At 42.8% G+C, this 72,089-nt stretch overlaps 1 protein-coding gene across 1 annotated transcript; it reads right to left on the reverse strand.

The window, feature by feature from the left end:
* Positions 1–12,369: 12,369 nt before the first annotated feature.
* Positions 12,370–55,832, reverse strand: LOC141173601 (uncharacterized). Its single transcript, XM_073657900.1, has 17 exons — positions 55,732–55,832; positions 54,688–54,866; positions 52,773–52,848; positions 51,948–51,992; positions 47,672–47,782; positions 46,701–46,745; positions 46,133–46,228; positions 45,880–45,975; positions 36,471–36,566; positions 33,838–33,933; positions 32,962–33,057; positions 29,911–30,003; positions 29,501–29,596; positions 28,874–28,951; positions 15,837–15,932; positions 15,391–15,486; positions 12,370–12,562 (listed from the first exon to the last, which is right to left on the reverse strand). The coding sequence occupies exons 1-17, from the start codon at positions 55,830–55,832 to the stop codon at positions 12,370–12,372; spliced, it is 1,689 nt and encodes a 562-aa protein (XP_073514001.1).
* Between the last annotated feature and the right edge of the window lie 16,257 nt (positions 55,833–72,089).

Below are 72,089 nucleotides of genomic sequence, written 5' to 3' on the forward strand. Positions count from 1 at the left end.
TTGTAGTTTTTAATAACACCATCTATTTTAATATATAATGAAAAAAATCCAAATGCAGTGAAATGGTGAATAAAAAAAACAATTCTGACATTACATTTTGGGTTGTGTTTTTACAGTGTGAAATTATCTGGCAGCTTACTGACTTATTAGAACAATTCCTGGAATTCGCATATACCATATATCCATACAATAAATAACCCATACACTTCAATCACGGGATAGAATATATGACATACATATGCCCCAGAATATAGAGATAAATGACCATTCAGAAACTAATCATAACCCAAAAGAAGAAAACCGAACACCTAGGTAATAATGTACAGAAAATAAAGAATTAGCCAAACAATGTGTCAGACTAAAAAACCTTTATTAGAAACGTCATTGGTTCTTGGTGGCACTGAGACAAAAAGTGCACACGGGTATATAAAAAATGCATAATACATCCATGTAAAGTACAAATGCAAAAAACAAAGGACCAAACTACGCCATAGTATATCAATGCTGCGTATACGATATGAAATATGTACTGTATTAAACCCACATACTCTGGTATACAAAGTGCAAGAAGTGCAAAAAGTGCAATGCAGCCCTATCAATATTCAATTGCATATAAGGTCAATGAGCAAATAAGGCTGCAAATCTCATACACCTAAACAATTGCAGATGCAAGTAAAAATACTCAGAGTGGAACTAGAGTTATATATCTTGGCCAAATGAATGTTTAGAGGGTATAAGTACAAACTAATATATAGATTAGCCCTGTAAATCAATTAGGCACAGCATGTGACTCGCCCCCTGGGCCGCATGGGGAACCCGGAACCGGGCCTTTTGTAGGATGCTGGGGGTTGTAGTCTCCATGTGGCGGTGACCCGGTCCGTGGCTCAGGGTGGTCAAACCAGTGGCAGTCTATTTATGGGGATTTTGGGGTTTAACCCCTTACTTACCGGGGACGTATTAGAACGCATATTTGCGTGTCCCGGGTTCAGTGAGGGCTGCTGCGCTGAGCCCTCACTGAACGGAGCACATGTCAGCTGATTCTTACAGCTGACATGTGCCCGCAACAGCCGCGGGTGGAATCGCGATCCACCCGCGGCTGTTAACATGTTAAATGCCGCTGTCAATCTCCGACAGCAGCATTTAACGCGCGCTTCCGGGTAGCGCGTCATAAGCCTCGCCCACCGGCGACCCCGTCACGTGATCGCGGGTCGCCGATGGGCGTGCATGACAGCCCAGGGTCTGCAGCAGACGCCTGTGGTTGTCATGATCTTGTCGCTATGAGCGCCACCTAGTGGTCGGCGCTCATAGCACAGGACCATTTCTGCTGCATGCTGGGGACCTGCTCGTCCCCTGTATGTAGCAGAGGCGATCGGATAGTTGCTGCTTCTAGTCTCCTATGGAGACTATAGAAGCATGCAAAAAGTAAAAAAAAAAAGTTTTTAAAAATATAAAAAAAAATAAAAAAAATATAAAAGTTTAAATCACCCCCCTTTCGCCCCATTCAAAATAAAATATATATATAAAAAAAAAACACATACACATATTTGGTATTGCCGCGTTCAGAATCGCCCGATCTATCAATATAATAAAAGAATTAATCCGATCGGTAAACGGCGTAACGAGAAAAAAATTCTAAACGCCAGAATTACGTTTTTTGGTCGCCGCAAAATTGCAATAAAATGCAATAACGGGCGATCAAAACATCGGATCTACCCCAAATGTTATCAATAAAAACGTTTGCCCGGTGCACAAAAAATAAGCCATCAACCAGCCCCAGATCACGAAAAATGGAGACGCTACGGGTCTTAGAAAATGGCGCTATTTTTTTATTTTTTTTTTAACAAATTTTGGAATTTTTTTTCACCACTTAAATATAAAAGAACCTATACATGTTTGGTGTCTATGAACTCGTAATGACCTGTAGAATAAGAAGGGCAGGTCAGTTTTAGCATTCAGTGAACGTGGTAAAAAAAATAAATAAAAAACAACTGTGGTATTGCACTTTTTTTGCAATTTTACCGCACTTGGAATTTTTTTCCCGTTTTCCCGTACAGGATATGGTAAAACTAGTAATGGCGTTGAAAAGTACAACTCGTCCTGCAAAAAATAAGCCCTCACATGGCCATATTGACCAAAAAATAAAAACGCTATGGCTCTGGGAACAAGGGGAGCAAAAACGAAAATGCAAAAACGGAAAATGCTCAGGGGCTTAAGGGGTTAATGTCCGACTACGCCACCTGTGGATTGCGGTTATTAGGAACCGCCGCTGCAAGGCAGACCGCTGGGGCTGATGGTGTATGCAGCTTAGGTAGTGTGACTCCCCACGGGAAGAGTGCAGCCCCAGGGCAGCGTAGTGGACGGTGAGGGTGATAGTGCACGGGAGTCCCAGCACTAGTAGTGCTGGTGCGGCGATGAAGCAGGAACGACTCAGAGTCTTTGCAGTGCAGTTCAGGGTCTTTACTGGTGATATTAAGGCAGACCCTCCCGGGAGTACTGGCTAGCATAAGGGGCCTGGTCAGTCTGCGAGCAAACAGGAGTTCCCCTGGCCAGGTGGAGTAGGCCTCCCCGTCTATCTGCACTCTTTCTGGCTACCTTGCTGTAAGCGGTTAGAAGTAGCCCACGTCCCTGAGTGTACCGTGTGGTGCTCACCCGTATGGCTGGTTGTTATGTTCTGCTACCAGAGCTAAGGAAAGAGAGGAGATCTGTCCCTACGATAGAACTCAGCTTGATCCCTACGATGTAACAGGGAACCTGATCCTGCGATCAGACCTGCTAAAGTCCTCAGCTAGTCTGTACGGAGACCTATAGATGTGGGGAAGGAATCCCTGCAAGTACTAGGAACTGGGAGCAAAATGGACACCTCCTAACAGAAATAGTAGCAGACAGACAAACAAACAAAATATATAGAACACAGAGGTCCGAAGACCAAGCAAACTAACAGAGTTAGATACTGAGCACAGGCTAGCTAAAGAGTAGTAATACAATGAAGTCCAGCAAAGCCAGAAGGGCGGAGCAGGACTAAATAGGCCAACAAGGTCATGTGACCAGCAATAGAAAAAACCTAAGAGCAAGGTTCTAACAGTACCCCCCCTTCTAAGAGGATCCTCCGGATCCCCTAGGACCAGGCTTATCAGGAAATCTCCTGTGAAACGCTCTGATAAGTCTGGACGCGGAAACATCATCCGACCTTACCCATGAGTTATCCTCGGGTCCGAAACCTTTCCAGGCCACAAGATACTGCAAACTACCTCTATACCGTCTAGAATTAAGGATGCGAGAAATTTCATATTCCCCGCCCTCCACCACCGGAGGAACAGAGGCAGAGGCGTCACAATCCGACACAACAGCTTTTTTCAACAGAGAGACATGAAACACCGGATTAATTCTCCAGGAGGTAGGAACCTCCAACCTAACAGCAGATTGGTTGACAACCTGAAGCACCTTAAAGGGCCCTACAAACTTGGGACCCAATTTCTTAGAAGGAATCCTCAACCGCAGATTCCTAGAGGACAACCAAACCATGTCACCAATAGCGAACAAAACCTCCTGTCGTTTCCTATCAAAGTAGTCTTTAGATTTTCTGTTAGCCTCCTGAAGATTACCACGCACATCCGTCCAAACTCTCTCCAAATCGCCGGAAAAATTCTCCTCCTCAGGCACGGCAGATACCAACTTGGAGAACGACCCAAACGACGGATGTCTCCCAGAACAACAAAAAAAAGGCGAACAACCAGCAGAAGAAGATGTATGATTGTTCAGAGCAAATTCAGCAAGTGGCAGAAACTCAGACCACCCCTCTTGATTGTCTGCCACAAAACAACGCAAGAACTGCTCAACATCCTGGTTTTTCCTTTCTGTCTGGCCATTAGATTCAGAATGATATCCGGATGAGAACGACAAATGAACTCCCAACCTGTCACAAAAGGCGCGCCAAAAACGAGCCACGAACTGAGGTCCCCTATCAGAAACAATGTCAGTAGGAACGCCATGAAGTCTGACAATTTCCTTGACAAAGGCCTTAGCGAGAGTCTTAGCGCAGGGCAGTTTGACGAAGGGAACCAAGTGACACATCTTGCTAAAACGGTCCACGACCACCCAGATGACAGTAAAACCCTCAGAGGGGGGAAGGTCAGTTATAAAGTCCATAGCCAAATGTGTCCAAGGAGCACTGGGAACCTCCAGAGGGCAAAGTAACCCCGCAGAAGGAGTATGTGAGGACTTAGATCTAGCACATATAGTACATTGACGCACCCACTTAATGACTTCCTTCTGCCATCCAGGCCACCAAAAACTGCGACCCACCAGTCTCTTGGTCTCAGAGATTCCGGGATGACCTGCCAACCGAGATTCGTGACACTCAACAAACAAATCTCTCCTAAAGGTCCCAGGCACAAACAACCTCCCATGGGGAGTGTTAGATGGGGCATTCTCCTGTGCTTTAAGAATCTCATCTTCCAAAACGGAGTCCAAAGCAGCTATCACAACACCTTCTTGTAAAATGTTCTCCTCTTTCTCAGCACCGACTATGGGAGAAAAACTGCGAGACAAGGCATCCGCCTTAACATTCTTAGTACCTGGGATGTAAGTAACGGAAAAATTAAACCGCGAGAAAAACAGTGCCCACCTAGCCTGACGGGCATTCAGGCGCTTGGCAGCATCAAGATATATCAGATTTTTATGATCCGTAAAAACCTGAACGGGAAATTCAGCACCTTCCAAGAGGTGGCGCCAGTGTTCAAATGCGAGTTTAATAGCCAATAATTCCCGATTACCAATATCGTAATTCAGTTCAGTCTCCGAAAATTTGTTTGAAAAAAGGCACAGGGATGTACTCCATCCCCGTTATCCTGAGACAATACTGCGCCAACCCCCACAGAGGAAGCATCAACCTCAACCAAAAACGGCTTAGTCACATAAGGCTGCATAAGGATGGGAGCAGAGGTGAACCTCTCCTTGAGATACACAAAAGCTTCAATGGCCTCAGAAGTCCACTGAACCGCATCAGCACCTTTCCTGGTGAGATCGGTCAGAGGTTTGACAATAATAGAAAATTTTTTAATGAATTTTCTATAATAATTGGCGAAACCCAAAAACCTCTGTATCGATTTCAAACCAATAGGCCTAGGCCATTCCTGCACAGCTTGAACTTTCACCGGGTCCATCTCAAAACCTTCGCTGGAGATAATGTAGCCCAAAAAACTAATTCTCTGTACAGCGAACTCACATTTCTCCAGCTTAGCAAAAAGCGAATTGTCAATTAATAACTGTAATACTTCACGTACGCTCCGCCAATGAGACTCCAGATCCGGCGAATAAATCAAAATGTCATCCAAATACACAACCACATTTTTGCCAATCAAAGGTCTAAGGATGTCATTAATAAGATTCTGAAAAAATGCAGGAGCATTAGTAAGACCAAAAGGCATAACCAGATTCTCAAAATGACCCACAGGAGTGTTAAAAGCAGTCTTCCATTCGTCACCCTCCTTCATGCGCAACAGATTGTATGCCCCCCGAAGGTCAATTTTAGAGAACCACTTGGCCCCCACTAACTGGTTAAACAGATCAGGAATCAATGGCAGTGGGTAAGGATTGCGTACAGTAATTTTGTTAATCTCACGAAAATCCAGACAAGGACGTAAACCGCCGTCCTTTTTTTTTACAAAAAAAAATCCAACCGCCACAGGAGACTTAGAGGGCCTAATGTGACCGGCGGCCAAACTTGTCTGTATGTATTCCTCCAAAGCCTTTCTCTCAGGAATAGTAAGATTAAATAAACGACTTTTAGGAAGAGTCGCTCCAGGGACAAATTCAATAGTACAATCATAGTCTCTATGGGGAGGCAAAACCTGCGATTCCTTCTCAGAAAAAACTCTCCAAAAATCCTGAATAGGAACAGGCAATTCCCCCCTATCCACAGCTGCAATGCGCCCATTACAACACTTGTCATAACATTTATGGCTCAAGGATTTAATTTCATTGGTAGACCAATCCAGTACAGGATTGTGCAATTTTAACCAGGGCAATCCCAACACCACCGGAGAAGGCAAGTTATTCAAAACTACCAAATCCAATTTCTCATGGTGAACACCATTAATAGTGAGAGGAAATTCACAGACCTTGAGAGTAACATTCTTCAAAGGGGAGCCATCCACAGAAACCACAGCAATGGGGGATGACAAAGGTTCGGGTTTTAAATTGAGTTTTTCCAAGAATCCCCCATCAATTACATTCAGAGTAGACCCACAATCGACAAACACCCGAAATTCCATTAATTTTTCCTGAGCAATAGTGGAAGCAGCTAAAAATACACCCTTGGAATTTAAACAGGCAATACGGGCATGACTGACCATTTTTTTTTTCTTTCTTCATACGAAGCACACAGCTTTTAATGAAATGACCAGAATTTCCGCAATAGAAACACAAACCTTCGGAAAATCTGCGGTCCTTTTCTTGAGAGCGAGGTGCCATCGCTCCAATCTCCATCGGCTCTCCACTGTCAGTACACACATTCTCATGACCAGAAACTGACATAGCAGAGGATTTGCTCTCATTAACCCTTGCACGCAGTCTCCTATCCACCCGTATAGCTAATTGCATAGCCTGTTGCAAATCTTCAGGTGTGGGATAAGCAATTAGCAGGTCTTTAACCCTTTCACTAAGCCCAGCAAGAAACAGACTCTTCAGAGCAGAATCGTTCCACCCTATTTGAGTAGACCACCGACGGAAATGAGTACAATATTTTTCCACATTACCTGATCCCTGTCTCAAACGTCTCAACTCAGTCTCAGCAGATGAGACACGGTCAGGATCATCATATAATAGCCCCAAAGCAGAAAAAAAAACTATCCACTGATCTAAAGCATGTATCACTAGGTTGCAAAGAAAAGGCCCACTCCTGAGGCTCTTTGCGCAAAAGTGACATTATGAACCCTATGCGCTGGGATTCATCCCCAGAGGACCTGGGTCTCAAACGAAAATACAATAAGCAAGCATTTTTAAATGAAAAAAATTCTTGGTGTTCACCAAAAAATAAATCAGGCAAACGTACCTTAGGCTCCAAGAAATGTGCTCCAGGACAGTTACTCACGTGCTGATGGAGCTCGGCCACCTCCAGAGAGAGTCCCTGCAGGCGTTTAGCCAAATCCAGAACCGACACCATGATGGAACAGAAAAATCTTTCCTAAGAGAATTTGCAGGCTGGACTTACTGTTATGTTCTGCTACCAGAGCGAAGGAAAGAGAGGAGATCTGTCCCTACGATAGAACTCAGCTTGATCCCTACGATGTAACAGGGAACCTGATCCTGCGATCAGACCTGCTAAAGTCCTCAGCTAGTCTGTACGGAGACCTATAGATATGGGGAAGGAATCCCTACAAGTACTAGGAACTGGGAGCAAAATGGACACCTCCTAACAGAAATAGTAGCAGACAGACAAACAAACAAAATATATAGAACACAGAGGTCCGAAGACCAAGCAAACTAACAGAGTTAGATACTGAGCACAGGCTAGCTAAAGAGTAGTAATACAATGAAGTCCAGCAAAGCCAGAAGGGCGGAGCAGGACTAAATAGGCCAACAAGGTCATGTGACCAGCAATAGAAAAAACCTAAGAGCAAGGTTCTAACACTGGTAACTTGGGGCCTTCTGTAATCCTCTGCTCCTGGATGGCGGTGCTGGTCCCTTCCTTGTGACTGAGCCTCCGGGCTTCTATGGCCAGAGGACCTGGAATCCCCTGCCGGCTGGTTTCTGCTGTTGGGTGGATATCAGTCCCCACAGCCTCGGACTCCGGTGTCCGGTTATCAGATTCTTCTGCCAGGGCGAGCTATATCTCTGCTTAGCTTCCAGCCCCTGGTCTTCTGCTCCTTGCTCCTACAGAACTCCTGCTGTAACTTTCCCTCTCCAGGCTCTGACTCACTAATCCCGCCCCAGACCCAGTTTATAAGGGCAGATTTCTCCCCTCCCAGGTCTGGGCAGAAGTGTTGCATGCTTAAGGGCTCCTGACCAGAGAAACCTCCCACTTGCTCTCAGACGTAATATTTCTATTACTGTGGCAACCAGACCCCTGGGGTGCCACATTCCCCCCTAGTAAATTTTAGTACTTCAGGACTAAACACATTTTCAAGAAAACACAAATACAGGGCATAAACAATAATACAACAACATATATATAAGTAGCTTTAGTCTGTAGAGGTCACGGCGTGTCCGTAACCGGGTGTCCATGTCACCCATCAAGGTGAAGTCTTGGCACAGAGTAGGGGACCTATCCAAAGCAAACCCCAAGCGTTGGCCCTGGGCGTGGCTGCAAGGCTGAGGCTAGCTACTTTGGGCCGCAAGGAGGCCACGCCAGACAGGTTTTCTCCTCCGCGGCCATCTTCGCAAGAGGCACCAAGGTGCAACTATCTACAATGTAGTTCCGGTTACTCAGCGTTCATAACCTGTCAGTCCAAATAAATCTGCAGGGTAACTGGAGAAACATAATTAATAACAGGCAACAAACATAAACCATAAACAGTTAAACAGATAAATTCACAGTGCATTAGTTTAGATTCTCCAGCGAGCGGGCATCTGACCTTTAGTGCTTCTAGTGGATCTACGCAACTCACTATCTGGTTCTGCACTACAGGGTGTAGAAGGTGTTACGGGTAGGCCTGGCAGCTTTCTGCGCACTCTTTGGTTTGCTAGGGGCACGGCAGGCTCACTACTAGCAGAGGGTTGATTCTTCTGGTCTGCTGGTATGAATTCTTCTGCCTCCTGCGCTGGCTGCTCTCCCGACACTTCCTGCTCTTCTGTAGGCCCTTGAGGGGCTGGCTGGAGAAAGGTGAGGACGGGTACCACGACTGCGTTGTTAATTTGAGTCCAGGACCGGAGAAAGTCTCCGAGTACGGTGCTGATCATTTCTTCCCTTTCCTCGGCGGGTTGAGGGTTTTCTTGATCGTCATCAGGGCTTTGCAGCTGCTCGGGACACTTTTTCAGGTGGTCTCTGGAGACAATGGCTGTGGTCTCTCCTACATCCTTACTGATGACACAGACTTTTGGGTTCTCATGGCTTGAGGGCAGTACGGTGTACGGGTCCTTGTCCCACTGGTCGTCCAACTTGTGGAGCCGCCTCTTTCTCTTCAAGACCTGCTCTCCAGGTACCAGGGGAACAGCGGGAGCATACTGGTTATAAGCCTTCTCTTGCCTTTCTCTTGCTTGAGACAGACTTCGCTCGAAGCTCTCCTGTACTTTCCGATACTGCTGCTGCCGTTCTGTATCCCAGTCTGCCTCTGGCGAGGTGTCCTCAGGTGTCAGGACTCCCATATCCAGGTCAATAGGCAGCTTACCAGGTCTTGCTCTCATTAGGTAAGCCGGGGTACAGTTGGTGGAACCTACAGGGATGTGATTGTACAAGTCCACCAAATCGGGCAGTCTTTCAGGCCACAGACTGCGTTCTTCCAGGGGCAACGTTTTTAGCAAGTCTATCACCACCTGGTTCATCTTCTCACATAGTCCGTTGGTCTGCGGGTGATAGGGCGTGGTTCTTATCTTCTTGCAGCCATACAGGTTGCAGAACTCCTGGAAGACCTCCGCTTCGAAGGCTGGTCCTTGGTCCGTCAACACTTGCTCCGGATACCCGGATACCCGTGTGGACGGCAGAAGTGCTGCTGGAAGGCTCTAGCTGCTGTTTGAGCCGTTAAGTCCTTGACAGGGACCACCACCAGGAACCGGGAGTAGTGATCTACGATTGTGAGGGCGTAGACATACCCGGATTTGCTTGGAGCCAGTTTCACATGGTCCAGGGCTACCAGTTCCAGGGGCTGCCTGGTGATGATGGGTTGCAAGGGAATCTTCTGGCTGGCACGATCCTTTCTTCTTAGGTTGCACGGACCACAGTCTCTGCACCACCTCTCGATGGCTCCTCTCATGCCTACCCAGTAGAACCCTTCACGCAACAAGAACTCCAGATTCTTCCATCCGAAATGTCCTGCTCCGTTGTGGTATGCCTCCAGAACCATAGCCGCGTCTCGTCTTGGGACCACTACCTGCCAGGTCAGCTCATGTGTTCGAGAGTTAATCATTCTCCGGCACAGCTTCTCCCTGTAGAGAAACAGCTTACTTTTCTCCTTCCACAGTTGCTTGGTCTCCTTCGGAGCGTCTGGATCAAGACGGGCATCTGCCTGTGTCAGCATTTCCTTCACCAGACGGACTGCGGGATCACTGTCTTGCGTTTCCGCCCAGCTGTAGTGGGGCAAGGGATTGAACGTCCTTCACACGGTGGGAATACAGGGTAATCCCATGACGGTGGAACGCAGGGAGCTCGACTTCTTCCAGATCTTCTGGATCTTCCCCTACGTCCGGTAAGTTTGGCATTCTAGACAGGGCATCCGCGTTGGCATTTGAGCGTCCCGCCCGGTATTTGATGGTGAATTCATAGTTGGACAGGCGGGCCATCCATCTCTGCTTCAGGGCACCAAGCCTTGCAGTGTCCAGGTGTGTCAACGGGTTGTTATCCGTGTACACGGTGAACTTGGAAGAGGCCAGGTAATGCTTGAAACGTTCGGTCACTGCCCACACCACTGCCAGGAACTCTAGCTTGAATAAGCTATAATTCTCAGGGTTTCTCTCCGTGGGCCGTAGTTTTCGGCTGGCGTAAGCGATTACCCGTTCTTTCCCCTGCTGGATCTGGGACAGTACGGCTCCTAGCCCGATGTTGCTGGCGTCCGTGTGGAGGATAAAGGGCTGGCTGTAGTCGGGGTATGCCAGGATTTCATCCCCCGTAAGGGCCATCTTCAGCTGGCAGAAGGACTCCTCTTCCAGCTTTTCCCACCTGAAGGGCGGCCCTCGATCTATTCCCGGCCACGTCCTCTCTGCTTGGCGTCCTGCGGTGTACTGTCAGGACCTGCGGTGACGTCATTTAGTCACCTGATGGTCACGCGACCGCTGATGTCGGCGGTCAGGTGATGGTCGCGTGACCATCAGCTGACTAAATGACGTCACCGCAGGTCCTGCAAGTACACCGCGGGACAACGAAGAGAGAGGACGCCGCCGGGAGCAGACTGGGGGCCGCCGGAGAGGTGAATATACAGGTTTTTATTTATTTTTAATGTTTTAATTCTCTTTTTTTTACTATTGATGCTGCATTTAAAGCATCAGTTGTTCACATATTATAAATCCATGCCAGTTGCATGGATTTATATTGTGTGACCAACTTGTCAAGCACTTTTCCAAGTGATGCTCAAAATCGCTTGGAAAACTGCTTGAAAAAACACATGCGAAAACGAATGTAAAAACGCTGAAAAAACGCATGTAAATCTGCATGCGTTTTTTTCTGCCAGAGAGAGGCAAAAACACTCTGCATCAAATCTGCTACGTGGGCACATAGCCTGAAACCCTGCCACAGCCGTCAGTAGACCATGACTGCCACAGCAATTTATTAGGAGAGTGGCAATGGATGCCCAAATCAAACCTCCACCGGGATCTCTGCCAGAGCCAACTCTGATCCCTGCCATTAGTGGTGGTTGCTGGCTCTATAAAATGGCCAATATCTGCTATGTATCGTGTGGATCGAAGTTAGCTCCCGAAATGACCGGTGCACATACGGTGGGTGTCAGGAAGACTTAACGTGTCTGACCTCCACTAATTCTACCAAGGAGAAAATTATGAATAGATAACTCTGTTCTGACCAGAAAGCAGTGCCTAGAACTTTATCTATGCAAATAGCGTCTTCTGAGAGAAAGAGGACAAGGGACTCTACTGCCACCTATTGGAGGTAGCAATCCTAAAAGTCAATATTGACCCTTTAATGAGCCTTGTCACATGACTTTAGGTTAAAAAGCGAAACCAGAAATTCCATCTGCAGACACGTTTTTTGGGGTTTTTATTCCACATCAGTGCAAAGCAAAATAATCGGTTGGCTGGGTGAGAAGCCTCACTTCAGCATCCTAAAATCCCTACTGGCCAGTGAGGATGACGTCAAGCTGTTTTCTACTAACTATTATTTCATATTATTAATGCAAAGGTTAGGGTTCGTGATCTGCATAGTGTGTGGAAATTTTAAGAGGCATAATATGCAAATTTTTATCAACATGTAGCATTACATAATTAAGCCAACAAGTAAACTCAGTGAATGATGCTGTTCCTCTCCACCTCACTGGGGGTCACACCCCGGACACTGTTACTTCACAAAGCGCTCAACCTGTTTGTCACTTCCGCTGGTATCTCAGTTGGTTATTCCCTCACATCTCACTGTTCAGCTCATATACTCTAGCCTGTTTCTCTATAATACCTCTATACCTGAGGATCCCAATTCACCTCTTTGTAGACTCTGACCCCAAGGATTCTAGCTCAGCCATTCTCACTGCTCACTTGAACCCCACTACTATTTGTTCAGACATTAACCTCAAGAACCTCGTACCTTTTCGCCCAAGCTCTGTTTTCAATTAACTCCTGCTTCTGTATTTTCTGTACTTTAAGAGCCCCATCATTTTTAACCAAACTTTCTTTCATAAGAACCTCATCACACTTTCCCTCAATGAGCAGGAGTAAGCAGAGTAATTTGTGAGATGTGATCTTGTGTGTACTGAGCAGGAAACAGAGCAAGACAGGTGCACAGTTTCCATAAGAGACAAGATGAGCAGGCAAGGAGTAAGAAGTTTTCCCAAGAATGAGCGAGACTAGTGCGGAGGTGGCTCCCCTGTCCATTTATGCACATCGTGCCCAGTTCTATATAGTTTCCAACAATAACCTCCCCAAGATTTAGCTCTGTACAGATCACTTTTCACTGGTTTCCTCCAGGCTGATATTATTGCCACCCTACACACAATAAAGTCAGCCTATATATCTTCATCAGTGGCCTACACAAATCACTGCAATGTACCCTTCTCCATGGAAAGCCGCCCTAGCCCCCAGTAATTAATGGCACTCGCTAAAGTTAACTAGCCTGTTGTTCAGTGGCATCCGGGATGTTGTTTTGCTCTTCGGCATAGCTAAATATGCCGGGTGACTCCCACACAGGTTTTCTTTTGATGGCCTTGTCGCACCGTCTTCCAGCACACCAATATCTGCCCAGGTGGAACAGGCTTTAGGTTTAACACGGCTCAGGTCCCTACTTGTACCATCTGCCCTCTGATTGATTGGCACAAAACCTAACCTGATATCTAATACAGTCTGCTTCTTCCAGCAGACCGCTTTTGACAGTTTAGTGGTGTAGTGCATCGACATGACCCTCCTCATCTTGCTGGCAACCAAACCTTTGTTGTGACCTTCAAAAGGGTTAAAATCTGAAAATTAGCCCTCACACCCTATACTCTTGCTGATCTATGTGACATTTGTATTATAGTGATTATTCAACTTTTTAATCACCCAAAAAAGTAGCAGGACACTCTGTACTAGTTTTGCATGTGTGACGCCAGGTTGTGAGACGCTGGAAAGCCCTACCCTGGGAGATGGGGGACTCGGAGTCGGGTCCAGTGATGGAGAGATGGGGTGCAGCCGTGGCCCCGACCCGCTCCGTGCCCAGGGCCGTCACATTAAAAAGGATGGTACGGGCTTATCCGGGTTGAGTGGCTGATTACAACTACGCCACCTGTGGCACCTGGTGAAGGCCACCAGCGCTGCTGCAGTCCGCCGAGGCATGGTGTTATGGCAGCCGACGTTGTTACTACTCCCCACAGGCGGAGCAGGGCCTCGGGGCAGAGGAACAGGACGAAGGTAGTAGTCCAGGAGGTCTGGTGCTGCGTAGTGCGGTGTGCAGAATAAAGAGTCCGGAGGCCATAGGGGTGAACTTCCAAGGCTTTACTCACGGAAGAGATGGCAGTAGGAAGGCGACTCCCTGCTCCTCGCGGGGTTCTGCGGTCACCAGAGACGAAGGGGTCTGACAACCTCCGAGTAAGTCCAGTGTTAAATCAGGACCCTGCACCAGAGTGTTCCTAGACTTCAGACCGGGTCCTTTCCTGTCTGTGTGTGTGTAGATAGGCCGGGTCTCCCTCTGAACTTCACTCAGAAAAAGGGTACGGATGGCAGCGCCATTCCTTCCGTTACCCGGTGGGATCCTCAGGGCCTACCGGGCTTTCCCGACCAGGACGTGGAGTAGCAAGGTCGGGTGTCGGGGGCCGGTACCCCTCTTGCAGCCGGAATCCCTCTGAATATATCAGGTTGGCGAGGATAGGTGGCGTATACCGCTCCGTCTGCATCCTCCCTGGGATCCATTTGCGGTGGAGCTACACTCTTAAGCTCCGGGCCTTCTTGGTCATGGTCCCTGACCGGGCTGAGACACACGTTATCTGCAGCCTGCCCCTCGACCCAAGGCCAGGGTACGAGGGCCGTGCCTCCATCCTCTGCAGGCCCACACAGGATCCACGCTCAGGGAGGGAGGTCACGATGAAATAACGATCAAAGACCCTGAGCCCAAGATGGCTGGGTATTAAATATGAATTATTAGGTGTCACTAAAATGTGAGTCCTCCACCCTCACCCACTAAATGGTTCCCCTATCTCTTGGTTCCCCAGTCTCCCGATAACCAGGAGGGCAGCACCTAGTGCATTCTAGCCCCCTCTGGTGGGAGAAGTGTGGTGTTGGATGTGGAGGAAGGGTCCTGACCATCGCACTGTTCTTACCTCAGAGGAGGAACACTACACTCCATTAGAGAAGTGCAGCATCCCTGTGGCGGTCGAACCCTCAGGGGCGCCACATTTGCATCATTTTTTTCGGGCCACAATGCAGATAAATGATCTTAGATACACTTCAGTACTCTTTTAGTAAAAAAATAAAATGAGAAACTCCATTTTTTAGTAGGTTAGTTTCCCTTTAAGGTGTATTTTTACCTTTGAACATCATTTTATAGTTCGTACATGGAATTAATCTGCAAAGGTTGCATTATTTACATAATCTTGTACTGTTCTTGTACAGTCTGCATTATACTCCAGAGCAGAATTCACTATTGTGTTCATTTTATAGGAAAATGCAAGCTTGTTACTAGATATACTCCTAATAGATTAGCTGAGTTCCTATAATGCAGGGGGGGGGGGCAGTTACTTTTTCCTATGTGAGAATATTGCAGGTCTCCCCAAACTTTTTGGCCCTTTACAAACGAGCAAAAGTACACAATACCTTTAAATCACTGTTGGATTTTAACAATCTTAATCTGGATCCAGTAAGCAAAAAACTGATCAGTTACAAATGAAAGAAAAGGATGGCTAATTAACAGATCAGTTTTCCATAGACTTAAATGTTACAAAAACAGATCCAGCAGAGAGCAGTTATTTAAAAACGGACTAAAAAGTTGTGTCGGCATAACTTTTTTGCCAATGGATTGCTGCTGGATCCGTTCTAACTGATCACTACTGGACATGTGAACATAGCCGTTATATTTTACGCTACGGATGTGTGGGAACTTGTTTCTGTACTTACCCCCAACTCTCTTGAGATTTCATGTTTGTGGAAATCATTGTTGACTCCTGCTGGAATCTTGTTTCATCGCTGACTTGAATTCGTTCACAGTTCAATCTGCAAAAAGAGCTCAGCTCAATCTCATAGAAAAAAAAAAAATGCCCAAAACAAGTTATAATACACAATACCTTTGAATCACCATTAGCATATGACCCTAACAACTCAGCATAGTTCTTATAATGCAGAGGAAGAGTTACTTTTTCCTACGCAAGATTATTGCTGGTGTTCACAATCTTTTTGGCTTTGGGGCACCCTTGAGGAAGAAAAACTTACTTCTGGGCACTCCTATGAATATTTTTTTACAAATAACTTAAAATCTATTAATACATATAATTCATTGTTAGTTATTATCATCAGAATCTTACTTTACTCATGGCCACAACTTGTGAACTTGTTCTTGTACTTACCCTTGGCTCTCCTTAGATTTCATATTTGTGGAAATCTTTGTTGACTCCTCCTGGCTTCCTCTTTCACAGCTGATTTGTTCAACTTCACAGTTCAACCTGAAAGAAGAATTCAGGTTGATCTCATAAAAGACAAAATGGTTTAAAATAAGTAATAAGACACAATAGTTGGGTTATTAACATCAAAATCTTTTTTTACTGATGGCTAGAGATGAGCGTTGTTCTACTCGAACTGTTCGCCAATCTCAAATTCGAGCTGTTTTGGGCGGTGTTCGAGCCGTTCGGCGAACACGAACAATTTGAGAAAAATTCGGCTGTTCGAGGTTATGTTCGATAACTGTTCGTGCACCAAAATCATAACTGGATTTTTTCTCAGTAATGATGAAAATTAATGTTAATACGCAGTTTGAGTGTACAGCGGGGTGGGGGGAGGGGCAGGGGATGGATCTCTGCAGGAACAATGAAGATCTCCATTTTTTTTTTCGATTTCCCGCATTTACAGTGGGGAGGTGCAATCTGTCAGCCTATCAGCAGCGCACACACGGAGCGAAGTGCTTTTTTTCACACAAGCAAGGGCATGTGTCATTGGCAGTGTATGTCACATGTCCTTGCCCTATAAGACCAAGCCATTTTCCCCGTCGCCACCATTTTCTCACTGCTGCAGCTGCGTGTTAGACGGCACCGCTGTTGCTGTGTGCGCTATACCTTGTTAATTTCAAGCCAATTTTTGCACAAATCTACAGATAGCTTGGGAGTAGGGAATAGTTGTGATTGCAGTCCTTTTAAGGACTAGGTTACAGCATTTCCTACGACTTTTATCAGGCAGGTCTGTGCTCTTAAATAGATAGATTGTGGGAGTAAAGACTAATTGTAATTGGAGTCCTTTTCAGGACTAGGTTACATCAGTTCCTATCAGTTTTTGCCAGGCAGGTCTGTGCCAGTGCTGTGCAAGTTTTTTTCACAGCATTTGGCTGAATCTAGCAAAGCTAATCCTTTTTTGGCCTATTGCAGAGTGTGTTAGTCAGTGGAGTAGCCTATCTGTGTTGCAAGATATACTACCTGTGTATAGAATACCAATTTTTTTACTGCACCTAGTGAAGTAAAATCTTTTGGGCATAGCATCATTCTATTAGTCCATCTATACTGACCTCCATCAGGTTGCAAACTGAATATATTTTTTTCTGCATCTACCTCTGAAAAAATATTGGGCTTCTAGCTGTGTGTGGGACTTGTTGTATTAGTCCATCTATACTGACCTCCATCAGGTTGCAAACTGAATATATTTTTTTCTGCATCTACCTCTGAAAAAATATTGGGCTTCTAGCTGTGTGTGGGACTTGTTCTATTAATCCATCTATACAGACCTCCATCAGGTTGCAAACTGAATATATTTTTTTCTGCATCTACCTCTGAAAAAATATTGGGCTTCTAGCTGTGTGTGGGACTTGTTCTATTAATCCATCTATACAGACCTCCATCAGGTTGCAAACTGAATATATTTTTTTCTGCATCTACCTCTGAAAAAATATTGGGCTTCTAGCTGTGTGTGGGACTTGTTGTATTAGTCCATCTATACTGACCTCCATCAGGTTGCAAACTGAATATATTTTTTTCTGCATCTACCTCTGAAAAAAATATTGGGCTTCTAGCTGTGTGTGGGACTTGTTCTATTAATCCATCTATACAGACCTCCATCAGGTTGCAAACTGAATATATTTTTTTCTGCATCTACCTCTGAAAAAATATTGGGCTTCTAGCTGTGTGTGGGACTTGTTGTATTAGTCCATCTATACTGACCTCCATCAGGTTGCAAACTGAATATATTTTTTTCTGCATCTACCTCTGAAAAAATATTGGGCTTCTAGCTGTGTGTGGGACTTGTTCTATTAATCCATCTATACAGACCTCCATCAGGTTGCAAACTGAATATATTTTTTTCTGCATCTACCTCTGAAAAAATATTGGGCTTCTAGCTGTGTGTGGGACTTGTTGTATTAGTCCATCTATACTGACCTCCATCAGGTTGCAAACTGAATATATTTTTTTCTGCATCTACCTCTGAAAAAATATTGGGCTTCTAGCTGTGTGTGGGACTTGTTCTATTAATCCATCTATACAGACCTCCATCAGGTTGCAAACTGAATATATTTTTTTCTGCATCTACCTCTGAAAAAATATTGGGCTTCTAGCTGTGTGTGGGACTTGTTGTATTAGTCCATCTATACTGACCTCCATCAGGTTGCAAACTGAATATATTTTTTTCTGCATCTACCTCTGAAAAAATATTGGGCTTCTAGCTGTCTGTGGGACTTGTTCTATTAATCCATCTATACAGACCTCCATCAGGTTGCAAACTGAATATATTTTTTTCTGCATCTACCTCTGAAAAAATATTGGGCTTCTAGCTGTGTGTGGGACTTGTTGTATTAGTCCATCTATACTGACCTCCATCAGGTTGCAAACTGAATATATTTTTTTCTGCATCTACCTCTGAAAAAATATTGGGCTTCTAGCTGTGTGTGGGACTTGTTCTATTAATCCATCTATACAGACCTCCATCAGGTTGCAAACTGAATATATTTTTTTCTGCATCTACCTCTGAAAAAATATTGGGCTTCTAGCTGTGTGTGGGACTTGTTGTATTAGTCCATCTATACTGACCTCCATCAGGTTGCAAACTGAATATATTTTTTTCTGCATCTACCTCTGAAAAAATATTGGGCTTCTAGCTGTGTGTGGGACTTGTTCTATTAATCCATCTATACAGACCTCCATCAGGTTGCAAACTGAATATATTTTTTTCTGCATCTACCTCTGAAAAAATATTGGGCTTCTAGCTGTGTGTGGGACTTGTTGTATTAGTCCATCTATACTGACCTCCATCAGGTTGCAAACTGAATATATTTTTTTCTGCATCTACCTCTGAAAAAATATTGGGCTTCTAGCTGTGTGTGGGACTTGTTCTATTAATCCATCTATACAGACCTCCATCAGGTTGCAAACTGAATATATTTTTTTCTGCATCTACCTCTGAAAAAATATTGGGCTTCTAGCTGTGTGTGGGACTTGTTGTATTAGTCCATCTATACTGACCTCCATCAGGTTGCAAACTGAATATATTTTTTTCTGCATCTACCTCTGAAAAAATATTGGGCTTCTAGCTGTGTGTGGGACTTGTTGTATTAGTCCATCTATACAGACCTCCATCAGGTTGCAAACTGAATATATTTTTTTCTGCATCTACCTCTGAAAAAATATTGGGCTTCTAGCTGTGTGTGGGACTTGTTGTATTAGTCCATCTATACTGACCTCCATCAGGTTGCAAACTGAATATATTTTTTTCTGCATCTACCTCTGAAAAAATATTGGGTTTCTAGCTGTGTGTGGGACTTGTTCTATTAATCCATCTATACAGACCTCCATCAGGTTGCAAACTGAATATATTTTTTTCTGCATCTACCTCTGAAAAAATATTGGGCTTCTAGCTGTGTGTGGGACTTGTTGTATTAGTCCATCTATACTGACCTCCATCAGGTTGCAAACTGAATATATTTTTTTCTGCATCTACCTCTGAAAAAATATTGGGCTTCCAGCTGTGTGTGGGACTTGTTGTATTAGTCCATCTATACTGACCTCCATCAGGTTGCAAACTGAATATATTTTTTTCTGCATCTACCTCTGAAAAAAATATTGGGCTTCTAGCTGTGTGTGGGACTTGTTCTATTAATCCATCTATACAGACCTCCATCAGGTTGCAAACTGAATATATTTTTTTCTGCATCTACCTCTGAAAAAATATTGGGCTTCTAGCTGTGTGTGGGACTTGTTGTATTAGTCCATCTATACTGACCTCCATCAGGTTGCAAACTGAATATATTTTTTTCTGCATCTACCTCTGAAAAAATATTGGGCTTCTAGCTGTGTGTGGGACTTGTTCTATTAATCCATCTATACAGAACTCCATCAGGTTGCAAACTGAATATTTTTTTTTCTGCATCTACCTCTGAAAAAATATTGGGCTTCTAGCTGTGTGTGGGACTTGTTGTATTAGTCCATCTATACTGACCTCCATCAGGTTGCAAACTGAATATATTTTTTTCTGCATCTACCTCTGAAAAAATATTGGGCTTCTAGCTGTGTGTGGGACTTGTTCTATTAATCCATCTATACAGACCTCCATCAGGTTGCAAACTGAATATATTTTTTTCTGCATCTAGCTCTGAAAAAATATTTGGCCTTCTAGCAGTGTGTGGGACTTTCTCTATTAGTCCATCTATACTGACCTCCATCAGGTTGCAAATTGAATATAATTTTTTTCTGCATCTAACCCAGCCAATAGTTTTGGCCTAATACCACAGTTTGGCCACTCAGCTCTGCTCGGTTCCCATCCATTGTTTTTTTGTGCAAACAACTCCAGAGTTGTTAATTAGTTAACCACCAAAATGAGTGGAAAAAGGCCTGCTGCTGGTGGAAAGGGGAATAGGCGTGTTGGGAAGGGGAAAAAAGGTTGTGTCCGTGGGGTAGGTGTTAAAGCAACAGTAACATCTGCAGAAGAAAGACCATCTTCCAGCCAAACTAAAATGTCTACTTCTTTTAGCGGACAATGTGATAAGATCCCTTTCTTACGGCCACGCCAATCGCTACAAATTCCAGATGAGGCACAAAAACAGCAGGTGCTTCAACGGATATCAAGTGCTCCTTTAAGTGGGCTCTCCTCCACATCAACTTCAACATCACAAATACTCCAGTCCTCAAAGGTGTCACCCCAATCGCACTTGCTTCCTCACAGCTCCCAAATCTCCAGCTGCCCGTCTGAGTATGAGGTAGAACAGATGGTTGAGTCTGCAGAGCTGTTTACTCATACTATAGCCTGGGAATCAGAGGTCGACTCCAGCGCTTCTGTGAATCCAGACGAGGAAATGATCTGCACTGATGCCCAGAATCTTTATGAGTCGGATCCAGGACCAGACGCAGAAGGTTCTGACCATAATGTAGACCCTCATTCCCAAACTGTAACTCCTGTTGGTGGAGACAATGAGGAAGACGATGATAAGACTCAAATACCTGATTGGAGCGACAACTTTAGTTTTTTGTCAGGGCAGGAACAGGTTGGCTCTGAGGACGACAGGTGTGATAACGCACAGGGTGATGATGATGAGGTTGGAGATCCCACTTACTGTCAACCCACAGTCAGCCAAGAGATGAGGTCAGCAGAGGAGGTGGAGGAAGATGCTAGTGACGACGAGGTCAGGTTGCGCCTTCCTGGACAGAGACGTAGTACTGGAAGCACGTCAACAACTGCATCCTCAAACACAACTCTGCCTCTCACCACAAGTCGTGGTGGCTCTTCAGGTCGCATGGGTGCTAAGCCTTGCATAGCCTGGGCATTTTTTCAGATCGATAAAGATGACCCAACTCGTGTTATCTGTAACATTTGTCAGCAAAAGCTAAGTAGAGGCCAAAAAATACATAGTTTGAGTACTTCATGCATGAACCGGCACATGGACATGAAGCATAAGTTGCAGTGGGAAGCTCAGTGTGCTACAATGCGGCCTAGTCGGCCGGGCCAACCACCGTCTGCCATATCTTGTGCATCCGCGGCCTCTTCATCCTCTGTGACTGGGGGGACAGCAGTCACACCTGTTTTGGGGCGCAGACCTGCCACCTCTTTACCCGCAACAGCCAGCGTGATTGGCAGGTCATCATTTTCTTTGGAGGTGGTAACACCAGCTGGTGTTGAGCGCTGTCCGACATCGATAGCACCACCTTTGGATCAAGGCAACCTAACATGTCCGCCTGCATCTTCCTCACAGACCGGCAGTTTGCCGGGGACACCCTTATCAACCCCGTCTAAGCACAATAGTCAGCCCTCGGTCCCTCAGATGTGGACAAGTAAAAGACCATTTCCTCCTAGCCATGAGAAAGCTAAGAGGTTGAATTTCACCATCTGCAAGTTCTTGGCTACAGAAATGCTGCCTTTCCGCCTGGTGGACACAGAGGATTTTCGAGACCTTATGTCCGTCGCAGTGCCCCAGTACCAGATGCCCAGTCGGCACTACTTCTCAAAGAAAGGTGTGCCTGCGCTCCACCAGCATGTCGCACACAACATCACCGCTTCTTTGAGAAACTCTGTGTGTGACAGGGTGCATTTCACCACAGACACTTGGACGAGTAGGCATGGACAGGGGCGTTACATGTCGCTGACTGGGCACTGGGTAACTATGGTGACAGCAGGACAAGGGGCTGCTGTCCAAGTCTTGCCGTCCCCACGAGTTGTGCGTCAATCCTCTTTATGTCAAAGTTCCTCCACTGCTTCTGCCTCCTCAACCTCCTCTCGGTCTTCCACCTGCACCCAAAGCCTGTCTGGTCATGCCACAAGCTTTCTAACTGCGCAGAAGGGATCCTGCACACCTCCTTACTATGCTGGCAGTAGGGCTCAACGTCATCAGGCGGTTTTTACATTGAAATGTCTGGGAAATGTGAGTCACACAGATGAGGAGTTGTGGTCAGCTCTGGAGAACCAATTTCATGAATGGTTGTCTCCACTGGACCTGAAACCAGGGAAGGCCGTGTGCGACAATGCTGCAAACCTGGGTGCGGCCCTTCGCCGGGGCAATGTCACACACGTGCCTTGTATGGCTCACGTGTTGAACCTGGTTGTCCAGCAATTTTTAGCCCACTATCCCAGACTAGATGGCCTTCTGCAGAGGGCACGGTCGCTGTGTGCTCACTTTCGCCGTTCGCATCCCGCAGCTCAGCGACTTACATCTCTACAGAAGTTGATGGGCCTGCCACTTCACCGGCTAAAATGCGATGTGCCTACCCGGTGGAATTCAACTCTACACATGTTGCAGCGACTGTGGCAGCACCGACAAGCCCTGGTGCAATACGTTCTGACGTATAGCCTGGGCCAACGAGATCCAGAGGTGGGGCAAATCACGCTGGAGGAGTGGTCTCAGATCAGGGACCTATGCACCCTTCTGCACAGTTTTGAAATGGCGACGAAGATGTTTAGTGCTGACGATGCCATTATCAGCATGACTATTCCGGTGATTTACATGCTGGAGCACATGTTAAACAGAATTCGGAGTCAGGTGGTGGCACAAGAGGAGGTGGAGGAAGTAGAGGAGGAGGAGTTGTATGCGGAAGGGCTAACATCTGCAAGGTCCAGACGGTCGGCAGCACCAAGGCGGCAGGCATGTGAGGGTGGGGGAGATGGTTTTACCAGGGCGCATGGTAGCAGCCAAACTAGTAAGGAAGGTGCAGGAGCCCAGGAAGAAGTGGAGGACGAACTGATGGAAGACTCATCAGATGAGGGAGACCTTGATCACATTTCTGTTGTGCGAGGTTGGGGGGAGAGGACAGAGGAAGGAAGCATGATTGTTACCTCGCCACCAACACAACAGGGACTTGGTGCTCCTGGATGCGCAACACACATGAGTGCCTTCTTGCTGCACTACCTGCAACATGACCCTCGAATTGTGAGAATTAGAAATAATCCTGACTACTGGGTTGCCACACTGTTAGATCCCCGGTACAAAAGTAAATTTGCAGAAAATTATTCCTGCCATAGAAAGGGATGCACGCATGCAGGAGTATCAGCAGAGACTGTTGCAGAATCTTACATGTGCTTTTCCACAAAATACCAGTGGTGCACGTAGTGAATCTCACAGTTCCAACTTGCCAACCGTGGGACCGTCAAGTGTTCAGCACTCAAACCGTAACAGAACCACAGTATCTGCTGGTAACATCAATTTTGCAGAATCATTTCACCACTTTTTTAGCCCATCCTTTGCAAGGCCACAGGAGACAAGAAGTCTGACACATAGTCAACGCCTAGAGACGATGGTACAGGAGTATCTCCAAGTAAACATTGAAGCCACGACTGTGTCACTGGACCCTTGCTCTTTTTGGGCTTCCAATCTGGATAAATGGCCGGAGCTAGCCACTTACGCCTTGGAGATCTTGTCATGCCCCGCAGCCAGCGTTCTGTCTGAACGTGTGTTCAGCGCTGCTGGTGGTGTGCTGACAGATAAGCGCACGCGGCTCTCCACTGATAATGTAGACAGACTCACGTTCATAAAGATGAACAAATCATGGATCCGTAACGACTTTTCTACCCCTGTGTCATCCTGGGGAGAGTAAAAGCTTGATGATTGGTTAAAATCACCCTACCAACCGTTTTAAGCTTTCAAATTACTAATCATGTTTATCTGTATCTTGGCTGGAAAATAATTTGGGCTTTGTAGCAGTGTGCAGCACTGATTCTATTAGGCCATCTATAATAAGCTCCACCAGATTTAAAATTACTAATCATGTTTATCTGTATCTTGACTGGAAAATAATTTGGGCTTTGTAGCAGTGTGCAGCACTGATCCTATTAGGCCATCTATACTAAAGCTTCACCAGATTTAAAATTAATAATAATTTTTAGCTGCATCTAGCCCGGAAAATAATTTTGGGGCTCCGAGATGCGCAAGACACATAAGTGCCTTCTTGCTGCACTACCTGCAGCATGACCCTCATATTGTCAGAATTCGAAGTAATCATGACTACTGGGTTGCCACACTCTTAGATCCCCCAAACTTTTCGATCAACCTTTTCATTTTAATAAAGACCAAAAAAATGGTCATTTTTGAAATTATAAGCATTAGCAGGTTGTTAGAAACTGAAATCAAACAGTTTTCAACTCAAAACTTTATTCTAGGTGATGTTACATTTTCACATAGGACCCCTTGTTCGAAAGGAGCTTCTGAACTCTCTCGTCCATTGAATTTGTCAGGTTTTGGATGGTTTCTGCTTCAATTGTTTTGCATGAGGACAGAATACCCTCCCAGAGCTGTTGCTTAGATGTGAACTGCCTCCCGCCATCATAGACACTCCTTTTAATGATGCTCCAAAGGTTCTGAATGGGGTAGAGGTCAGGGGAGCATGGGGGTCACACCATAAGTTTGTCCCCTTTTATGCCCATATCAGCCAGAGATGCAGATATTTTATGTGCAGCATGAGATGGTGCATTATCATGCAGAAAAATGATCTTGCTGTGAAATACACGGTTCTTCTTCTTGAACCATGGCAGGAAGTGCTGTTTGAGAAAATCCACATACATTATGGAGTTCATCTTTAGCGCCTTCAGGGATCCTAAAGGGGCCGACAATCTCTCTCCCCATGATTCCAGCCCAAAACATTACTCCACCTCCTCCTTGTTGGCGCTGTAGCCGTGTTTGCGTGGGGTGTCCATCAACCAGCCATCCTCCACTCCATCCATCTGGACCATCGAGCGCTGCACGGCACTCATCCGTGAACAAAACAGTTTTGAAATCAGTCTTCATGTAATGTTTGGCCACTGGAGCCGTTTCTGCTTGTGTGAAGTGGATAGAGGAGGTCGACAGGATGGCGTATGCACAGCTGCAAACCTCTGAAGGACCCTGCATCTTGTTGTTCGGGGGACGTTGGAGGCACAAGCAGCTTCAAAAACTTGTCTGCTGCTATGACAAGGCTTTTTTGCCGCTGCTCTTTCAACCTGACGTAATTGCCTGTAGGAAAGAGTCCTCAATTTGCCCTTATCAGCACGCACACGTGTGTACTGTGAATCAGCTACATACTTCTTGATTGCCAAGACACTTCATCCTGATCATCGCACAATGTTGATTGTAGTCATGCCTTGACCTAAACACTCCACAATTTGTTGCTTCTCAGCAGCCGACACATCTTTTTTCTTTCCCATTTTGGCAGAAAATGTAGGCTGCTTAATAATGTGAGACAGCCTTCTTAAGTAGTCTTGCCTTTCATTGGACACACCTGCCAAACTAATTAGCACAGGTGTCTGCAATTGCTTACAGTGATATAAAGAGCCCTGACACACATCACCATCAATGAGTTTAACTGACAAACAAACAAATTCTTCCCTTATCACTCCTAAACACTTTTTGCATAATAATATGGAACACAGTGTACATGTGCTTTTCCACAAAACACCAGTGGTTCACGTAGTGAATCTTACAGTTCTAACTTGCCAACCGTGGTCTGTATGGAGTTGTTCAATAAAGGGCCCAAAATTAAGATAACATAGATGGGAGAGGTCTCTATGAATAGGAATTCCTAAGTATTTGATACCCTGTGAGGGCCAGGCAAAGGGAAAGTTGGACTGGATGGAATCCTATATGGATTTGGGGAGGGAGACATCGAGGGCCTCAGACTTCGCTGCATTGATTTTAAAATTTGACCATGTAACAAAGTGATCTATTTCAGCCATAACAGCATGGATGGATATATGTGATTGAGTGATATATACTAGGACATCATCAGCAAATAGAGAGCACTTGTACTCGGTGCCTCCCACCTCAATCCACCTAATATTGGGGTTATGGCGAATTGATGAGAGCAGGTGCTCCGTCACTAGGATGTATAAGAGAGGGGACAGAGAACATCCCTGCCTTGTCCCATTGGTGATTGTGAAAGGTGATGAAAATGTTCTGACGCGCCCCCTGGGCCTTGGGACACCCGGAGCCGGACCCTTTTTGGTGGATGCTGGTGGTTGTAGTCTCCGTGGCGGCGACCCGGTTCCGTGGCTCAGGGCGGTCAAACCAGTGGCGGAACTATTTATGTGGTTTTGATGTTTAAATGTCCGACTACGCCACCCGTGGATTGCGGTCAGAGTGAACCGCCGCTCCAGGGCAGACCGCTGAGGCTGGTGTTGTGGGTGCAGCAGAGCGTAGCATAACTCCATACGGGAGGAGTATAGCCTCAGGGCAGTGTATGCGGAGGATGGGGGTGATGGTGCAGGGCAGCAGCAGTAATGACACGGAGTCAGTGATGCAGTCCAGGGCCTTTACTCACAGTTCTTATTATCCAGACCACGTCTGCAGGTAACGGCTGCCCACGTCGTACTGTGCTCACCAGGTGAGGGGCTCAGACAACTCCCAGATAACTTTGGAGTGCTTCACAGGACCCCCTTTGTGTGTCCTTTGTCTGGCCTTTCTTACCAACCCTTCTGTCCGGCTGCCTCGGGCCTCCTCTTGGTAAACTTGGTGCCAGTTTCCCTGACCCTATATGGTGCCTTCCTAGCGGGTGTAGCGAGGGGCTGCGCCACATAAAATGTCACAGCCTCCTGTTTCTAGCTGAGGGTCGTTTCCTGCCTCCACTAGTTTCGGGGACCGGTCTCCCCCTTTGGCCTGACCCCTCCACGCAGGTGGATTCGGGCGTGCGGTGGCGACTCGCCCGTCCGCACCCCTGAGATCCCTTCGTTCCTCGTTCCTGGAGCCTTCTCCGCTCCTCTTCCTTCCTTCTCCCTCTTCCAGGCCTGGGCCTCTGTTACTAGGCCCGCCTCCGGAGCAGAGCTCATGCAGAGCCCCTGCTCCCTGCCACTTCTGCTCAGACTTCTCTGCACTGAACTAAGATGGTGCCCACCTTTTATACTCCCTTCTCAATGCACCCAGGAACTGCTTCCTCCCTGCTCCTGCACTACAGGGTTCCCCTTCCTCAGTGTTCCCTCCCCCCACTCCAGCCAGGGACAGGGACTGTCGTGCCCATCTCAGGGGCATATTGGTCGCCCTGCCCCACGGCAATGTGGTGTAATGCATGCAGGTGTCGGGTCCTGATCCACACTACATCCTTACCTGAGAGTGAGATGTCACACCTCTGGGTGAGGTGCAATACCTCTGTAGCAACCGAGCCCTCAGGGTGCTACAGTTCCATTTATCTTCAGCCTAGGTGACGTATTGCGATACAGGGCCGTGATTTTGGCTATAAAAGGGTCCCCTAGACCCCTACCCCAAGCTTTTTAAGAGAATCATATATGGCGTGCCAGGAGACTCTATGGAATGCTTTCTCAGCATCCAACGAGAGTATCTAATTACAAATTTTTAACTGCATCTAGCCCAGGAAATACTTTGTGCCTAGTAGCAGGGTCTGCTAGTCAGCGGATTATCCCGGCTGTTAAGCAAGCTACACCACCTGTAGTTTGGACACTTCATTTTTTCAAAGGAAATGCTTCGGGACCACGGGATACTCAGTGAAGAGCATCAGGAGGCACCCCAAGGCATAGGGGCTCGGACTGGCAGTAGGATGCCTTGCGGTGGACAGCCGAGCTCGATCCTTATAAAAGCTTTTTAACTGCAGCAGCTTTAGTGGACGCTACTGGAGCTGGAATTACGCGGCTGTTGGCATGAGACTTGCCCTCCAATAGATCCTTGTAAATGGATTTAAAGTGTATTTATTCAAATTAGAGAGACAATTTAAATTAAAAAGCTTAGAGCTGCCTCCACCACAGGGGGGCTCGCTCGACCCACCAGCGGACAGGCACCAGTATTGGGAGAGGGGGGCTGGCCGTCAGGGTTCACCGCGGCTCTGGCACAAACCCGGCGACACGGAGGTGGCACGGGCAGGAGCGGACTGAACGTGTCGGCTTCTCACTTTTTGGATTTTAGAAGGGCATGACATGCCTATATCTGTGTCTCCCCCTCCTTTTACTCCTCCACCTCTTTTCTTTTCGCATGACTATATGTACTTGTCACTTTTCCATGTGTTAGTTGTGTCTTCTGAGCAGTTTGTCAGCTTTTGGACACCTTTGAAGGTGTTTTCTATGTGTTTCTATGTGTTTTTGTTTGCCTGCAATTGGTTTTAACGGTGTTCGAAGGTGTTCGACGAACAGTTCGACGAACAGTTCGGCGAACACACGGGTGTTCGACAAACCGAACCGAACTCGAACACTACGGGGGTGGCTCAACACTACTGATGGCCAAGTGTGCAAATTTGGTGCAAGGGCAGCACGGTGGCTCAGTGGTTAGTGGGTCCTGGGTTCAAATCCCACCTAGGACAACATCTGCAAGGAGTTTTTTATGTTCTCCCCGTGTTTGCGTGGGTCTCCCCCGGGTTCTCCGGTTTCCTCCCACACTCCAAAGACATATTGATAGGAAATGTAGATTATGCGCCCCAATGGGGACAGTGCCGATAATGTCTGGTAATTGTCCGAATTGTAAAGCGCTGCAGAATATGTTGACGCTATATAAATAAAAATATTATTATTATCCTGTACTTACCCCTTCATGTTTGTGAAAATCGTCGATTCCTCTTGGAATCTTGTTACTTCTCTGAGTTGATCAACTTCACAGTTCAACCTTCAGAAAAAACTCAGGTTGGTCTCACAAAAGACAAAACATCAAAAAAACAAGAAATAATACACAATAACTTTAAATCACTGTTATCTAAATTAACACATTTGCCCCCTGAATATAAAATTAAAGTTATTCTGTCAGCAGGATTTCTCACCCCAAACTATTTATATGCATATGTAGCTCTTTCAAAGAGAAGTCTAGCAATACCTAGACTTTGGCTTACATTAGCCTCACTTGTATGGAGACATTAGGGGACTTTTACGTCAATTGCCTATCCTTAGAAAACGCCATCAATATGTGATCGATGGGGGGAAATCCCACTAATTAGCTGATCCCAGCTCCGACGGTGTCCGGAAATGCTCAGTTTCAGAGTTGCATAGCTCTGTCAGCTGTATATGAGTTTGCTGCAAGGGTTCCCCAATTTATTAGACCATGATGCGCCTCTGGTGAAATATTCACTTCTGAGCATCATTACCAAATATTTTTTTAGAAATGACCACAAACACCTAAAAACACAATATACCATACTAATAAATCACTGTAGGTTATTACCCCCAACTCTCTTTAGATTTCATGTTTGTGGAAACCTTTGTTGACTCCTCCTGGAATCTTGTTTTGCCACTGAGTTGATTCAAATCACAGTTTAATCTGCAAGAAGAACGAAGAACTCAGGTTGATGTAAAAAAAACTCCTAATGACAAGTATTAATACACAATATATACTGTATAAACCACTGTTAGATCAAAATTAAGCCACTGTGTCTCCTGGATACAAAACTGAGCAACTTTCTCTCCTTGGTATGAACTTAAGCAACTGTGCTTCCTAACTATTAAATTAAGCCACTCTTTCCCTTTCTTTTTACCTTGTATTACCATACCAATATTTTTAACATATGATCTAAAACCTGTAAAAGACTCTTACTTTCTCATGGACACAATGTGTGAACTTGTTGCTGTACTTACCCTTGACTCTCTGTAGATTTCATGTGTGTGGATATTTTTGTCAACTCCTGGTTTCCACTTTTGCAGCTGACTTGTTCAAGTTCACAGTTCAATCTGCAAGAAGTGTTCAGGTCAATCTTACAAATGTCAAAAGAACCAATAACAGCTAATAATGCTCAATACATGTAAACCAGTGTTAGGCCGGAATCACACCAGAGTATGGCATCCGATGCGAGAGCATCGGATACGATATGCCAATGGCCCTCGCTCCAGTTCTGCTGCAAGCAGGAGCTGAGTGTCATGCTCCTGTGCTCCGATTCTCTCACATGAGAGGATCGCAGCACAGCAGCGGAGGAGACGGAGAAAATAATTTCTCTATCTCCTCCATGGCATAACTCGGAGTATGACTGCACTGAGATGACATCCGTGTGCAGTCCGATGTTTCACTCGCAACCCATAGACTTGTATGGGTGCAAGTGAATCAAGTCTCACTGCAAATCGCAGCATGCTGCGATTGTTCTTTCATTTCGAATCGGTATGACAAAATAATTGCTGATCTGAGCTGGCCCATAGAGTAACACTCTGACGTGTGCTATGTGATGTTTTATCGCATAGCACTCGACTGTGTTTTACAGTAGTATGACCCCGGCCTTAGCATCAAAATTAAACCACTGTGCCTCTGAATAGAAAATTAAGCAACTTTCTTCCCTGTGTATAAAATTAAGCAACTGTGCCGTCTGGATTAGTGTTGAGCGAATTTGTTCGGCATTTCAAAATCGTGTTCGTAGTTCCGGTTTGTTCGCGCCAAAAAATCACCTCCGCCCATGAACATCCCTGATTTGCCCCGCTGTCACGCACATATCTGCGTGACAGCGTGGCAAATCAGGGATGTTCATGGGCGGAGCTGATTTGCGTGATAGCGTGACAAATCAGGGATGTTCATGGGCGGAGCTGATTTGCGTGATAGCGTGACAAATCAGGGATGTTCATGGGCGGAGCTGATTTGCGTGATAGTGTGACAAATCAGGGATGTTTATGGGCCTAGACGATTTTTTGGCACGAACAAGCTGGAACCCCGAACACGGACATGAATTTGAAATGTCGAACAAATTCGCTCAACACTAGTATGGATACAATAATTAAACTACTGTCCCCTATAGATGTAAATTTAAACCACTGTACCTCCTGAATATAAAATTAAGCCTCACTTTCTCCTATATGTGAAATTAAGTCACTGTGTTCCCTGAATATAAAATTAGGCAACTGTGCCCCAATATTTGTTGTTGTATCTGTAACAGAACTTTAAAGAGGTTTTCCAAAGTAGGGAAAATTTATGGCAAGCACTGTAGCCTGTGAATCCTAACTGTGTAACATACACACTTGCTTCTTTTCCTGTTACTTTCAATGTTCATTGCAGTTAGTCAGCACATGTTTGCAAGTTTGCTAGTCACATGCTTGCGGTCTCGTGACAAACCCTTGAACCAGCAATTAGAGCTAAATCCACTATTGCAAGCCAACTTGGCATGCTACAATGTTTGACAAAAACTTGCCCTAGCCTGGAAAAAGTTTTTTAATAGGTGAGCTAGATTTCATCTGACTCTGATATTTCCATCGAAAACATACTGTATGCGCTGCTTCTTTATTGTCTGATCCAGTACCATAATGTAAAAAATTCAATTCTACTGAGCAGGACCCCAGGTACAGTGATACACTAAGCTTTGTGATTACTGTCACTTTGAGAGGCATATTATAATCATTGTTTAACAATACAGAATTAACCCATCGAGTAAAAGCAAGTAAAAGCTGCAATGGTGCAGCCTACTATACATATTCACTTCATGGGAGCTACACCCCAGACACTGTTACTTTATGAAGTTCTCAGCATATTTATTACTTTCCACTGAATCTCAAGTGGTTATACTCTTACATTCTTTGTCCTGGTACTATCCTCTACAACTCTCTTGGCTGAAGCTCATGAGAAAATGCGCTCCTAGCCATCAGTCTACTAATCTGATGTCTACATAGTGTCCCTGCACACCAGAATCCTCAGGCTGGAAGAGGCCTTCAGCTTAATCACAGCACAGACCAATAGGCACAAATGATGATGAGCTCCAGCGATTCACTTGAAAGCGTAATGTCACCCCTGAAAACCGTTTTATAGTCGATACATAGAATTATTCTTCAAAGGTTGCATTATTTACAGTATTTTATACTGTTTTTATATTACCCATATTAAAGCCCAGAGATGTAATCACTATTCTGTTCATTTTATTGGAAAGAGCAAGCTTGTCATTAAATACACTCTTAAAGGGGTTGTCCTGTCTAAAATGATAAGTCTGCAGTCACTCTGTGTAATTGCGGACTTTTGAATCCCCTCAGTGCATGCACTGTGCGCTGCGAAGATTCGCCCGTGTCTGAGACGGGAATGACGATGATGTATGCAATATGCATACTCCCATGCAGAAGATGTCTAGTGGGCTTGGCCTTGCTCCTTACAAGTGTATGGAGCAAGGGCGCGGCCGTCTATTTGGTGCAGCCGTTCAGTTGTTACTCTTTCAGTCTCCCTCTGCATGCATGCTCTCCTGCTCCTCAGTGCTCTCCCACTCCCCTCTCCATAGAGTATAATGCGCTGTGTCACATAACAACTGTAGTCTGTCTTCTTTGAGCAAGTCGGATTTGGGCTGATTTTTTCAGAATGAATGGCAAGTTCACGAGGCGGAGGAAAGGGGAGTAAAAAATGGCTGATAAGTGTTGAAGCTAATAAGATATATTACAAAGTTTCTTATATTCGCCTGTATTATTGATTTATGATATGTTTGCCAAAGTACAGTTCCTTTTTCATAACTTAGCCAATATTATCTAATACTTTTTCTTACACAAGATTACTGCAGGGTTTCCCAGACTTTTCAACCATTGAACACCCATAAGAAAAAAAAATTACCTTTACTCATCTTGCTAAATAATTTTTTACACGTGGCCAAAAACACCTAAAAACACAATCACTGTTGACTATTATCAACAGAATCTTACTTTTCTCATGAACACAGTATGTCAACTTGTTGCTATACTTACCCTGAACTCTCTTTAGATATCACGTTTGTGGATATCTGTGTCGACTCCTCATGGAAACCTCTTTCACCGATGACTTGTTCAAGTTTACAGTTCAGCCTGCAAGAAGAAATCAGGTTGATATCACAACAAATAAAACAGCTAAAAACAAGTAATAAGAAACAATACTTCACAGTACCGTGATATGAGCATAGCATGGGCAGGACATTGGTGGGAGTTGGCGAGGTCACACCCACCCATCAAATTCATCAGTGGCATAACTTACTACAAAAATGTACATTATCACACTGCTACCGTACATTTCTGGCGATGGTGGATATCAGAAGCGCCTGATTCATTGAGCAGCGCATGAAGATCAAAGAAGTCCAGAAAGCACTTCATTAAGACTGGTGTGCTCTATGCCAGTGTTAATGAATCACCCCCATTGTCTTAGTTTTACCTACATTTGGGGCCACAGCACAGATAAATAATTTTAGGGAATCTACAAACTATTTTAATAAATAATTATAATGAGAAACTGCAGTTTTAAGCAGTTTCCTAGATTCCATTGAAAATGTATTTTCTTCTCTGAACTTCATTTTATAGTTTGTACATATAATTAATCCTCAAAGGTTGCATTATGTCCAGTATCTTGAACTGTTCTTCTAAAGGCTGCATTAAAGTCAAGAATCACTAGACTGTCCCCTAACAGCTTATTTTACTTTTTCGATCTATGGGTACCTGTATCAAAATTCTTTTTACAAATGACTAAAAATGCATAAAAACAGTACATAATACTGTACTCATAAATGGCTGTTTCATTTTCACTGTTGAATTTTAGCATCAGAAATTCTGAATCTTGCTTAATCTATGACCACAATGTCTTGTTGCTGTACTTACCCAGAACTTTCCTTAGATTTCATGATTGTAGAAATCTTTGTTGACTCCTCCTGGATTCCTCTCTGGCAGCTGATTTGTTCAAGTTCACTGTTCAACCTGCAAGAAAAAGGAAATATGTGTTTATTTTTCAATTTATAATTTATTTATTTTTTACGAGCACAAAGAATTGCTATTTGATGTTTTAAATAATGTACCCCTTTTAGAAGAAATTACTTTTGTATACTAGACATGTTTTTTTTTTCTACAGACGTGGAGCTAGAAACAACAATTCGAACTGGCGGAGTTTTATTTATTAATTTAGATTTTTTTATTTATATAATTATTTTCATGTATTTCATACATTGTGCATATCATTAGGTCTCAAAAGACTCTTAGGGAGCATTTTAACATATTAATACATTTTTTTTATTGTTAATTTTTCTTGTAAATGAGGCTGGTATATTAGCCCCAGTTACAAGTGAAGTTCTGCTTCCTGCCTGCATATCAGCAAAATGTCTAAAAACATGATTAAACCACTGTATCCCCTAAATATAAAATTAAGTAATTGTCCCCCAGGAATAAAACATCTGCTTAGTTCCCAGATGTTTCTCTTAAAAGCATATTTTCAACACTGAAGTAATTGTATAAATTGTACATAAAGTTAATCTTTAATGATTACATTATTTACAGCATCTTATACTATTGTTGTACAACCTGCGATATGCTCCAAAGCTGCATTCACCATTCTGCTCATCCTGCTGGATTCCACAAGCTTGTTTCTAGATACAATCCTAATAGCTAAGCTGCACTACTATAATACATATGTGCAGTTACATGTACCTACAGTGCTGGCCAAAAGTATTGGCACCCCTGCAATTCTGTCAGATAATACTCAGTTTCTTCCTGAAAATGATTGCAATCACAAATTCTTTGGTATTATTCTCTTCATTTAATTTGCTTGCAAGGAAAAAACACAAAAGAGAATGAAGCAAAAATCAAATCATTGATCATTTCACACAAAACTCCAAAAAAGGGCAGGACAAAAGTATTGGCACCCTCAGCCTAATACTTGGTTGCACAACCTTTAGCCAAAATAACTGCGAACAACCGCTTCCGGTAACCATCAATGAGTTTCCTACAATGCTCTGCTGGAATTGTAGACCATTCTTCTTTGGCAAACTGCTCCAGGTCCCTGATATTTGAAGGGTGCCTTCTCCAAACTGCCATTTTGAGATCTCTCCACAGGTGTTCTATGGGATTCAGGTCTGGACTCATTGCTGGCCACCTTAGAAGTCTCCAGTGCTTTCTCTAAAACCATTTTATAGTGCTTTTGGAAGTATGTTTTGGGTCATTGTCCTGCTGGAAGACCCATGACCTCTGAGGGAGACCCAGCTTTCTCACACTGGGCCCTACATTATGCTGCAAAATTTGTTGGTAGTCTTCAGACTTCATAATGCCATGCACACGGTCAAGCAGTCCAGTGTCAGAGGCAGCAAAGCAACCCCAAAACATCAGGGAACCTCCGCCATGTTTGACTGTAGGGACCGTGTTCTTTTCTTTGAATGCCTCTTTTTTTTTCCTGTGCACTCTATGTTGATGCTTTTTCCCTAAAAGCTCTACTTTTGTCTCATCTGACCAGAGAACATTCTTCCAAAACGTTTTAGGCTTTCTCAGGTAAGTTTTGGCAAACTCCAGCCTGGCTTTTTTATGTCTCGGGGTAAGAAGTGGGGTCTTCCTGGGTATCCTACCATACAGTCCCTTTTCATTCAGATGTCGACGGATAGTACGGGTTGACACTGTTGTACCCTCGGACTGCAGGGCAGCTTGAACTTGTTTGGATGTTAGTCGAGGTTCTTTATCCACCATCCGCACAATCTTGCGTTGAAATCTCTCGTCAATTTTTCTTTTCCGTCCACATCTAGGGAGGTTAGCCACAGTGCCATGGGCTTTAAACTTCTTGATGACACTGCACACGGAAGACACAGGAACATTCAGATCTTTAGAGATGGACTTGTAGCCTTGAGATTGCTCATGCTTCCTCACAATTTGGTTTCTCAAGTCCTCAGACAGTTCTTTGGTCTTCTTTCTTTTCTCCATGCTCAATGTGGTACACACAAGGACACAGGACAGAGGTTGAGTCAACTTTAATCCATGTTAACTGGCTGCAAGTGTGATTTAGTTATTGCCAACACCTGTTAGGTGCCACAGGTAAGTTACAGGTGGTGTTAATTACACGAATTAGAGAAGCATCACATGATTTTTTAAAGGGTGCCAATACTTTTGTCCACCCCCTTTTTTAGGTTTGGTGTGGAATTATATCCAATTTGGCTTTAGGACAATTCTTTTTGTGTTTTTTTCATTGAAGACAAATTAAATGAAGAGAATAATACCAAAGAATTTGTGATTGCAATCATTTTCAGGAAGAAACTGAGTATTATCTGACAGAATTGCAGGGGTGCCAATACTTTTGGCCAGCACTGTATGTGAGATTACAGCAAGATTTTCCAAAAATTGGTTTTCAAAAATTGCCACTAGGAACATCTACCAAATAATTTCTTACAAATGACCAACACCTAAAAGACAATACACAATACCTGTAAATCACTGTTGGCCGTTAGCATGACAATCTTACTTTACTGATGGCCTTTACTTACCCAAAACTCTCTTTAGATTTCATATTTGTTGAAATCTTTGTTGTTTCCTCCTGGATTCCTCTTTCACAGATGATTTGTTCAAGTTCACAGTACAACCTAAAAGAAAAAGTTAGGTTGATTTAAGAAAATGCAAAGCCCATGTTATTGGTCTCCTGCTTAATGATGCTGGTAGGGCAATGATATCAATGCCAAGGGATTTTTGGACCACACCTGGGACTCAAACTAAGGCTTCAGTACACTCCAGACACATCACAAAGACCTCAATCTGTTTAACACTTCCCACTGAATCTCAAGTGGTTATTCCCTTTCTCTCACTGTTCAGGCCTTATCCTTTAGAGCCCTCTTGTCTCAAGTTCTACTATCTAGGGGGTCTTGTTTCTCTACCATGATTCAACACCTTAGAATCTCAATTAGAGATGAGTGGATTGCTGTGTGCAACTTTGGACGACAGTCCAGCTCATTGACCACGGACAGGAGCCGTGCGAATTCCCTGACCTTCTGGGTTCTCCAATGCAGTGTTTGATTCGCTGTCCTAGTGTGGTAACATCTGTGCAACATGCGGTGCACAGGTGATGACACACCAGCCTCGAAAATCATAAGCTGAGCTTGGGATCCTGGAAGGTCAGGAAATTCAAGTAGCTCCTGTCCATGTTGAGAGACACTGACATAGACCGAGGACTGGGGTTGCGCGGAGAGATCCACTCATCTCTATTCCCAATCTTACACAAATGTTGAACATCCTGCATTTTACTGTTGAGCTGCATTCATTAATCTGCTCATTGTAAAAGAAATAGCAAGCTTGTTACAAAATTCAGTTGGAGAGCTGAACTAACTCTGCTGCACTAACAACGGCTCCAGAGGTTCTGCACTGCAGCGGTGGCTCCATATAGCCGCATACCACAGGTGGTGTCACGAACTGTATTTAAAATATATCTCCTTTTATTGACCGCCCTGGGTCACGGACCGGGTCACCGCCACTGTGACATCTCCCAGCATCGACCGGCCCAGCACCGAGTACCCCACGGCCCAGGGGGCGCGTCAACTTGGCGTCACGAACAGGATTCATGAAGCCCGGTATAACCGGGTCCTGTGTGCCATAGACTGTACTGAACCGTGTTATCACGTCATTTGCCATCAGCCGAGGGGAAGCAGGAGGCCCCGATCCGGAACCGCCAGGTAAGAAATCCTTCCGCCTGCAGACAGCTACTGGTACGTCAGCAGACCCCAAGGACCTGGCTGAGGTTCACTAGGGGGGAGGAGGATGCCCAGCCGAGGAGAGGATTCAGCCGCGGGCACGGCCGTCGCCACAGTAATGCCGTTATCTATGCCGTATATACCAGGGGCGGAGTGGTTGCCCCAGTACTCAGGGGAGTCGCACACACTGAACGACTTTGAGGAGAAACTGCGCAGTTTGTTTAAAGTGTACCCCCTGTCTGAGGAGCAAAAAGTCAGCATCCTCATAGGCCAGCTAATTGGTGCAGCCCAGAGAGAGGTGAAGTCCTGGCTGGTTTTGGGACAAAGGCACTGTCAAGGAAATACTGGCCCGGTTGAAGGATACCTTTGACACCCGCACCGCAGCAGAAATTAAGATGAAGTTCTACGGGTGCAAAGGGTGCAGGACAGTGTACGGGACTAAGCTCTAAACCTGCAGGAGGCGCTGCGGGCCATTAAACAGGTAGACCCCGACAGTGTGCGAGACGAGGACAGATTGCTAACTGAGCAGTTTATTGAGGGGCTCCTGTCTAATGCTCACCGGACACAGCTGCGCATTATTGCTCTGCAAAACCCTGATCTGGACTTTGCGCAATTTAAAGACAGAGCCATCCGGTGCTGCGAGAACCAACCCCAGGCGGCACTGCATCCCTCCGGTGTCCAGCTATCACATACCACCAGGAGGTGGCGTCCTTTCCCCTAGCACATGTGGAGGCTGACGTGCAAACCCTAGATAATGACCCGTCTGCAGACCTACGCCTTCAGGTTCAGGAGCTGACCAAAAGTGTGGCTACACTAACTAAAACCGTGCAGGCCATGCAAGTGTCTCCAAAGGAAAAGATCCAGCTGGCTTCCAGTCCAGATGACGTCCTGTGGCGACGACAGAGAAGAATTCCACCGACCAGAGGTAGGAACAGCGATCGCTACGACCAGGACGGACAACCCATCTGCCGCCGCTGTCAAAAGGCGGGGCACTACGCAAGATTCTGTAATTTAAACGAGCAACCCCTGGGGCAGAGGGCCAACCCCCAGGAGTAAGACGACCAGGCCCATAAAGCTGGCGAGACAAGTAAGTGGGAGGACGACCGGTCCTACCTGTCGTGCTTGATGGCATCCCGATGAACGCACTGTTGGACACTGGGTCCCAGGTGACAACGATGCCATATATCCTTTATAAACAATACTGGACTGATTCAGACATTACCCGCCATCCAGATGAACATCTTAGTATCTATGCTAGCAATGGTCAGCCCTTTCCTCAGGTGGGGTATAAAGAGGTGAGCATAAAAGTTGGCTGAGTAGAATTGCCATCACAAGGAATGATTATTGTTGATATTGATCGCCGAGAAAGTCATCCTATGATAACTATAGGCACCAATGTGATAGAGAATTGTCTTGGGGAAATTATTCTGTTGTTGAAGCAGGTCGCAGAGACTGCCAATTCCAGTCAACAGCGAGTTCTGCAGAAGGAGATCAGAGCCCTGATGAAAAGACAACAGGTAGAGCTATCTGGTGGAGAAGTTGGCAGTGTCAGGATGAGTGATCCATTCCCCATTGCAATGCACCCTAGGAGTGAAATGTTAATATGGTGCCGGGCAGCAATAGGTCTCAGGGGTCAAGATTATCATGTCCTGGTAGAACCTGTGTACTCTGATAGTAGGCCCACCATCTTGACAGCAAGGGGGGTAGCCAATGTCTGCAAGGGGAGAGTACCAATACGCATCCTGAATTGTGGGGAGAAAGAGGTCCATTTACCCCAGTATGCTACCCTTTCTAAGCTGTTCACTGTCAGTAACAATGCAATAAAGGCAGTGGAACCCTTGCCTCCATCCAAACCGGCGGAGAATAATGGCTCCAAGGGGCAGATGGAGGATTGGTGTCAGAAGCTACAAGTGGGCACTGACTCAACCCCTTTGCACCAAAAGCATGGAGTATACCGGGTGGTCCAAGAATATGAGCGAGTCTTCAGCAAACACCAACTAGACTTTGGGCAGGTAAAAGGGGTCCAACATCATATCCCCACGGGAGATCATTCGCCCATTAAAGAGAGGTACCGGCCTGTACCCCCAGCTCACTATCAATGTGCCAAAGGAATGTTACGGGAGATGAAGGAGGCTGGGGGTGATCAGAGATAGTTGTAGCCCCTGGGCAGCTCCATTAGTTCTCGTTAGAAAGAAGGATGGTACAATGAGGATGTGTGTTGATTACAGGCAGATTAACCACATTACACATAAGGACGCCTACCCATTACCCAGAATTGAGGAATCATTAGCTGCACTAAGATCCGCTAATTATTTCTCCACTTTGGATCTCACCAGTGGGTACTGGCAGGTTCCTGTGGCAGAGGCGGACAGAGAAAACACCGCGTTTACAACACCAATGGGCCACAGTGAGTTCAACTGCATGCCATTCGGGCTCTGCAACGCCCCTGGAACCTTCCAGCGGTTAATGGAGTGTTGCCTAGGACACAAAAACTTCGAAACCGTCCTGCTGTACCTAGATGACATAATCATCTACTCAAAGACATATGAAGACCACCTGGAGCACCTGGCCGAGGTGTTCGAAGCCCTATCTGGTTATGGCCTGAAAGGAAAGCCGTCCAAGTGCCACCTGTTGAAGCCCAAGGTGCAGTTACATAGGTCATGTGGTAAGCGCCGAAGGTGTAGCACCAGACCCTGAAAAAGTCACTGTGATCAAGGACTGGCCAAGACCCTCCACTATCAAGGAAGTGCGGCAGTTCCTCGGACTGGTGGGCTACTACAGTTGATTCATCATGGGTTTCACCAAGATAGCGGCACCCATGCAGGACCTCTTAGTGGGCCAGTCCAAGAAGGCCAAGAACCCGAAACCTCCGTTCAAATGGGGTAAACCAGAAGACGAATCTTTTATTCGACTGAAAATGGCTCTTACTGGAGACGAAGTCCTGGCCTACCCCGACTATGGCCAACCCTTTTCACTCTATACGGATGCCAGCAATGTGGGATTGGGAGGGGTGCTGTCCCAGGTACAGCAGGGCAGAGAAAGAGTGATTGCCTACGCCAGCAGGAAGCTCCGGCCCACGGAAAGGAACCCCGACAACTATAGTTCCTCAAAGTTGGAGTTTTTAGCCATAGTCTGGGCTGTAACAGAGCGCTTCAAACACTACCTCGCCTCCTCCAGATTTACAGTCTTCATGGACAACAACCCGCTGACGCACCTGGAGACTGCGAAGCTTGGTGCCCTAGAGCAACGATGGATGGCCTGACTGTCTAACTACGAGTTTACCATCAAGTATCGGGCAGGGCATAAAAATGCAAATGCTGATGCGCTGTCCAGGATGCCAAACTTTCCAGATGGGGGAGAAGACCCGGAAGAGCTGGAGGAGATAGAGCTACCCACTTTCCATAGTCACGGGGTGACCCAGTGCTCCCACTGTGTGAGGGACAAGCGCTCCGCCAACAGAGAGGCCACGTTCAACCCATTGCCCCACCATGGATGGGCAGAGACGCAGGATAGCGACCCGGCTGTCCGCCTGGTAAAGGAGTTGCTGACACAAGCTGACGTGCACCCTGATCCAGATGCTCCACAGGAGACCCAACAGTTGTGGAAGGAGAAGGGCAAACTGTTCATCTACGAGGGAAAGCCGTGTCGAAGAAGTATCAACTCCCGGACACACAAACTGGTCTGGCAGGTGGTAGTCCTGAGGCGGGATGCGCCAATGGTCTTAGAAGCGTACCAAGATGGAGCAGGACACTTCAGGTGGAAGAAGTTGGAGGTCCTGCTACGTGAGCGATTCTACTGGGTTGGCATGAGGAAAGCAATCGAGAGATGGTGTCGAGAATGTGGTCCATGCAACCTGAGACGGAAAGGCCGTGACAGCCAGAGGGCTCCCCTGCAACCCATAGTCACCAAACAACCACTTGAACTGGTAGCCTTGGACCACGTGAAGCTAGCCCCAAGCCGGTCAGGCTATGTCTACGCTCTCACCATAGTAGACCACTACTCGATTTCTGGTAGTAGTGACTGTGAAAGATCAGACGGCAGCCAAAGCATTTCAACAACACTTTTATCGCCCGCACGGTTACCCTGAATGAGTGCTTACCGACCAAGGTCCAGCCTTTGAAGCAAAGGTGTTCCAGGTATTCTTTAACTTGTACGGCTGCAAGAAAATAAGGACGACACCGTATCATCCCCAGACCAACGGGTTGTGTGAGAAAATGAACCAGGTGGTGATAGACCTGTTGAAGACGTTGCCCCTTGAAGAACGTAGCCTGTGGCCAGAGAAGTTACCATATTTGGTGGACCTATATAACCACATCCCGGTGAACTCCACCAACTGTACACCTGCTTACCTGATGAGAGCAAGACCTGGTAAGCTAACCATCAACTTAGACATGGGAGTCTTAACACCAGAGACGACATCACCAGATGCAGACTGAGATACAGAGCGGCAGAAACAATACCGCAAGGTGCAAGAATGTGTTGAGAGAAGTTTGTCCCAGGCGAGACAGTAGCAGGAGAAAACTTACAATCAGCACGCACCTGCAGTGACTTGTCACCTGGAGAATAAGTACTCAAAAGGAAGAGACGAGTCCACAAATTAGATGACCAGTGGGAGGTTGAGCCATACACCGTCCTACCCTCAAATTACGATAACACCAAAGTGTGCCTCATCAGTAAAGATGGAGGGGAAACTTCAGCGGCTGTCTCAAGAGACCACTTGAAGATATGTCCTGAACAGTTGAAACACAGAGAAGAAGACCAAGACAGCCCTCAGCCCACAGAAGAGGTGGAAGAAATGGTCCAGACCGTCCTTGGAGCATTTCCCCGGTCTTGGACGCAGGTGAACAGGGCAATTGTAGTACCGGTCCTGACCTTTCTCCAAGCGGCCTCACCGGAAGCTGCAGAGGCTCCAGAACATCTGAAAGACCAGTCGGCCCCAGAGACAGATGCTTCATCAGCAGCAGATCAGGAGAATCTACCCTCTGCTAGCAGTGAACCTGTCGTACCCAGGGTGAGTCAAAGAATTCGTAGGAGATTACCCAGTCTACTGGTGTTACCTCGGACTACCCGTAGTGTAGTTCACACTGAACCCACCACACCAGGGGTAGACACTAGGAACCAGGGTAGGTCAGTGACAACAAATGTACTACGTAGATCGACCCGGAGTACTAAAGGTCAGCTCCTTGCCCGCTGGAGGAACTAAAGTGTAAGAGAGCTAAAGAGTATGTTATAAATAGTTATAATCGTTAAATAATGCTAGATATATATATTTGTTAAATTTATGGACAGTTGGACCATAGGACTAGGTGTGGTCAGGACAATGTTGGATATAGTTACTAATTGGCCTAGAAAATAAACCACAGGCGTGGTTGAAGACCAGGCCCACCAAAAGAGTGCCCTGAAGCCACGCCCAGGGATGATACACAAAGTGGGTTGATGCGGTTCCCACCAACCAAATTTCAGTTACCCGGATTGTGGCGTAAAGACTAAGCGCCGCAGTGACTGCTGTACGTTTTTTGCTTGTTTTTTTTGTAGTTTTTGCTTTTTGAGATTTTGTAAACTGTTTGCAATGTGAATTGTTAATTGTTAATTTCAAAAAGGTATCCTCAGTCCGGGAGTACTGAAGTTAACTAGGGGGGAATGTGGCACCCCAGGAGTCCGGTTGCCACAGTGGCATTGCCTCCCTCACAAGGGGGTGATGCCATGCCTGGAAGCAAGGATGGGTCCCCTAATCAGGTTTTGCTTGCATGCAACACTTCCTGGCTCCAGACCAGCAAGGGGAGCTCCTCCCCTTAGCAACTGGGATCTAAAGGCGGGGTTAGTTAGTGTGAGGAGTTGAAGTCAGGACGTCGACGAGGAAGGACCTAGGGAGTGGAGCTGCACGGCAGTTCACCCCAGAGGAACGCGCAGAAGAACCGGACACCGGAGTCCGAGGTTGTGGGGCACCAAAGGCCCAGCAGCAGAAACTGGAGGGCAGAAGACTGCAGGTCTCCTGGCCCCATCAGACGCCCGGAGGCTCAGCAGCACGATAAGGCCCAGCACTGCCACGTGGGAGCGACACTCCAGGAAGGCCCAAGCTGCCTGCCATACGGGTGAGAACAAAGACATTTTACTCAGGGATGAGGGCCGAAGCATAACTATATGCAGCAGGGCCAAAGAGGTAGCGCAAAGGGAAGGCCTACAACTCCACCTGGCTAGGCGGATCCCCCAACTTGCTTCCAAGCCGTCCGGACCTCTACTACCAGCTAGTACCCGTGCCCCGGTCTGCCTAACCACCGCAAGTAAAGATAAGAGGAAACCGCCATTAAGTTGTGGACTGATTATTAACTGCACCATCCTCTGCACTACACCGCACAGCAACATCTATAAAATCACTACTTCCTGCCCTGGAGCTAAACTCTGCCTGTGGAGGGCTGAACCAACTCTGCTGCGCTCCAGAGGTTCTGCACCGCAGCGGCGGCTCCATATATGCCACAGGTGGCATCACAAACTGTATATAAAAAACATAAATCCCCTGTAAATATCTCCTTTTATTGACCGCCCTGGGTCACGGACCGGGTCACCGCCACTGTGACATCTTCCAGCATCGACCGGCCCGGCACCGAGTACCCCATGGCCCAGGGGCGCGTCATTACTGCATGGTTCCTCAACCTTTTCGGCCTTGAGGAACCAAGACAGTTGGGGCATGCAAAACGAGTGGGTGGAACAGGGCACTGTATTAGTATCACATGTATGAAATAAATGTATGGAATCAATCCCAGTGTAGTCCGATATTCGCCGGGACAGGCAATGGAAGAGATGGAGAAATTACTTTCTCTGTCTCCTTCGCACCTGTGCTGCAATTCTCTCATTCAAGAGAATCGGAGCACAGTGCTCTGACCTTTGGCTCCCTATCACAGCAGAGCTGCAGCCGAGTGTCATTAGCATATCGCATCCGATGCTATCACATCGGATGCTATATGCTCGCATGATTCCAGCCTTATTCTCAGACTATTAACTCATCTTCTTAAGTGCTGTAGCTGTGATGTACTCTTACTATTGGAAATCACACTGAAATGACTGCTGCATTCCCTGCCCCGACTTTCATACAAGCTATGATAATCCATCTTGATTGGCTTCACTATGCATGTGATGTGATGGCTGAAATGCATTATGGGGAAGCCACATGGTTGCTCCTGTAATCATGTGAGCCTTCTGTGGCTGATGCAGTCTTCTGCAATATGTAACATAGTGACGGACATTTTTGGGTTATTTGTGCCAATAAGATTGCTAATTGTTCAGAGGCAGATGGTTTCCTAGGCAAGGAGCGTGCACTTGCAAACTCTTTTCTATAGAACCTGCAATTTATGGATAGACATATAATTGGTGCAACTTATACAGCCACACAGGAACCCAAGCGGTAAGGGAGCTAACTTTCACCTCCAAAGCAGATGGAATTCTGCATTAAGATGAGCTTTTGGACTGCAAAGGGCCCATATATTGTTCTTGCTCAGTGGCCTCCTCCTCTGTCTGTGACCACTCTTGCTGCAAGCATTGGTCTAAAGCTGTCCTGATTGCTAGGTGCCGGAAATTCATTGTCTCTGCACTCTTCCGATGCCTCAAAGGCAAAACTGCTTCTGCTAGCAGTATAGGAGAGCGCACAGTTTGAACCGGTTGCACAGTCATGCTGTTGGTCTTAACTGTTAATCTTTAGTAGCGCACATCCCTAGGCAAGCATGAAGCCAGACAGCAGTGCACTCCTGAAGATATTAGACGAGAATAACCTTTCAAAGTGTATTTTCAACTCTGCACACTGTCTATAGTTTGTATATAGAATATTTTTTCAAAGGTTGCGTTAATTACAGAATTTTGTACTGCTCTTGTACAGCTTGCATTAAACCCTACAGTTGCATGTACTTTTCTTCTTATTTTAATGCAAACAGTAAGTTTGTTACTAGATACAACCCTACACTCCTATAATGTGGAGGGACATTTATTTATATTTATTACATGAGATCATTGAGGGTTTTGCAATTTTTTCAGGCTTTGTTCACCTCTGTTGAAAAATAATACCTGTTGGCAGCATTACTAGATAATTTTATCCAAATGGCCCAAAATACCTAAAAGCACAATACACATTACCTATAAATTATAGGTAATTCATTTTTTGTTGGCTGTTAGCAGCAGAATCTTACTGTACTCATGACCGTATTGTGTGAGCTTTTAATGCACTTACCCTCTACCCTCTTTAGATATCACATTTGTGGAAATCTTTATCGACTCTTCCTGAATTCCTCTTTCACAGCTGATTTCTTCAAGTTCACAGTTTAATCTGCAAGGAAAACTCAGGTTGATCTCCCAAAAAACACAACAGCTAAAAACTAGTGATAAGTAACGATACCTACACAAATGCACACTACCTATAAATCACTGTAGGTTATGAGCGTCAGAATCTTGACCGCAATGTGTGAACTTGTCTTTTTACTTACCCCCAACTCTCTTTAGATTTCATGTTTGTGGGAATCTTTGTTGGTTCATCCTGGAATTCTGTTTCACAGTTTACTTGTTTGAGTTCACTGTTCAACCTGAAAGAAGGACTCAAGTCAGGTCGTCACTTTTCACCCATGCTCTGTTTTCAAGAGTTTTGCTCCTGATTCTCTGCACAATGTACTTTAAAGGAGTTCTCCCATAATATGATAAAATGGCTCCGTCACATAATTCAAACATAGCCCTTTTTATTTTACTTTATAGAATAAAAAGGGCATGGTGTAAGTGTTTTTGCACAACTGTTGTAATACCACATAAGGAGAAATGTATATATCATTAGAAAATTGCTACAAAAATCAGATTTTACATTAAAGTTTATGTTGGTTTTATTTTTTTATGTAGTTAGCCACCAGAATATACACATGAGGTCAACACATAACTTTTTGGCCAGTGAGTCCTACTTCACCCACACCCTATACATATATTGACTGACAAATTGTCCTGCATGAGTTTATACAAAGGTTAAGCCGCTAACACTGTATGATTTCTTGTTTTATAGCTGCAACTCACCTCTCCTCCTCTTCAGTATTGCCATTTTCATTTTTATGGTGTTCACTGCGTGTTAAAAATAACATCTTTAGTCTGCACGTCAGTATAACTACATTTACACTAAACTTATATGCTGCAGTTTTTATTATGTTTTATACTTTCAGGCAATAATAAACTTAAAAAAAAAGAAAAATTTGTTTTATGTCACCATATTCTGAGATCTATACTTTTTTATTTTTCCATCAGTGGAGTTGTGTGAGGGTTTTTGTTTAGCTGAGCAAGCTTTAGTTTTTACATGTACCATTTTGGTATACATATAGTCTTTTATTGGTTATTATTCAATTTTAGGGGTAGACAAGGTAACCAAAATAATACTATTATATTTAATTAGTTCTAAGTTTTTCAGACACCACATTACCTGTTATTTTTTATTGTTCATATAGATTTTTTTTTTACAGATTGGAAACAGTAGTCGGGTCAAACATTTTTTTTTGTCCCACTACAGATTTTTAATCCACTTTTACTTGGTAGAACAATACAGTGCAAAATTTATATTGCAGAGTATATTGTTTTCAGCGATCTTCTATTAAAGGGTTATTTCATGGGAAAACATTCCACATGTGCAGCTGAACAGAGTCCTGAGGGGAAGGGGAGCCAGCAAGAAAAAACTGCAGCAATAATTATGGTGATAAAACTATTTATACCATTGTAGAATCACATGGGCCAATATACATATACACTTGTAAAAGCATTTGAAAATGTATTTCTCATCAGAAAATTACTGTTTTTCACTACAAACCATGATGCACATTTCTTTAGGTTAGGGTCACACCCAGGAGGGAATGAGAACTTGCGTCTGGGCCACCATAATTATATACAAATGACAAAGAATATGTACAAACACAATTCACAATACCTATAAATCACTGTTGGCTTTTAGTATCACAATCTTACATTATCTATGGCATAATGTGTGAACTCATTTTACTTACCCCCTACGCTCTCTTGATTTCTTGCTTGTAGAAATCTTTGTTGGCTCAGTTTTTGGATGACCCAATAAGACAGGTCTTTTGCTGCTTAGTTCTTTAAGTTCACAGTTCAACCTGCAAAAAGAACTGAAGTTCAATTCAGAAAAAAACAAAGAACCGGATTCATCTTTTGTGATTTTTTTAAGTCGTCTTTCTTTTTTAATCTTATTGGTTTTATCTTGCTGTAGTGTTTTGTGCCAAATTAATCAAATTCATCGTGTGGTTAATTAATGTTCCACAAAATAAAATAAATGTACTTTATTTTTGTCTTTAAAGGGGATTTACAGGACTTTAAAAAAAAAAAAACATCTTGCTGCTAACCGAGGCAACTACCTGTTTTTTGTACCCAGTGCCGGTCATTGAATGCTCCTACCAGAGTTTCAACTGCTCCCTGTCAAAAGAGCAGCAGTTTCTCTTCTTGTTGACAGTGCAGGACTACTGGCGTCATGCTGATTGATGGCGTCATGCTGATTGATAGCTAGCTTCCCCCAATTAGGCAGCGTGGAGCCGGCTGTCAATCAGCATGACACCAGTTGTCCCGTCCTGTCAACAGGATCACAAACTGCCTCTCTGTTGACGTGATATCAGCGGAAGTCTGTGACTGCTCTGTGCCGATGGAGAACAGCGTCGAGCACAAAAGACAGGTAGGTAGCAAATACCTGTCTTTTAGTGCTTAGGCACATTTTTTTTTTTAAAGTCACGGATATCCCCTTTAATCTGTTTTGTGACTTTCTAGCACAAAAAAATTGCATGTTTCGCTAAAATTCTGCAATAATTCGGTCAAAATTTCAGGCATGCATTCCGAGGTGGGAATGGCGTACATTTGTGACAAATATGAAAATTTTTCATAAAATTTGCAAATGATGATACAGCTGAAAACCTTAAGAAACACTAAACTGAAAAACAGGCAAAAAAAAAACACCAAAAAAGGCACAACTATTGTATCAGGTCCAAACCATTTAAAAAAAATGTATTGCACAATATCTATAAATCACTGTCAACATCAAAATTAAGCCACTGTCCCCCGAATATAAAATTAAGGAACTGCGCCGCCTGAATAAAAAATCAGTTACTCTACTCCCTCAATATAAAACTAAGCAACTGAGCCTCCTGAATATAAAATTAAGTCACTTACTTTGCCTCCTGAATATAAAATGAAGCATCTGTGCCCCCTGAATATACAATTAAACCACTGTGCCCCCTGAATATAAAATATGGAACTATAGCCACTAAATAAAAAAAAAAAATAAGCAGCTGTTCCCCTTCAATACAAAATTAAGCCTCTGTGCCCCTTAGAATAAGTAGTATCCAGGTTATTCAGATACTTCATAGAAAAAAAACTTATTTTGCACATTTATTGTATAACTATTTTATTGTACCCCCCGACCTACTGGTCTCCTGCCCCATTACCCTATACAGTGGTGACCAAACGTTTTGCTTTTTTTTTTAAAGCGTGATTACTTCTGCCTCGTTGTTGTGATGCCATTTTCCTGGTGATTTTAGTAAACCTCAAGCAAATGGTTGTCAGCTATAAGGACAAAAATTGTGTTTGACATTGTTTTATTCCTTTACGTGTTCGTTTTCAACATTTGCTGGGCCAAATGTTTTGCATATTTTGTCATGGGTAGTTGAATTCTGCCTATTTTTTTTTTTATATGTATGTTTTTAGTTTAAAACATGGCAAAGACAAAGCCAAATTTATCACCAGATCGATGGAAGGGCAAAAGACAAAAAGAGGTAGCTATGGAATTCAACTGTTCAACTGTTCTCAGAGTCAAGTGTAACGTATAGTGAAGAAAGAAAAAGAAGGTTATGAAACAGCTGACAAACCTAGAAGTGGACAACTACAGAAAACTTCCTCCAGATTTGATCACATTACTAATAAAAAAGTCAGTATCAGATGTCCATAAAAGTGCTGTTCAGATTTAGCACGACATGAAGGAAGAATATGGGGTTAAAGTGAGTCGCCAAACTGTGGTGCGATGGCTAAGAGCAGTGGGGTTGAATGCACGAGTTCCAGTCAAGAAGTCTTTCATCTCTACAAAGAGCCGGAAGGTCCAACTTGAGTTAGGCAAGGAACACCGCCAATGGAAAGAGACAGATTGGTCTAAGGTGTTATGGTCGGATGAATCCAAGTTCAATCTGTTTGGTAGTGATGGCAAGCACTGTATATATCGCCCAATTTGAAAACGTAATGATGTAAGGTACCAAACACCTGCGGTGAAACATGGTGGTGACACTGTCATGGTTTGGGGCTGCTTTTCTGCACATGTCATTGGCCCTCTGCATAGAATTGATGGAAATATGAATGCTACCATGTACAAGGATATACTGTAGAATGTAATGCTGTCACATGGTAAAACCAAAGTAGGTAGGGGATGGAAATTAGAGCAAGACAATGATACTAAGCAGACATCCTATTAATTCACCTACAAGTTAAACCCCTATAAACATGGGGCCATGAAGCACCAAGCATAAATACACCAAAAGATAATGCTTCATACACAAGGCCAATCTAAAAAATTAATCAAATTTTTATTGAAGACATTAACACGAAACATGGTAAAAGCATAAAAAATTAGCCATACCACTGGAAAACACTGGTGGGCAACACCGGGCATAAATAGTAATTTTAAAGTGCAAATAGTAATTCAATATTAAACAGATTTCATGCTTATATGAATATACTGGTATCCTGATCAATTGTTATAATATCCAATATAGAAACAGTGTTCAATGCTAATGGAAAAGTGCCACAAGATAGTAAGGGTAGCAGTGTATCCAAACCAAATATCAAGAATTAAATAAGCACATAAAAAACATAAGCTAAATAACACTGCATAATCACCTAAGTAGGAGCTCGGGGGGACCCAACACGCCCAACGCGTGTTTCGCAATGAAAGGCTTCGTCCGAGGCAACCCCATCGGTGTAGTGCAGTAATTAAAGCAAGAGGTTATGCTACAAAATACTAAGTTATGGTATTGTAAACAATGAATTACTCTCTATGTTGTGATCAATAAATAGTATATGCAAAACTTTTGTCAGTTTTCTTTAATTAAATGACCATACCTATAGTCAAAAGCATTTTGGTTAAAATTAAGGTCTTGCATGATGACAACTTCATGCACTTTCAATTCATCACCAGGGAAATGGCATCACTACCACCAGACAGAAGGAATCACACTTTAAAAAAAATGCAACACTTTTGGTCATCACTGTAGTTCATGAGCCTGTGAGGGCAGGGTCATCTCCCATTCTGTACCTGTCTGTCAGTTTGTTTACGTTATTTTATATAGGTCATACAGTATATACAGGGTGGGCCATTTATATGGATACACCTAAATAAAATGGGAATGGTTGGTGATATCAACTTCCTGTTTGTGGCACATTAGTATATGGGAGGGGGAAAACTTTTCCAGATGGGTGGTGACCATGGCGGCCATTTTGAGGTTGGCCATTTTGGATCCAACTTTATTTTTTTCAATGGGAAGAAGGTCATGTGACACATCAAATTTATTGAGAATTTCATAAGAAAAACAATGGTGTACTTGGTTTTAACGTAACTTTATTCTTTCAGGAGTTATTTACAAGTTTATGACGACTTATAAAATGTGTTCAAAGTGCTGCACATTGTGTTGGATTGTCAATGAAATTCTCAATAAGTTTGATGTGTTGCATGACCCTCTTCCCATTGAAAAAAATAAAGTTGGATCCAAAATGGCCGACTTCAAAATGGCCGCCATGGTCACCACCCATCTGGAAAAGTTTCCCCCCTCCCATATACTAATGTGCCACAAACAGGAAGTTGATATCACCAACCATTCCCATTTTATTTAGGTGTATCCATATAAATGGCCCACCCTGTATATATATTATGTGTGTAACCCTTTTTATATGTACAGTGCCCTGGAATTATATCATAATAATCATCATCATTATAGCTACATAGACATAAATGCCTGCTTGTGAAAAAAACCTGAAAAATATATGTATCATTGGAAAATTACATAAAAAAATGTTTTAACCTAAATATTTGTTGTGGGTTTCATTTATTTATTTTATATGACTAGCCACCACAATGCACTCATTAGGCTAGCATCATTTCTTGGCTTTGCTGAACAGGTTTCTGTGAGCCATAACTCCCTTAGCCATGTACATTCTTATTTTCTTCTGCATGCATTTGTATACAAAAAGAGACTTACTACATTGTACATGATTTCTTGTTTTACAGCTACTCACCTCTGCTCCTTAGCAGCATTGTTGATTTTTATTACACGTTGCTTACTGTGTGACAAAAAATGAAACGTTAGCTTTCTTCTGCAATCAGTATAATTACACTACATTTATATGCTGTAGTGTATGTTTTGTTTCCTACATTTCACATAAAAAGAATAATTTGGTTTGTGTCACCAGTCCTATACTTTTTATATTTTTATGTTGTTGGAGCTGTAGAGCTTTTCATTCTTTTGCGGAGCAAGTTATAATTTTTTACTTGCTCTGTATTTGGGTACATACAGCTTTTTGATCACTTTTTAAAAAAAAATTTGGCAGGCAATTTGGCAATAAATAATAATGATTTCATATAGAATTTAGTTCAGACTTTTATGGACACCACAGTACTGGTTATTTTTTTTGATAGATTTTTAATTGACAAATTGGAAAAGGTGGTTGAATTAAACATTTTTTTCTAGTCCCACCAGGGGTCTTAACCCTGTGATTGTTTTATTGCTAGAACAACAAGCTGCAAAACTTCTCTATTGCATTGCATATTGCTTTTAGACAATCTCCCGTTAATGGGTTATTCTAAACTACGCAAGTTGTAACTTATCCTAAACCAATAACAGAATTGTAAAATGCCACCATGACACCACCTCTGTAACATGCAGCTCTTTACTCGTTAACAACACCACAAGTGATGCCTGTGACCCCCACAGGATTAGTCCTCACCATTTCAATTATCTGAAATACATTGTTTATTACATGGGATTCCTTGAGCCTTTACATTTAGATAACAGAAAAAAACATGGATTATCAAACAATTATGGTAAATAAGTCTGATTTTACCTTTTTTTCCGCCATAATCCGATAGCAACGAGTGCAATGGAGACAACAACAAGTATTACAGCTCCTGTTATGGTGCCTAAAATAAAAATGTATGACAAAAAAAAAAAATGAACATGCATATATACTATTGTACAACAGTATGGAAATATCAAGTTACTTGTTTCAGAAGTCAGTACACTATTCTATTGTAATGGAGATACTCCATGGATACATATTGGCCAAGTGATACTTATATCAGTATACAATCATAAATATTTCAAATAGGGTATCTTAAGGCTGGAAGCCCACAATCTTAAGGTGCCCACACACATTAGACAGTAGTTGGCCAAAAAATTTCGATCTATAGCTATCTCTGATGCCTGTTATTTTTATGGAGATTTTGTTGCATTAAAGATTGTTGCCTCACAGTGAGTTAAGACATATTGAACTGTTGCTGGTGCCCTTTTATGTTTTGCCAAATCATCCAATGAGGGCAACTGTATTCATACTACTTAAAAAGGCACACCACCCCAAGCGAGCACCAAGCCATACTTCGGTGGGTTTGATTGACATATAACGCTCCACTTACTCTAGAAATGTGACATCTCAGAAAATTGTATACAATGGATACATTTTTACCTACTTCTCAGCTGAGAGTAGGACTACCGATGTACTCTTTTGCAGCCTCTGATTGTAAACCTGTAAATTCTGATTAACTGGCAGCGAACAAATATTGATAGTGGGGAAATTTTAAATACAAAATAAATTAGAAAGTTGCTGATCTTTTCCCTTATACTAAAAATAAGCTTTATTTATAGGAAACCAATAAATCCTTTCAATGATAGTACTATATATAGTGTGACAAAGTCATTGGCAAAGTTCTTGTGGGGAGATATGTTTCACTGAGGCTATTAGCTTCTGTGAGCTGAAGCCTAGAAGTTTGCTCCAGCGCACTATATGTCTAGGAGTTAATCGACCATTTTTAATGGGCTAGGATTTTATATGAACAGCTGTAGAGTGGGTGGTAGGCTGTTCACCATATCTCCACCCCAGGGTGTGGCCTGGTATATAAATAACCAGCCTTTTGAATCATTCAGTGTTCAGTAGGGATGGACAGAGGAACTTCAGCGCTTTGTGACCTGACACGCAAGAGCTGAACCGTTTGTTTGCTAAAATCTGAGCGGGCGGATCCCCGATACCACAAGGACTGTGCTTTGTGCTATCACTTTGCTTTGTTTTCCTGTTTCTGCCCAAAGGCCGTGTTTATTTTTACTTCACCACAGTTTATGCTGCCTGTATAATAAACCTGGGAAGAATTTAAAGAGACATTGTTCCCGTGTCTACCTCAATGTGCTGTCGAGTGAGCCGGTCTACCACAATAGGTAAATGTTTGCTGAAGGGTGGGGTCAAATGAGCAATGATTCTCTCATGCGAGAGCATCAGCTCGATTATGCTAACTACACTCAGCTCAAACTCAGTTAGAGTTTGAGGTGAGTATCATCTTAGTGTGATCCGATTCTCTCACATGAAAAAATCGGAGCACAGGTGTGGAGAAGATAGAGAAGTTAATTTCTCCATCTTCTCCATTGTCTGAGTCTAAGGATGTTGGACTGCACTCGGATGACATTCGAGTGCAATCCAATGTTTCACACACAGCCATAAACTTGTATGGGTGCGCTTGATCCAAATTACGGAGCCACTTGCAGCATGCTGCTATTTTTTTTTATTCCAAATCGGCATGAGAAAAAATATATCTGCACTGTCCCATAGAATAACATTGGTCCAAGTGCTATCCTATGAAACATCGGATAGCACACGGCTTATACAGTCATGAGAGCCAGCCGTTAGAAATATAATATATACTGCAGAAAAACAAAAAAATGGCTCCAGTATCTGAGAAAACCACAATTAGCAGAGATATGTAACTATCATATACCAGTATAAGAAGTTTCCCTAGAGCCGATTGTTGAGAGTGTATCAAGGGATGTGTTGTTTGTCATAGTTGGTACAGAGAAAGGACCCATGTAGCTTGTAAAAGATGCCAGAGAATGTTCTTCATTGATGACGTCTGTGTTTGAGTCATACGTGATTTCATTAAAGCCAGCTATGCAAACCCTGAAAATCAGAAGACGATTAAAATAATTAGTATGGTCCGCTAAAGGAGCAACAAAGCAAAGCATCAAATTTTATATAATGATGTCTTTTGGAACTCCTCAGTCATCAGAGTGGGTACAAGGCACCCCATGTAAATTATTTCGCTGTTCTGATTGAGTTTATATATATGAAAAATACATGTATATGTACGTATACTGTGTAGAGCAAATAAAATATTTATTATTATTATATATACAGTGGATATAAAAAGTCTATACAGCTATGTTAAGATACTAGATTTTTGCTATTTAAAACCATCTTTAATGTCACCAATAGCCTGTACAATTGAATTGAAAAATAAACTTAAATCTTTTCGGGTGGAAAAATAAAAATAAAATGCAAAAATAATGTGGCAGTAATCAGACCTGTGTGTGGCTAGGGAAATTGAACTCATATTCCCAAAGATGTGTTAAACCCCAGTTAGTTTATTTTTAAGGAATGGGGGGAGGGTTCAATCACTTTTTCACACAGGGCCCTGTAGGTTTGGATTTCTTGTTTCCTTCATTTTTCACTACATTCACTACATTTTTCACTTCAAGACCTTCTTTTAAAGACTGCATTCTTTGTTCACCTGTGTTAGCTTTGTCTAATATTTGCATTTGTTTTGTGATCTGAAACATTTAAGTGTGACAAACATGCAAAAGAATAAGAAATCAGGAAGGGGGCAAACAATCTTTTACAACACTGTAGATAGATAGATAGAAATATATAATGAAATGTATACATACATACGGTATATAATAGATCATTACTTCAGAAGCGCAAGGAATAACAATGAATAGATCTTGTTTTCTAATGTCTTTTAATGGTAAAAGTATGAGGATACCTGTACTGTAACTCGGGGGATAGTGGTCCATTGAAATAAGAATGAGTCTTGGATTCATCACCCACAATAACACTTAGCGTATTTGACTTCTCAGAACTCATGATAGGTTCATGCTTAAAGATATAGGTGACATAAGTGTCGGTAAGATTGTTCTTAAAATCATTGTATGTTTTAGATAAAACACCCCAAGATGGGCGGTTGTCTAAAAAGTAAAATCAAAAGTTTATTTTTAAAGGATAAAAGGCACCAAACAGGACAAGAACCCTCATGACACAGAAGGTAGCAAACCATCCTTGTCCTTGACTTATAAAATGTACTCTTCTACATTTTCTAATACTTGCACTGCAGAGACACTATAAAGGTTATGAACAAATCAATGTAATATTCATGTATTGCTTTCTATGACCAAAGTTGGCTAAAGAGGAATAATGAATATTTCAATATTTTTTATTGCTAGAAAAGTAATATTACTATATTTACTTTAAAGAGGCTCTCCACTTTGGGTAACCCTTATGTGTTAGAAGGCCCCCTTAAAAGCAAGCTAATCACAAAGTGTCCCAGTGCTGAGACCCTCAGTGATGAATAATCTTGTAGTGTCTCCACAAGGAGAATGAAATGCACTTCATTTATTCCACTAAAAAATAAGGTAAGAAAGAAAGGAAAAAAAACTTTAAAGAAAAAAAAACCTAAAAAATTGAACCACCCCTTTTTTGCCATAAAAATATATATTAAACATTTGCAGTATCATCATGTCTGTAAAAGTTAAATCTATCAAAATATAAAATTGCTTAAGCCTGATGAGCAAATGCTGTGACAAGAAATCGAAAATGCAGAATTTTTTTTTCAGCTGCAAAAAAATTCAATGGCATAAATAAAAATATCAGCTTGCCCCTCAAAAAATATGCCCTCACACAGCTCCATTGACCAAAAAGTAAAAAAAAAGTTATGGGCCTCAAAAATTAGCAGCCCAAACGGAAAAAAAAAGGAAATTAAAAAAATAAATTATCAGTAAAATAATTAAGAAAAAAATGGATCAATTTGGTATTGCTGTAATCATACTGCTTTCTGAGCTGGCTAACAAAGGTCTGCACAGTTGATCAGACACCCCTCTATGTTCTCCACACTACATGACAGGACATATGAAGAGGTTGTCCTATAACTATCGATTACTAGCACATAACATTACGTCTTTTGTGTATTTCCAGAAATTCTAGCCCTTACCATTCATCTCTGTTGTAATTATGACAGCATATGCCACTATAGGTTCATTTGAACCAATAAAAGGTGAGAACGTAACTTCTATTGAACCACTGAGTTCAGACAAACCAATCTCAATGTTGTTATCAAGCAGCTCTGTGGAAAGATTAGAGATAAAACATGTTCATTGGATTGAGAATCTGTAACATAGCAATATCGTTGTATATATTTTTTTAGTGCAAGTAGTGATGAGCGAGTATGTTTGGTTAACCCTTTCAGCGACTATCCTCGGGCGAGTACCGAGTATCTGTGGCGCCCCTGAGGGTTCAGTCGCCACAGGGGTACTGCACCTCAGATAGAGGTGTGGTACCTCCTCTTCCAGGTAAGGATGGAGCATTTCTCGGGACCCTACTTTACCACTCAACACTACACCACACCTGTCCTGTAGGGGGCCTAAATGCACCAGGGTGCTGCCCCGGCCCAGGATAGAGGAGATGGGGGGGAACCAAAGATAGGGGGAACCATGTAGTGGGTGAGGGTGGAGGACACACTTTTAGGAAACACTTATTGATTCATATTTAATCTATGGCCATCTTTAGTTCAAGGTCTTTGATTGAGGGTCTTCTGTCAGAGTCCAGCAAGAGGCTGTAGCTGGCGGAAGGTTTGCGGTCCTCGTACTCTGGCCTTGAGACGAGGAGCAGGTCAGAGTTAACCACTGTCTCCACCCGGTCAAGGTCCTGACCTAAGAAGGCCTTGGAGGGGAGCAGAGGAGATAGGCTCCACAGGCAAAAGCATCCCAGGGGGATACTGACGGAGCGGAGTCGCCACCTGTATCTCTCACACTGCGTTTATCCAGTGGGACCCGGCCTTACACCACATTCGAACCACACACAGTCAGGAGAAGACTTAGCGGGAGAACGTACCAAGGAGAGGAACACACAACCAGAGGGGTCTCGACAGGTGCTCCTGATCTATCTGGGAAGTGCTGGACCCCCTTCCCGGTGGCCGCAGTACGCCGTGTGTAGCAGAGAGAAGCTTTGGGGCTAAAGTTCATCTAAAGTGAGTAAAGACCGGATGACTTCACACACCGCCTCAGCCTGTTATTTCCTGCGCGGCACTGCACCCACCATTCCTTCCTCACACTGCCCTGAGGCCCGCTCCGCCTGTGGGGAGCCGTCCCATCTTAGCTGCCCATAACACCAGCCTTAGTAGACTGTTGCAGCGCTGGTGGCCTCCACCAGAAACCACAGGTGGCGTAGTCGAGCAAACCACTCATCCTAAAAGAAGCCCATTATTTTTAATGTGACAGCCCTGGGCACGGAACGGGTCTAGGCCACGACTGCATTCCCTCAACATCAGCAAGGCCCGGCTCCGAGTAACCCCATTTCCCAGGGAGGGCGAGGCGTCACATATCTTCAGCGTACTCGGTGATATGTTTGAATCACTCCCGTGTGCATGATTTGCGACTGTTTGACAGCTTTAATACATGTGTTTCTTAAGCATTCCTCACATGTATTAAAGCTGTCAAACAGTCGCAAATCATGCACACGGGAGTGATTCAAACATATCACCGAGTACGCTGAAGATACTCGGTACTCGCCTGAGCATACTCGCCGAAAGGGTTAACCGAACATACTTGCTCATCACTAATTGCAAGTCCTTAAAGGGTTTTTACTGTGATAGTAAATGCATTCTGTGTAAACGAACGATCTTAGAAAAACAATAAACTTTTCAAATACAATTCATTCTCAGTATTGCACTATTTTCCTATTACAGGCTGCTAATGCTATAGCTCCTTCAGTGGCAGGCTACTTTACTCTGGTAAAGCATGCACATATGTTTTTTCTGCAGTAAAAGGGCTATCTCTGCTGATACTGAGGAGGACACATAACCCACTGTTAGTAGCGCTCATAATACTGCCAGTAGAGGGAAATCAGAGTATTTATGTGAAGGGGACAGACGGAGAGCGCATAGTGAGCGCTTGGCTGTGAGTGACTGCTGGCTAGTACTGTGCATGACACTGGGAGCATTGCTCTATGTTGCTACAAAGTATATATATATCTATGAAATATACCTGTATATGGAAGTTCCATGCCACCGATTCTTGAGATTGCATTAAGAGAATTTATATTTGACCTAGATAATATAGAGGAGGGATCTATGTAGCTTGTGAAAAATACCATAGATTGTTCTTCATTAATGGTGTCCGTGTTTCGGTCATATTTGATATAATTAAAGCTAGCGATGCTAACCCTGAAAATCAGAAAATTATGATAGTAGTTAGTGACACAGCAAAAATGTTCACTCATAGATATAACTCAAAGTTCTGCACCTCAAAGCATTATCTGTAATAAGTGTCCTCAAGCTATTTCTGTCTTCTGGTACTTTTAATGCTCCCGTTAAGAGAGCAAATGGTGTTCTGGGGAATCTCCTCCCAGACCTTGATCAGGGCATTAGAGAGCTACAAGACAGTCTGTGGCACTATGTGGTGGCATCAGATGAACGCTCGTATAATGTTGCAGAAGTTCTCAGTTGGATTCATGTATGGGGAATGTGAGGGCATCAATGACATTGTCATCCAGGAAATGTCTAAACCCTAGGCAAGTGAGGTAGGTCACTGTATTGCAACAGGAGGCATCCAGGTCTGACAATGGCTCTAAGATTTTCATTAGGGTTCCGATGACTATCACATGGAGGTTTGCACAACCCTCTAACGATATGCTTCCCCAGACCATCACTGACCCACCACTAAACCAGTCATGCTGAATGTTGCTGCAAGCAGCAAAACATTCACCATGGCATCTCCAGACTCTGTCATGTGTTCAGTGTGAACATGCTCTCATCTGTGAAGAGAACAAGGTGGCAATGTTGGACCTGTCAATTCTGGTGTTCTCTGGAACATGTTAATCAAGCTGTATGCTGCTGGGCTGTTTCCTTAATTTGCGCAGTGTCTAAACAATCTATCAGTACTTTTTAAGAAGTGGACAAGAGAAGACTTGTAGTATCAATGTCTGCATCTTGTCCTCTGATGTTTTTCAATGATAGAAATATAGTTAGGGTACCTGTACTGTAACTCAGGATCCAGTGGTCCATTGAAATAAGAATGAGACTTTGATCCATCTCCCACAAGAACACCTATCTTATTTGACTGCCCAGAACTCATTATCTGTTCTTGCTCGAATATATAAGTGACATAAGTGTCGGTGAGCTTGTTCTTAAAATCGTTGTATGTTTTAGATAAAATTCCCTGAGGTGGGTGGTTATCTAAAAAAAATAGTTTACATTCATTACATAGAAGATACTCTAGCAAACCATGATTGCGTTATAAGATGTGCTCACCTGCCAATTTTTATATTGTGTAATAAACAGACTGCAGAAACATTATAAATGATATAATATAATAATTCTATATGATATTCATTCACAGCCCAGTTCATGAGACACCCCTCTATTTACACCCATACTATCTAACAGGGCATATAAAGGGGTTGCCCTACATCTATTGCTGGCTGGCATGGTACAATGGTTCAATATGTCTACAGTGTATTTCAGTAGAAAACCTAGTTCTTACCATTCATCTCTGTTGTTACTACAACAGCATACGCCACTACTGGTCCATTTGAATTGTCAAGAGGCGAGAACATAACATCTATTGAATCCCCAAGTTCAGACTGACTTAACACAATGTTGTTTTCAGTAAGACCTGTGGAAAGATCATAGATTAAATATGTTCACTGGATTGAAAATATCCAAATTTAATATAATAATATATTTTTTATACTATTCCCTTCATAGTAAAATCCTTAAAGGGAGTTTGTCAACTCACAAATGCTAATAAAACTGCATAAACATTTATATATGTGATATAGCCACTATACAAATGATACTAGGAATATACAGTTTAACTTAATATTTGCTGAAAAATATACTTGTATGCACCCTTGGTGTGGCCTATGACTTGATGCACTGTTACACCCTGTTATTTGAATATTAAAGCTAGTCCCTTATCTTGTTTGACAGCGCTCCATTGGTAAAAATAAACTCTGTCAAAAACGTTTGAATCCAGCTCACCTAATTGTATGTGCAGTTCGTGGACGTAATCCCAGGGTGTTTCAGGGATAAAAACCGTGTCGGTAGCAGATAGGAATTAACAAAAAGGGTGTAACCAGCATTACGTTCAAAGGGTTGTAATTAAAACCAAAAAACTTTATTTGTCCATATTAAAATTCAAAGCTTAAAAAATATATGAAAAAACGTAGACAGAAAAGTAGGGATGAACCTTACACGTTTCACACGTTTCAAACACTTCAGTTCTTAGTCATAGTACATACTATGACTAAGAACAGAAGAGTTTGAAATGCGTAAGTAAGGTGACTAATTTCACCTGCTGTATATATATATATACAGTAAATTTATATATATATATATATATATATACATACACACACACACACACACGTACACATTTATTTATATCTGTAACATACCCGTTAAAGAAGGTTCCAAGAAGTCAATTCTTGAGATTGCATTAACCGAATTTAGATTTGTCCTTGTTAATACAGAGGAGGGATTCATGTAGCTTGTGAGAGATACCAGAGATTGTTCTTCATTAATGGTGTCTGTGTTTGAGTCATACTTGATATTATTAAAGCCAGCAATACTAACCCTAATATTCAGAAGATAATTTCGTAGTTAGTGTGGTCTGTTAAAGAAGTGACGAAACAAAAATATTTACATTCTATGGCTTAGTGCAAAGCATTATCACATCAATGCATTATCTGTAATAGGGAGTCCTCAAGCATCATAAGCCGTTTATATGGCTTTCTCATGGGACTCCTAATGCATTAGGGCCTGGGTGCAACTGAAACTTTTGCACCCCCCAAAACCAATCCGTTGTTCACACTTAATTTCTATATGCACTCTTCAAATGAATAAAAGGAGCCCCTGAACCACACATCAGATCTTAATGAAGGAAAGATTCAAATTGAAAATAGGTATTGACAGTCAATGGACACCAAAATAATCAGCCCAATGAGGCTGTGTTCCAAATCACCCCCAAAATCATTTTCATGAATTTCATTATGGTCACTCAAAATGTGTATAGTAGTGTATATGGCACCACATGCTAGTATCCACTCCTCTCAAAATATTGGTATGCTCCTAATGAGACAGCAGATGGTGTCTTGGCAAATCTCATCTCAGACCTATAGACCTCGATCAGGGAATCAGTGAGCTGCAAGAAAGTATGTGAAGCTATGTGGCAGCATCTGCTGCACTGATTCATATTTGGCCCAGATGATCTCAATTGAATTCATGTCTGCGGAATATGAGGGTTAGTCAATGACATCAATGCCTTCGTTATCCACGAACTATCTACAAACTCTGGCTATATGATGCTGGACATTTTTCTACACCAGGAGGAACCCAGGTCTCACAATGGCTCTAAGGATTTCGTCAGCAGTCAAATTACCGATGACTCTCACATGAAAGTTTGCAGAACTCTCCAAGGATATGCTTCCCCACACCATCATTGACCCATTGTGAAACCGGCCATGCTGAATGATTATACAGGCAATAAAATTTTCACCAAGGTGTCTCTAGACTCTTTTTGCCAAGGGTTCATTGTGACCTGCTCTCATCTGAGATGAGAACAGAATGGTAATGGGCCTGCATATTCTGATGTTCTCTGCTGAATGTCAGCCAAGCTGCATGGTCCCACTTTAGGATGTCAGACCCTCATTCATTCCATGGAGCCTTATTTCTGAGCATATGTTCTGAAACATGCATACCAATAGCCTGCTGGCGGCAATATTGTGCGACTTTAGCAATGCTCCTCCTGTTCTTTCTTGCATAAAGGAGGAGATACCACATCAATTGGACTGATTCGTTTTTATGGCCCTTTCCAGCTTTCTTTATGTATCGGCTCATGTTGTGGTATCTGTTCCATGCTATTAAGAGCATGGGAGACACATTAAACCTGCTTGTATGGAGGTGACATATTGGAGGAGCTGGACTACCTATACAACTTGATGGGCTTTAATTACTGCCTCATGCTACCAGTAGTAACAAGAACACTAACAAAAAGCAAAAATAGAAAATAATAAGTCAGGGAGGATAAAGAGATTTTGACTGTCGCTTGTGCTTTCTAACTGTGCAGTTTGATATCACTGAAGATTAATTGACTTGGGCATATGCTGTGATATGCAAATGTTCTCTTAATTTTATGATCAGTGTATCAACAATCCATCAGTGCTATATAAGAAGTAGGCATCAGATAGCTTGAAACATCAATATCTAGATTTAGTCCTCTGACGTCTTTTAATAATAAAAATATAGTTATAGTACCTGTACTGTAACTCGGGGTCCAATTGTCCATTGAAATAAGAATGAGTCTTTGATCCATCTCCCACAAGAACACCTATCATATTTGACTGTCCAGAAGTCATGATCTGTTCTTGCTCGAATATGTAGGTGACATAAGTGTCGGTGAGCTTGTTCTTAAAATCGTTGTATGTTTTGGATAAAATTCCCTGAGGTGGGTGGTTATCTAAAAGTAAAACTCAATAGTTTACACTTATAAAATAAAAGATCCAAAATTGATACAGGTTTTTTTTATTTTTACTACTTTTTTACAGGACAAGATGTTTCTATCTTTACCATTTTGGGGTATGTGCGTATGTAGTGACGTTTGCAGAAGAGCTTGCCAACACAACCATAAAGGAAGGGGTTAAATTGCTAGTTGATAATGGTGAAATTTGTGGGATTCGCTAACATCATTTGCGGCAGAAGACTGATACATTAATACCTTATTGACACAGGAGAACTGCCTCCTACGTTTGTAATTGCCAACATTAGGCAAAAAAATTTAATATCTGATGAGTCCTCTCCAATGGACAACCTCTGTATATCAGATAATTCTCCTGGCAAGTTGTTCAAGATGGTAAATATCAAATTAATAAATGCAAAATGATAGTTATCAAACTTCTAAATATTTGAAGCCCAATTCATGACACATTTTTAAATAACATTCACAAAATTTTCCATCCTCTTGGGGAATAATTTTAGTTGCACTTTCTTGTTGTTCTCTGATTTGGATGGTATGGCCCTCGATTTACACCACACAGGAAATATAAAGTGGTTGTCCTATATCTAGAAATTGCTGGCATGTTACAGTACAATATGTCTACTGTGTATTTCTCTAGAAAGTCTAGTTCTTACCATTCATCTCTGTTGTTACTACAACAGCATACGCCACTATGGGTCCATTTGAACTCTCAAAAGGCGAGAACATAACATCTATTGAATCACCGAGTTCAGATTGACTGATCAGAAAGTTGTCACTGGGCAGACCTGGGAAAGATGAAGGATAAAACTTATTCATTGACTTGAGAATCTGTAAATTATCATAGTAATACATTTTTATACTATTTTCTTTACATTAAACTCCTAAAGGACTGAGTTACTTTGGCCCTCAAGAAATTTACCCTTAACAGATATGTATCACTTGGGACCCCCACAATCACTAGATTAGAAGTTCTGAGAGCCTTGCATTTATACTGCACTCATCGTAATGAGAGGGGGTGCAAATAGAAAAGTGACAGAGCAAGCACACGACTAATTCATTCAAAGTCAATGCAGCTGACACGACTGCTCCTCTTTTTTCCATCAGTCCTATTGACAAAAGAGTGATTGAATATCTAGAAATACATCGGGAAAACGCTAAACCTCCTTCTGCGAAGCAATTTGTAAACAATCTACATAAAATAGCAGTATAAATTATCAGACTAAATTTTCATGTAAGCGTTATTAAAATGATGGATATAAGAAAGATAACTACTAGCCTATGGCAGCACTACAATGGCTGGTGGTCCTACCTTAATCAGCAGGTTTGGTTCAAGTTAATCTAATAGGCATGAGGGACTTTAAAAATTAAATATTAGGGACGGGTAACAAGATGTATATCCTTACATCATGTGACCTAATACTCAACTCACTCAAAATATGTGATTACATCCTGTAAGATAACAACAGCATTTTCTACACTAGATACATTTTAGACGCTCCTCTGCTAATAGCAGGAATAGCAATGTAAATGTTCTCTAATTATAAACTAGTACATTCATTAACAGTAAACCAAAATGTGGGGAAAAATTGAAACATGAACTATATTACAAAGTAGCATATTTTTTCATTTGGAATGTCATTAAACTTTATTTATACAAAACCAGAAAACTGTGAATGTAGTGTATGTCTGTAATATACCTGAATAATAAGTTTCCGCATAGTCGATTGCTGAGATTGTATTAGTTGTATCTGTTTTAGTTATTAAAGAGTAAGGATCTATATAGTCTGTGAAAGATACCAGAGACTGATCTTCATTGATAGTGTCTGTGGTTATGTCATACTGGATAATATTAAAGCCAGCGATGCTAACCCTGAAAATCAATAAATGAATATCATAATTAGTGTGGTCCGCTAAAGGAAACACAGAGCAAACACAGTCACTTTCATATCCATAGCTATAAGTCATGCACTTCAATTCGGGGACCTTCAATCCAACTCTGGGACCTCTCAGACATTATAGCCTGGGTGCTCCTGAAACCTCGGCACCCCCCTAATATTACTCAATTGTGCAGACTACTGCACTCTTCGGTTTGTATATAATATAGTCACAGTATAATACAGTCTCCAGACCCCAGAGCATAATAAATGTAATATGTAAAAAATAAAAAATACTTGTACTCACCTCACCACTCACCTCTCCAGCCCCTCCGCTCCGCACCATCACCTGTCCGATCCACATCCCATCTTCAGATCAATGCTGCTCAAGCTGAAATCACTGGGCCTCTCACGCTGGTCCAGGATTTCCCGTTTTGGTGAAGCGCGAAAGGTCGCAGCGTAGTTACATCACGGCATGGAGGATTTCATCGCATGTGGGGATTTCAGTGCTTATGACGGTGATCTGAAGATGTGGCGAGGACAAAACGGGTAATGGCAAGGAGCGGAGGGGCCGATGAGGTGAGTATAACGTTTTTTCTACTTTGAATGCTAAAAATGTAGTGATAGTACCTGTACTGTAACTGGGGATCCAGTGGTCCATTGAAATAAGAATGAGTCTTAGATCCATCACCCAGAAGAACATTTATCTTATTTGACTTTGCAAAATGTGTGATCTGTTCTTGCTCAAAAATATAGGTGACATAAGTTTTGGTTAGATTCTTCTTAAAATCATCGTATGTTTTAGATAAAATTCCCTGAGGTTGGCGATCGCCTGAAAAGTAAAGTCAACTATTTAGATTTTTAAAATGAATGCCATTAAAAGGGACATGAGTTCTGATTACATAGAAGGTAGCAAATCACTATTGTGCGTGCCTTATAAAAAGTGCTCCTAGAATTTTCTACATTTTCTAATACACACTCTGAAGATATTGAAAAAGCTTATGAACAATTAAATGCATTGGTTCCTATGACTGAAGCTGGTTACAGGGAACAGTGAATGTTTCAATGATGTTTCCCAATAGAAGAAAAAGTAGCAAGTGGCCATTACAAAATTTGGTATCTTTCAATGAACTTGCAAATCCTACCTGACTAAATAACTTTGTGAGGCCCAGAACTAACTTTACTTTCTTTGCGTTATATTTTATACTGAAGACTGGATTTCATCATGCCCAGTCGTTCTCAGTAACATCAAGTCAAGAAGGAATATTCAGGAGGCCCTCATTTTCTTTAACCTATGGGAAAGCTTATAAGTATAGTAGCAATTTTAGGGACTAATCTAGTTGTGAAGTTGGTTTCCCATCAAGGGGCTATCAGGGACTTATTTTTTTGTTTGCTATTGGGCTAAGCTCTTATCGGCAGGTAGTTGCTACCAGTCTGTTCTGTGGTGTGACGATCTTTTCCAGCTCAGAGCGCTCCTGGCAGCAATTTATCTATTTCCTGTGACGTCACTTTGAAAGAGCAGCTCTTTCTCTTTTGCTCAGCTATGCTGATGTGTCGTCATTGCAATCTCTTTCGCTATCTTTGTTAATGTAAAGCATTTAATGCTCAACTAATGGGTCTTAATGCACATACACATTATTTACCTCCTGCAATTTGCAGGACTGTTTGGGAGAAATTTGAACAATGAACATGAAGGTCTTTTTTATTTAAGATCTATCATTTCTCCTGGACTTGATTATAATGTGTTCATACTTATGGAACGGTTTTGAGCAGTAAACTACATTTCTCCTTCTCTAGCCCCTGTTATGTGATACTTATCGCTTGTTAAAATTTTCATAATGTTTCAATAAAAATGGAACTGATGAGAAAAGAGAAACACAAGTCGATAGTTATCATCCTGATTCTTCAGTTTTTAGAAATATTCTATATGTGGCCGTAATGTGCTAATTTACTCGAAAGCAGGCCTCTAAAATATAGGGGCACATTATGGATTTTTGTGGTCTTCTTTTAATTGAGATGTTTTCCTGGCATAGTGTTTGAAGTGTCAAAATGTAAGCGATCAAACACAAAAAGATCCTATTTTGAAACTACACCTCTCATGAATTTACCTAGGAGTGTACTGAGTATTTTACCACACAGTTGTTTGAAAGAACTAAGAACAACTGGGTTGTGAAAATGAAAAATATTTTCTTTATGATTTCTTTAAGATGTTTTAATGCCAAATTTTTCATTTTCACACGGGATTATAGCAGAAAACGTACCGCAAAAACATAAATAATAATAATAAAAATATTCTGTTTTTGGAATATGTAAATCTTTTAGGCTTTTTATTTAACAGCGGAATAAGCTTGATGAAAATTAATAGCTTTATTACAGTCACATTAAATAGATCTCTGAGGAAAATATCTCTAAAGCTCCTAGCAACTGAACCTATTTAAACATTAGATATTGGAGAATTTTAATATGCATTTTGAAAAATAGCATTGTCTTTATTGTATATACACTGCTCAAAAAATAAAGGGAACACTCAAATAACACATCCTAGATCTGAATGAATTAAATATTCTCATTGAATACTTTGTTCTGTACAAAGTTGAATGTGCTGACAACAAAATCACACAAAAATCATCAATGGAAATCAAATTTATTAACCAATGGAGGCCTGGATTTGGAGTCACCCCCAAGATTAAAGTGAAAAAACACACTACAGGCTGATCCAACTTTGATGTAATGTCCTTAAAACAAGTCAAAATGAGGCTCAGTATTGTGTGTGGCCTCCACGTGCCTGTATGACCTCCCTACAACGCCTGGGCATGCTCCTGATGAGGTTGCGGATGGTCTCCTGTGGGATCTCCTCCCAGACATGGACTAAAGCATCCGCCAACTCCTGGACAGTCTGTGGTGCAACGTGACGTTGGTGGATGGAGCGAGACATGATGTACGAGATGTGCTCAATCGGATTCAGGTCTGGGGAACAGGCGGGCCAGTCCATAGCTTCAATGCCTTCATCTTGCAGGAACTGCTGACACACTCCAGCCACATGAGATCTGGCATTGTCCTGCATTAGGAGGAACCCAGGGCCAACCGCACCAGCATATGGTCTCACAAGGGGTCTGAGGATCTCATCTCGGTACCTAATGGCAGTCAGGCTACCTCTGGCGAGCACATGGAGGGCTGTGCGGCCCTCCAAAGAAATGCCACCCCACACCATTACTGACCCACTGCCAAACCGGTCATGCTGAAGGATGGTGTAAGCAGCAGATCCCTCTCCACGGCGTTTCCAGACTCTGTCACGTCTGTCACATGTGCTCAGTGTGAACCTGCTTTCATCTGTGAAGAGCACAGGGCGCCAGTGGCGACTTTGCCAATCCTGGTGTTCTGTGGCAAATGCTAAGCGTCCTACATGGTGTTGGGCTGCGAGCACAACCCCCATCTATGGATATCGAGTCCTTATACCACCCTCATGGAGTCGGTTTCTAACTGTTTGTGCAGACACATGCACATTTGTGGCCAGCTGGAGGTCATTTTGCAGGGCTCTGGCAGTGCTCCTCCTGTTCCTCCTTGCACAAAGGCGGAGGTAGCGGTCCTGCTGCTGGGTTGTTGCCCTCCTACGGCCTCCTCCACGTCTCCTGGTGTACTGGCCTGTCTCCTGGTAGCGCCTCCAGCCTCTGGACACTACGTTGACAGACACAGCAAACCTTCTTGCCACAGTTCACATTGACGTGCCATCCTGGATGAGCTGCACTACCTGAGCAACTTCTGTGGGTTGTAGAGTCCGTCTCATGCTACCACGAGTGTGAAAGCACAACCAACATTCAAAAGTGACCAAAACATTAGTCAGAAAGCATTGGTACTGAGATGTGGTCTGTGGTCCCCACCTGCAGAACCACTCCTTTATTGAGGGTGTCTTGATAATTGCCAATAATTTCCATCTATTGTCTATTCAATTTGCACAACAACATGTAAAATTGATTGTCAATCAGTGTTGCTTCCTAAGTGGACAGTTTGATTTCACAGAAGTTTGATTTACTTGAAGTTATATTCTGTTGTTTAACTGTTCCCTTTATTTTTTTGAGTAGTGTATATTGTCTAATATATACAGTACAGACCAAAAGTTTGGACACACCTTCTCATTTAAAGATTTTTCTGTATTTTCATGACTAGGAAAAGCAGTCATCAAAGCAAAAGGTGGCTACTTTGAAGAACCTAGAATATAAGACATATTTTCAGTTGTTTCACACTTTTTTGTTAAGTATATAATTCCACATGTGTTAATTCATAGTTTTGATGCCTTCAGTGTGAATGTACAATTTTCATAGTCATGAAGATACAAAAAATTCTTTAAATGAGAAGGTGTGTCCAAACTTTTGGTCTGTACTGTACATATCATACATTTCTCATCCACAGTACCGATTGCAAATACTTCCGCACAGCCCCAAGAAAGGAGATCCCGTACACCCTCTACATACTGTGTATGTCTCGAAAGAGTTATCCCTTACCGTTCATCTCTGTTGTTACTACGACAGCATACGCCACTATGTCTCCATATGAAGCATGAAAAGGTGAGAACTCAACATTCATTGCACTATGAAGTACAGATGGATTATTCTTAATGTTGTTATCAGGTAAACCTATGGAAAGATCTGAAAAAAACATGGTAATTGAATTGAGAATCTTTAAATTAACATAGTATTATATTTTATATTATTTGCTTTACTTTAATCTCCGTAAAGATTGAGCTAATTTTAGCCTTAAATGGCTTTACAGTAAAAATTAGTTGATCAGCTATCCACAAAATACAGTGGATAGTAGCCCCAACTTTGGAATCCCAAGATCACTAGATTGGGGTTTCTGAGTGCCCAATACTGGCTCCCTGCAGTATTTGTATTGAGATGGGAAGCAAATAGAGTGCAAGTCGTCCAAACTGCCACTGCATTCAAAGTCTAAGACATCTAAGTACAATACTCAGTAGTTTCTGTTAGACCTTTACGAATGGTTGAATATCTGGAAATTCACTGTGAAAAAAAAATATTCTACAATTTAAAAAAAGGTACATGAATACAAAGTATAAATAATTCAGTCAAAGGTTGCCTGTAACTTTAGCATTGTTAAAATCTTGTGATTAAGAAATTTGTATACAAGCTCTAGGTACCACAAAAATAATGTTAGCTCATGCTATAATCAGCGATTCCAGTTGACATTAATCTAATGAGTATGGGGGCCTTTAAAAATTAGAGAAATGTGACGTGTTGTCCATGCTTACATTGCATGCTCTAATACTCAACAGAGATGAGGCTTTATTTATAAAAAAAAAACTTTAATGAGCGTACCATACAATATATATCTATGGAAATGTATTATATTTATTGCAGTAAATATTATAAATATTATATAAATATAAATAAAAGTATATCTATTGCAGTAAAGCAAACAAAATGCCTCCTATATTTCAGAAAACGAATAAATAGTACATATAGATATATTTATATTTTATATACCTGTGTTTGAAAATTCCAGAGAGCCGCTTGTGGAGATTGTATTAAAAGAAGTTATATTTGTCTTAGTTATTAAATAGAAAGGACCCATGTATCTTGTGAAAGACACCAGAGATTGATCTTCAATGATGGTGTCTGTGGTTACGTCATACTGGATAATATTAATGCCAGCGATGCAAATCCTGAAAATCAGAAGATGATTATCATTGTTATTATGGTCCCCTAAAGGGGTGACAAAGTAAAAATATTCATGATAGCTATAAGTCTATCACCTCAATATATTTTTTGTAATGAGGATTCTCATAGATAAAAAGCCATATGTATGTGTTGTGGGTAGCAGGGCCTGCATGCAAATCTAACCTCTACATCTCTCTAAAATGAGTCTACTTATATTTATTTATTACTCCAAATATTATTATTGCTTCTATATTTTTAAATATACCATATATACAATTTATAGGTGTTTCAAGAGAACCAAGCATCAGAAGAATTGGAACAAAATGTCTTGATCTTGTCCTTTGATATCTTTTAAACTTAAAAATGTATTAAGGGTACCTGTACTGTAACTGGGGGTCCAGTGGTCCATTAAGATAAGAATGAGTCTTTGTTCCATCACCCACACAAACACCTATCTTTTTGGACTGCGCAAAACTCACGATCAGTTCTTCCCCAAGGATGTAGGCTACATATGTGTCGGTGAGCTTGTTCTTAAAATCTTCGTATGTTTTCGATAAGATCCCCTGAGGTGGGCGGTCGGCTAAAATGAAACATGAAGAGTTTACAATTTTGAAAGTAACTGGGAACAAAAGGGACAAAAGCCCTCAACATAGAAGCTAGAAAACAATGATTGTACATGCCGTATAAATTGTTATCCACTACTACCTTATACCTTTTCTCATACACTGCAGAGATCTTATAAAGGCGATGAATGGTTATAAAGAAATATATGCAGGGTATAGTAATGTTTATGGGGGAAGTGTTGACTAAAAAAATAGCAATTTCATTATTGTTTATTGGATTTTATTTTTAGACAGTTCAACATGTGAACGTTATTCTGCAGGTCCCAAGAATTATGGTAACATGTACAAAGATAACCTTTTTTTCTAAAATGTCAAATTAGTCTGAAAGCCACAACTTTTTTAATTTTCAAGCTCAAGAGAGCTCTAAGAAGGCTTTTTTTGTGTGGAATAAGTAGATGTTTTCATTGGTTTCATTATGAGTTTCATA

This window comes from Phyllobates terribilis, unplaced genomic scaffold (genome assembly GCF_046119375.1).
Source record: "Phyllobates terribilis strain yellow unplaced genomic scaffold, ASM4611937v1 Scaffold_13__5_contigs__length_258822181, whole genome shotgun sequence".
Lineage (NCBI taxonomy): Eukaryota > Metazoa > Chordata > Amphibia > Anura > Dendrobatidae > Phyllobates > Phyllobates terribilis.

Excerpts from the sequence above, each read along its gene's own strand:
- LOC141173601 (XM_073657900.1), bottom strand. The coding sequence starts at position 55,832 with ATGAGTTCTGAGAAGTCAAATACGCTAAGTGTTATTGTGGGTGATGAA. Across the intron at positions 30,004-32,961 it reads ATATCTAAAGAGAGTTCAGG|ATTGAACTGTGAACTTGAAC; the intron begins GTAAGTATAGCA and ends CACTTCTTGCAG. Across the intron at positions 28,952-29,500 it reads AAATCTAAAGAGAGTTGGGG|GTTGAACTGTGAAGTTGATC; the intron begins GTAATAACCTAC and ends TTTTTTCTGAAG.